The 71,478-nt window shown below is 37.3% G+C and overlaps 6 protein-coding genes and 1 long non-coding RNA gene across 16 annotated transcripts in view; 3 read left to right on the top strand and 4 right to left on the bottom strand.

Moving 5' to 3' along the window:
* brsk2b (BR serine/threonine kinase 2b) overlaps positions 1-9,442 on the bottom strand; it is a 149,672-nt gene extending 140,230 nt beyond the window's left edge. For all 8 annotated transcript variants that reach the window (XM_082161849.1, XM_082161852.1, XM_082161854.1 and 5 more), the window contains exon 1: positions 9,178-9,442. In XM_082161849.1, coding sequence (XP_082017975.1) covers positions 9,178-9,268 — 91 coding nt within the window. In that variant the 5' untranslated portion in view covers positions 9,269-9,442. The remainder of the gene's footprint in view (positions 1-9,177) is intronic.
* A 9,673-nt stretch (positions 9,443-19,115) lies between these two features.
* Positions 19,116-26,229, bottom strand: tsg101b (tumor susceptibility 101b). The gene is made up of 10 exons (XM_082161196.1): positions 26,027-26,229; positions 25,859-25,943; positions 25,529-25,594; positions 25,246-25,409; positions 25,021-25,147; positions 24,824-24,884; positions 22,561-22,655; positions 20,677-20,879; positions 20,213-20,452; positions 19,116-20,123 (listed from the first exon to the last, which is right to left on the bottom strand). Exons 1-10 carry the CDS (start codon positions 26,069-26,071, stop codon positions 20,034-20,036), a joined length of 1,176 nt encoding a protein of 391 aa, XP_082017322.1. The 5' UTR covers positions 26,072-26,229; the 3' UTR covers positions 19,116-20,033.
* Positions 26,230-27,494: 1,265 nt separating this feature from the next.
* On the bottom strand, positions 27,495-33,496 carry hrasb (HRas proto-oncogene, GTPase b). Its single transcript, XM_082150699.1, has 6 exons — positions 33,188-33,496; positions 31,369-31,502; positions 29,798-29,976; positions 29,546-29,705; positions 29,288-29,411; positions 27,495-28,246 (listed from the first exon to the last, which is right to left on the bottom strand). The coding sequence occupies exons 2-5, from the start codon at positions 31,477-31,479 to the stop codon at positions 29,292-29,294; spliced, it is 570 nt and encodes a 189-aa protein (XP_082006825.1). The 5' UTR covers positions 31,480-31,502; positions 33,188-33,496; the 3' UTR covers positions 27,495-28,246; positions 29,288-29,291.
* Positions 33,497-34,054: 558 nt separating this feature from the next.
* Positions 34,055-36,626, bottom strand: LOC309492292. The gene is made up of 3 exons (XR_014203505.1): positions 36,487-36,626; positions 34,932-35,142; positions 34,055-34,811 (listed from the first exon to the last, which is right to left on the bottom strand). It is a non-coding gene; the product is annotated as an uncharacterized lncRNA (long non-coding RNA).
* rassf7b (Ras association domain family member 7b) lies at positions 36,563-52,282 on the top strand. 3 transcript variants are annotated; one of them, XM_082161194.1, is made up of 6 exons: positions 36,565-36,758; positions 47,316-47,460; positions 47,543-48,426; positions 50,811-50,967; positions 51,121-51,228; positions 52,007-52,282. In XM_082161194.1, the coding sequence occupies exons 2-6, from the start codon at positions 47,358-47,360 to the stop codon at positions 52,036-52,038; spliced, it is 1,284 nt and encodes a 427-aa protein (XP_082017320.1). In that variant the 5' UTR covers positions 36,565-36,758; positions 47,316-47,357; the 3' UTR covers positions 52,039-52,282. The 3 variants fall into 3 exon arrangements, with proteins under 3 accessions (XP_082017321.1, XP_082017320.1, XP_082017319.1); XM_082161193.1 differs by having other exon boundaries at positions 47,313-47,460; XM_082161195.1 differs by lacking the exon at positions 51,121-51,228 and having other exon boundaries at positions 36,563-36,758; positions 47,313-47,460.
* A 4,055-nt stretch (positions 52,283-56,337) lies between these two features.
* LOC309492776 (malignant fibrous histiocytoma-amplified sequence 1) lies at positions 56,338-63,683 on the top strand. Its single transcript, XM_082161790.1, has 10 exons — positions 56,338-56,494; positions 56,966-57,833; positions 59,904-60,195; positions 60,281-60,467; positions 60,554-60,738; positions 60,846-61,342; positions 61,485-61,633; positions 62,693-62,891; positions 63,053-63,120; positions 63,207-63,683. The coding sequence occupies exons 1-10, from the start codon at positions 56,479-56,481 to the stop codon at positions 63,218-63,220; spliced, it is 2,475 nt and encodes an 824-aa protein (XP_082017916.1). The 5' UTR covers positions 56,338-56,478; the 3' UTR covers positions 63,221-63,683.
* Positions 63,684-64,834: 1,151 nt separating this feature from the next.
* ascl1b (achaete-scute family bHLH transcription factor 1b) lies at positions 64,835-66,820 on the top strand. The gene is made up of 2 exons (XM_082161791.1): positions 64,835-65,679; positions 65,988-66,820. Exons 1-2 carry the CDS (start codon positions 65,115-65,117, stop codon positions 66,017-66,019), a joined length of 597 nt encoding a protein of 198 aa, XP_082017917.1. The 5' UTR covers positions 64,835-65,114; the 3' UTR covers positions 66,020-66,820.
* Positions 66,821-71,478: the final 4,658 nt, after the last annotated feature.

The following is a 71,478-nucleotide window of genomic DNA, read 5'->3' as shown; positions in this document are numbered from 1 at the left end:
CAACAGTGTACAGTAAGATTGCTATTTCTGCAATTATTGCTCTTGGCTGTGCCGTTTCTGATTAGATGCTTCTCTACATGGCAAGTCGCAAATCAAGTCACATCAGAACTGTTCAAGTCAGTCCTGTGACTCCAACTTTGGAATAGCCAATACCCTCCAGCTAAAACCTTCAAATGTTGTGTAAAGAGCAGATACCACACATAGCATTCATGGCAAGAAAGCAAAGCTAAAAGACGGTGCTGAATGGGATGGTGTGATGGCGATAGAGAGAGGAACATGGTAGGGACAACACCAGGAGTTAAGGGTCTCTGCTGTGTTTCTCTGATAAAAGGCTTCACAGCTGCATCAGACACTAGGGAGCAATTTTCTGCAGTGGGAAGGGGGAGGGGACCACCAAAACTACACAATGCAATGTATAGCACCTAGGGATGGGTACCGAAACCCGGTATTAAACGGGCCCCGGTGCTGAATTTTGAAAGACCGCTGGATCGTTAAGCTCGGACGTTATCGGTTCTGCTGTCGGTACTGGAGAAATTATGAAAGTACACGTGCTATTTATTATTGCTATTAAGAAATTATTATCTTGCGAATTTAATCTCGCCAGCCACTTCTATATATAATAATATGGAACCATTTGTCTGTGATGCATTTTTGCTAAAGAGAGAGAGAGTGTGTGTGTGTGTGTGTGTGTGTGTGTGTGTGTGTGTGTGTGTGTGTGTGTGTGTGTGTGTGTGTGTGTGTGTGTGTGTGTGTGTGTGTGTGTGTGTGTGTGTGTGTGTGTGTGTGTGTGTGAGAGAGAGAGAGAGAAAGAGCGATCTTTCACGCAAAGCCACGGCGCGCGCAACACAACAGCCCTGCTTAATGAGTGACGATGAGGACAAAACATTCAAAAGGTTACACTTTAGATCTTTGATATTAAACTAATTTTATTTTAGATTTAGATTTTGGCTTCCAATGATTATAAAAAAGAAGATATTTGAGGTGTAACCATTAAAAACTAAAGCCACATTCTCTCCAGCGCAACTTCCTTCCCTTCACAGAGCGATGCGCTGTCATTTCTCCCTAAAACCCAAAAGTAACGTCAGAATCTGCACGATCGGTGATTGTTGTAAAATGTAGTCTATACTTTTGCTAAACTGCGGGACGCGTTTGATAATAAAAGGCTATTAAAAGTACCAAAATTGACGCAATAGACGCTGTTCCAAAATGCGGCGCACGCTCCGAAACACACCGCAACGAGACAAGCAACGTATATTTTGGGCTTCGTGTGCGCATCTAAACGATCAAATACACAAATATGTCAAAATGGCCGTCTTGGAGATTCACTTAAACAGTTTATTCACTTAAATACAGTTTATGTCTTAAATCGGCGTAAATAGTTGGGAGAAAATATGAGGCTTAATAATGATTAGATCTGCATTTGGTCTTAAAGAGGCAGCAGTCTAATAATCCTGCTGACGATTGCTCCATTAATGTGAATCAAACAACAAAAGGCAAAGAGAAAAAAAGTCACAGCTCTTGAATGATATAAGCTTTAATCTATCTATGATAAACTATGCAGTGTTATTTTACATCTGACTTTATTAGATGTCTTTTTAACCCATATTACTCCTGAACAGTAATGTCAATGGACATTACTGAAATTAAAGCACTGGGTATATAATTTGTATATTTGTTTTATTGTATACTTTTTTGTTTGACCATGTGTTTGTACTTTGTTTTTGGCGTCCTGTCTGTCTATATAAAACACAAAAGCCAGCACCCTTCTGCATAACATACATGTTTTATTTGTTTTGTTAAAGCATTGCTTTTTCTTTTGCTATAGATATTTATTTTACATTTCAAAATATAAAGCAATATTAATTATGTTCTAAATAATTTTTTCCCCTTTTTTTAATATATCAAAAAGAACCGATAAGAATACCGTTAAAGTACCGGATCGATAAGGAGTATCGGTAAGAGTAGTAATACCGTTAAAACCTTAACGATACCCATCCCTAATAGCACCACACCACAGATAATATGTGCAGCACAAATGACACTTCTGGACAAATCACCACCAAAACAGAAGGGAGACTAGCTTTTGAGATTTTGATACTATAAATAGTTATTAATCCCATTCAATCAAAATGTTATTCCATTTATGTTGGCTCTGAGGTTATAAAATTGTGCACTCCTAAACAATGACAAACTTCTCTTTTAGCACATGTACACAATTATATTGCGCACAATTAAATTAGTATTTCTATTCTGGTAAACGGACCAAAATATACTGATGACTCATCCTGCAACACACAGATTTTTCTGCCCAATCAAATGCTCTCTTGAATGTGAATACCCCTCCCTCTTATACCACCTGCCACAGATTATCAACTAGCAAATTCAAAAGGAAACACATCAACACATGAAGAACAAAATAGTGCTTTTCATGCAATTTCGTTATGTTGAAATATATTTAAATGTTTAGCTTGTTGGAAATAGTGGTTAAATTATGAGGTTTTTCTTGAAATTTCTGTGACTTTTCGCTTTGTATGTGCTTTCCGTAAATCATTCCGTACATCATTTTTATCCTATTGTTTACTATATTTATGTGCTTTGTCGGTGTCGTTGTGGGTTTTAGTTCTGTGGGCTGTAAAGACCTTTGAAATAACTGAAATCAAGTGATATGGAACTGTAATAAGGTCGAGACCTGCCTGGAACTACTTTACCCGTGCGTTTCCCTGAAAATAATTGCAGAATGTTAGAATGTTACAACCAATCAGATTCAAGCATTCAACAGCCCCATCATATAAAATATAATAATGTACAACAACACTTATAGTGCACCGAATTTGATGTTTCTCACGATGAAAAAAGTTAAGCACAAAACACTGGCAGGGAAAGCATGGAATCTCTTTAAAATGTTCCTTGGGCTCAAGAGAGAGGATTCATTGCAAGGGAAATTAATGATGAGTGACAAGAATGAGCAATAAACCACAACTAAATATAAATATATTTATATAATTGCTAGTCAACAAGGAACAAAATGTTGGCAGTTCATTCCAGCCCTAAATGAGAAATACTCTAATCTCATGTATAAGAAGAGCCCATCAGTGGAATCAGCTCTGCTCTACCAATCATTCCAGCGCACATTCCTTCAACAGTTTTCTGTAGGATTAATTTCTTGCGTATGACGTAAAGGCTTCGTATTCCTCTATAGATTCATCTGTGCACATTTTACAGTGTTAATAGCAGAGACTGAATGTAATCTACATAAATCAAGGGTGGGAAAGAGGGGCTTCGAGGACTGTTGCTGTCTGCCTCTGATGTCTGGAAAGATGGAAAGCATGGCCATTGTAAGAAAAGGCTAGTGGGAAGGGGGCGCAGCCATGACAACCAACCACTGCTATCTGGCACTTAGTAAATGAGAGCCAACTGAAGGCAGGAATATGTCTGGGAGACTGCAACCCCCTCAGACAGAAACACACTGACAAATTGTTCACAAAGTCAGCACAGCAAGACAGTCAACAGCTGACATTTCAAACAGGCTTTTCAGGCTAAAAACAAAACATTCTTTGTGGTGACGAAGAGTTTCCTAAAGTGTGATTTGATCTCCCTCCCTCCTAACTATATTATCTTAACTTCTCTCCCTTAGTCAAGGAAACTAACTGGATAATACGGCTCCATTTTTTATATTACAAGCCATTGTATGTAAAGTGATAGTTCACCCAAAAATGAATACGCACATTCTCATTGTTCCAAACCTGTACATATGTCTTTCTTCTCCGGTACACACAAAAAAGATATTTTGAAAAAAATGTCTCAGTATTGTTTTTTGGTCCATACTTTGAAAGTCAGTGGGGACCAATGGTGTTTTGGAGCCCACTGATCATCATTGTATAAACATTCTTCAATATATCTTCTATTGAGTTCTGCATAAGAAAGAAGATCATACAAGTTTGAAACGACATGTGGGTGAGTAAATGATGACAGATTATTGATTTAAATATTTCAAAACAATATGCATCATTTGCCAATTGTAAATTCCATAATATCTGACCAAGGCTTAAAATGAAGCAAAATGTCTCTCATACCAAGTAAGCCATTCATAGTTTGAGTTCTTTCGAAAATAAAAAAGTTTGAGCATTCCAACCAGAAACATATGTCTAAACCAAAAGCATTAGTTTAGGGTGGCACTATATCTGTTTGTCAGAACGATATTAGTTCAACACTTCTGTTTGGTGCCGTTATTGGCACTGACTTCACCTCAACTCACAAACACATAACTTGGGTCTTTATCGACCCGGGACGTCATTCACTACCCCACCCATGATTGGCAAAACATTCAACCATTTAAGCGTTAAAGTGTCATTGAATAGGCCTAGTGCTAATACTGTGTCTTCCTAAAATACATTCTGGCAAAGAGAAACAATGGCATCCCTTACATGAAAGCACTACCTTGGATTGAAATCAACCCTTCGTGCACTGCAGCAAAATGACCATACTTTATGTGGTTCTGCCCGCGGCTCTTCATATCCGCCTTGCACCAGTTACAGACACTCACTGGCCCTGAGGTAGTGTGTATATATAGCTTGATTATCTCCATGTCCATGCTGGAAAAGCGGTGGAGGCCTGGGGCTCTGCATGGAGCCTGCCCGTACACGCCGACTAACCCTGACCCAGCAAGAGGGCACTGTTTCTGCCCGTGACAGTGTTCGTGATTCAAGTACTTCGCCGCTTCATTAACGGGCTTCCTTTGGGACACCCTGACAAAGTGAAGGAAGGAGAAGAGGAGGGAATAAGTAGAGAAGAGGGGATACGAACAGAACGAATTGGCAGAAAAATCATACACAGTAACTGCACGAGTCTCACAAAGCAGTGTAATAATATACTGCAATACAAAAATTCAACAATATAGTGGATAGCACATTTACATTTACATTTACATTTATTCATTTAGCTGACGCTTCTATCCAAAGCGACTTACAATTGCTATATATGTCAGAGGTCGCACGCCTCTGGAGCAACTAGGGGTTAAGTGTCTTGCTCAGGGACACATTGGTGTCTCACAGTGGATTCGAACCCGGGTCTCTCACACCAAAGGCATGTGTCTTATCCATTGCGCCACTACCACCCCTACACTACCCCACCCATAGCAACAATGTATTGTGTATAGTTCAACCAAAATGAAAGTTTAGACAGATTAGATTTAGCATCAAATATGGTAAAACCATAAGGTCACACATTTGAGCTTCCATGTTCATTATTATTAGAAACGAAATGCATTATTTTGTAAAATACAATATGTAAAACATTTTAAATGTATGTGCAGGGACAGAGTGCAAGCATGTGTGTCTCTAACATTTTAGCGAAGCAGAATCATGAATATTTCTATTCTGGTGTCACCATTGCCCTGTGCCTAAGAAATATATTCCATATGTCTAAGAAATAATAATTAAAAAACTACCATTTTAACTCTTAGTTTAAAGTATTGTGAGAGTATTGTACTGTGAGATCAGTATAGTTGTGTCGAACCAAATCGTGACATAAATGTATGGTTACACCCCTAGAAGGTATTGTAACGTTATTGTTTTTTGGTAACCACTACCACGTACCAATCCGTCTCAGCCGGTGATCTCCTGTAATCTTCCTCTGCCTACTTTCAACTGACTCGAGCAGCGAGGACGCTATATGCGATGGCTGAAGCATCACAAAGAAACAGAGAAGGCAAAAATTACAGGCACGTACATCCGTTTTTTGATTTGCGGAGGTGAAGGAGGGGGTAAATTAAACTAGAGCGTCCTTTTTACTGTTTCCCATGGGGGTCCCGCTTTAGCTCTGAGAACTCTCTCTCCCTCATCCCCAAACCCACCCCCTTCCCATCTATCCCCACCCCTCCCCCAAGCTCCTCTTTCTATGTGTGAGCCTCTCTCATGACATATGGGCTCTCCTCTGCAGCGGCAGCACTGAGAAGCGGCGTTCATTGTGCAGCATTCTCTCAGCAGCCATGCCAACGGCAGCAGAACTAGCAGGAATACCCTCTGCTCTTCTCTAACCACGGGCTACACAAGGATTTATTTTAAGAAATGGAGCCAATAGTTTAATTGCAGACAAAACGTCCTATTCTTAAATGAACAGTGTGAGACATCTCTCTATTAAACAAGAAGCAATGCATGTATTTACAGTAATTACTCCATATAGACATATTGCTAGCACTGGTTGCATTTTGCAACTTACTATTGTTTGGTTAAATGAGAAATGTGACTACAATTATGCTGAAGCCTTGTTAAAGAGATAGATCACCCAAAAAAAAGAAAATCGGCCTGCCCTAACTTTCTGTTTTAATGGGAAATGTTGTCACAGGAAAATAAACTGCACTCATCAAGCCATTTAATGGGGTATTAAATGGATTCTTCACTCAAAAGTTAAAATTCTGTCATAATTTACTCACTCTCATCGTGTCGTTCCACATCTCTATGGCTTTTGGGGGGGGGACGGGACGGGACACTGACACATTTCTGAAAATGTTATTTTCAGCAGGAGAAAGAAAGGCATTGAATTGTATGGAGGGGGAAAAACACTGACACATTTCAAAAAATATTATTTTCAGCAGGAGAAAGAAAGGCATAGAATTGTATGGGGGGAAACACTGACACATTTCTGAAAATGTTATGTTCAGCAGGAAAAAGAAAAGCATAGAGATATGGAATGACATGAGGCTGAGTAAATGACGACAGGGTTTTCATTTTTGAGTGAACTATCCCTTTAATACCCCATTAAATGGCTTAAGAGTGCAGTTTATTTTTGTGTCACAACATTTTTCCTATTGAAATGGTTTGTCTGTTTATTTCTGAATAGCAAATAGCTTTTAGTTCATATAACAGCGATGGAACATGATCTGTTAATTGCTGTTGCTAGGCAGACGTAGGTGATCATTTAGATTCTTATTGGGACAAAAATGTAGACACGTCCACGAGTGCAAGATGAGTCATCAATATTTTTCCCATTTTCCCAGAAGAGAAAAGTTGCATCCAACTATCAGTCAGAGTATATACTAAATTTGATGGAGAACATAGTCTTTGACAGTTGATAAAGTGCGTTCTTTAAGTATGCATGTCTTTATATGGATACATTCCTAGATATCATACTACACCCACCATGTTGGCGGCTTGGACCTGTCCTTGGCTTGGACCTGTGTTTTATTTGACTTCTGACGTACGAACAGCAACGACAAAAATATTTTACTTTGGTGTTAAGTACAATTTAACCACAAGTAACAACTTTCCTGGTATAATCACTTATACTGTACTTGAAAAGATCCATCTGCCTCACAGTTATCATCATTTTGAAATATGACAACTACTCAACTACCTCAGACTTAGCAAAGTGTCAGCACTAACTGCACACTTCAGAATCTCAGCGGATACACATCACCCACGTATAATTTGCCTATTGTTTCATAAATAATGTATATTCAGACATCATAATCAATCAGGTGTAATGCTTTGCTTTTAGTATATTTGGACACTGGAAGAAACTGCAAATTTTAGATGTGTACATTTGTTGAAAGTGAAATTTAACATGAAATGTTTAGAACATTATATAAATTGCTTCAAAGCTAATAGACACAGACTAAAGGCCACAACAATGCAATTATGATTCCAAGAGGTCTTTAATAATAATAAAAACCAAGTGCTACATTTTTTAAGCTGTCAAATCATCTATATGTGACCCTGGACCACAAAAGGTCCCATATTATCACATGGGTCAATTTTCTGAAATTGAGATTTATACATCATATGAAAAGCTGTATAAATAAGCTTTCAATTGATGTATGGTTTGTTAGGATAGGACAATATTTGGCCGATATACAACAATTTGAAAATCTGGAATCTGAGGGTGCAAGAAAAAATCTAAACGTTGAGAAAATCGCCTTTAAAGTTGTACATTTATGTTCGTGATTATGATGCATTCACTCACACAAAATAAATGTTTTATATATACAGTAGGAAATTTACAAAATATCTTCATGTAACATGATCTTTACTTAATAGCCTAATGATTTTTGGCATAAAAGAAAAATCGATAATTTTGACCCATACTGTTGCCACAAATATACCCATGCTACTTGTGACTGGTTTTGTGGTCCAGGGTCACATATGCCAATGTTAGATTGCAGCCTTACTGGTTACTTTTAACAGGAAACATGATTGAGAACATGAAGACCTGACTATCATCAACTCTGGCCTCCATGTTCTTCAAAATACAGTAAATCTGATACTCTAACAGTTGCAGTTCATGAGTTGCATAACAGCTGCAGGCCCCTTACTTGGATACGTCTGGCCAGGAATATCGACTCAATAACTGTTCTCCACCAAAGCCACACTGGCCACAGAACATTGAGCACAAAAAAAATATGCCCCCAGATCAATAATTCGTCCTCCTCACTCCCATGTCATGCAGCCATTCTCAGCAATAAACCGACATGAACATAAGAATAACCTTTTTTTCATTCAATGCGTGGTCATATAAACCTAGGCTATTATGATATTGATTAGCACAACAGCTCAAATCAGCAAGCAGGCTTTCAGTGGCCTGTGGCAGAACTAAAGCAAGACTAGTTTCCCTTATAGCCGGTGTCAAACTTCAGCACTATATTTCAGCACCACCGGACTGCAGAGGAAATTAGGTTGAACACATGGTGCACTACGGATGCACCAAAACTGTCCCATCAGCAGCAGCAGCATAAGAGGGCCACCTGTACCCTGATTGTCAAACATTAAATTCTAGCTCTTGTACGAGGCGAATGGATTCGGCAGTAGTGCAACCACATCCCGTTGTCTGACAAATCGGGATTAACGGCATTAGGCAGAAGCAAAGCGAGCCGCAAAGCCAAACTGTCATTTGCGAAGACCAAGTTCCTTTTCTAGAAAGATAATGCAAACGTTTTCCAACTTGTTCCACCCAACAATAACAACAAAAAACAGCAACAAGAAATCTTTTTGCAACTAATAAGATCTCACCGGATGGTCAGAAAAGTAGGCAAAGGTCCTTAATCTGCGGAAAACCTCTCTACACAATGACATGTCAGCACAAGCAAACACACACACACGCGCGCGCATCATATTTAGTCATCGCGCGAACGTATTGAGCAGCGCGTGTCATCATCCCAGATCTCAAGCACACAAAAGGACAAACCTGTCTGTCCTTTGCCAAGCGTCTTTTCCAGGCGATACGGTCCCACGTAATTCGCATGTTGGGAGCTGTTGTCTTTTCCCGTCGATGACATTTTGCTTTACACGGACGAAGTTGCGATGCCGACAAATTGCTGCTGTTCGGCAATGAAGTATTTCTTCAGTACCGCAGTTATTTCCCCGCCCAGCTCTTGCTCCAGACGCTGCTTGAGGATCGGTGTTGCTGCTGCTCTCCTCCGCGTCTCCCTCTTTCTCTTTCTCTCTCTCTCTCTCTGCTGCCGAGCGCTCGGATAATCTCACACTAGCGCGCGCGCCCGTGTGCTGCTCAGCCTGCGCCTGCTGCGTGTGTGCGCGCATTACACACATTTCTCATCATAGATGATGAAGAGCGCGGACGGATGCCGTGTTTGAATAATCAATGCCCCAATACTGCATCATATGAGGCATTATCAGTTGAAAGCCCTTTGTTTTTAATGGATGCACTGTACTAATAATGATGTTAAAAAATGAGAGACATAAAATGGTTAGTAGATTTGTTTTATAAATAATAGACTATACTTAAAATTTTGAATGTTCGGAATATTCCACGAAAACGGTGCACGTTGCTGGGAAGAATTAGAGGCATGACGAATCCTGTGTTGTGAGACATTAGATGTATTCGATACTATTAGCTGGAAGAAAATTGACCTCGCATACTGGTCACATGTCCCATCCTCCACCTCTGGTTCAGAGGTCAGAGCTCAGAGGTCTTGACCTTCTAGACTGTATTTAGCAATTAAAAATAATACAACAATCAACATTTTTTAGATCATCTTTTGAATTAGTTTAAACAATAGTAACTCGTACCAGATTTATCTCTACATTTTACATGCATGCGACCCTGTTTATAAAAACTAAATAAATACATTTTCGACAGCATGGGGGAAGTAAATAACCTAATTACATTTTATCAGTGTTCATTCAATTGATTTAGTCTATTTTAATGTCTATTTAATGTTTACTGCTAGAAAATCACATAAATCAGGATTTTAAAATATCATATACATCTCACCTCCTGATGATCAGAGGTTCTGAATGGCAAGCAGTTCCTTTCACTCAACATTTGTTTTAATTTATAAAGGGTTTGTCTTTTTTATTTTTGTTTGTTTTTTTTACAGCTAATTCATATGCCTTTTTTGCATTCTCTGTTAATTGCCATTTTGCCATACTCTTGAAATCACTACCACAATACTTCCAATAAAAAACAACAAGAAAAAAAAACAGGTATTTTACTACTAAAAATGTGTGTTTTTGCTTTGACCTAGTCGCATGGCTCAGCTTCTCTTTGAGAATCTGGTGCCGCTGAGATTTTGGCCTTGTTTCAATATATTCCCAGGTAACTTTCTTCAGAGCTTCTTAAAGACTTTGAAGTCACTCAGAACATCTGGCCAGGTTGTGTCTTGTCATCTCATCCTCTCACCCTCCCTTTCGCTGTCCTTTCCCTTTTAACTTTCTTGTTGAGAGTGTGACATGTAAACAAATCTCAGTCTCTCTCTCTCTCTCTCTCTCTCTCTCTCTCTCTCTCTCTCTCTCTCTCTCTCTCTCTCTCTCTCTCTCTCTCTCTGTAAAAACAAGAGCTATATGCAGAACATTGGGTTCTTTTCTTTAGCTATTCCAAAACATCATGTCACTTAAATATGAATTCATGATTCTTTTAGTGATTTTTACTGCAGTAAATCTCTGCTGTCTGAGGCTAGTAGAAGAGGACACTCTGATCTGATTAAATCAGAGGTCAAATGCTGTGACCATCTGCCTTTATTTTTATCACAGATGAAGATGTAGTGAAAAGGCAGATGAGGCTGACCTTTAAACATCTCTGTAACACATAGACAGACACTTATGAATGACAGATCGTTGGTATAGCAGGTTGACCTGTAGAGCCCGTAACAACAGAGGTTTTACAAGCAGAAATTCTCATTAATTAATTGCATCCCCTTCCCCCATTTCATTTAAGTCATTGTCTAAGCTGTAAAAGCCATAACCTGACAGCTAAATCAATCCACATTATCTTTTGTCATTTAGCAATGGCCCACAAAATAGGACAATCTGTTCACGGTAAAACATTACATAAGCTACTCCACTTCTGTGCAATCAGATAATTATCAAGTCCATTTGTTGAAAATATTCTTTATAAAAAAGTTTTAGTTTGTTTTAAAGGGAGAAATAGAAATGACAGGGTTGGCAGGTCTCTGTTCTCAGTCTGAAATGATGATTGCACATGCTGCTCAGTGCTCAAAGAAAATCAAACATGTTTAAGGACTGGAAGAGATGAGTACACTAAAGGTCCAGCTCTGTGAATAATGAGTGCCTGCCTGAAGTTTGATTAGTTTGGCTCTTTTTCCAATAGAATTTAAAGCAGTTTGGGGAAAAATGGCTATATCAAGAGCTTTTATGTTTTGAACTATGAAATATAACTTTTAGAGATTTAATCTCCTATAAAATATATAATATGAAGACTTCAGATGCAAAAGCCTAATGTTTTTCTTTAATATTAACATTTCTATCAGCCTCTTATGTATAGGTTTCTACCTAAGTAGCCTACTGACATTTCTGAATGGGCTGAGACTGGTATTTTGTGAATTTGAAGTGAAAGTATTTGATGTACGTATACTATATGTGAGGAGAGCATTCACTCAATATTATCACCTCATTTTTGACATAGGTGGCTTTTAGAGGCTTTTGCATCGGAGGTCTTCATATTTTGTGTCGAATAGCTAATGACATCATTCTATACTGCAAACATATGAGGCATTTAGTTCTAACCTAAATTTATATCATATTTTTTTTAATTACCATGAAACTAAATAAAACTTAATGTTAATAGAAGTGAATCTACTTGCTGAATTACAATGTGCCTTTTAAGAACAGATGGCTGTCATTCAGCATAATTTGTGGTGGTTTGTTAATTAATGTAAATAAAAATCCATTTAGAGGCACATGGATGTCTCCTTTCCCATCATATTTGAATAGAATTATTGACCTTTGCATTCTGCATTTCGTATTCACACACTCAACCAAATGAGAGATATTAGGAAGAATATTTGGCTATTTTATGTTCTTCAGTTGTTGACATTATTTATAAGTGTTGGCTAATGTAGGCTCTGCATGTTTTATACTGCCCATGAGCAAGGGCCATTACTGAAAAATTTGCTCTGTATGAAAAAAAGAAGTGAAATAAATTAAGAAAGTGAAACAGAAAAAAAAAGTTTTAGAAGTTTGAGTTTATGAAAATGTACAATGTAAAAATTTGATTATTCATATTTTATATAAAATATATATATTCAAAACATGTTGGACTCTAAAACTGCAAGAAAATCAAAGCCAAATATCTGATCAAGTTGTGTTTCAAATTTTAGGTTGATATCTAAAAAAATGAGCTTTTTTTTGTTTTTATTTGTTTGGGCGCAGTACCAAACTTTTTCACTAGGTGACAAACAGACTCCATTACTGCCCATATAAGGGCGCCGCCATTTTCATTATGTAGTTTGAGTGATTCTGAACCATATATTTCCACAATTTTCATACAATTTATGATGTAGACATAGTTTTCAGAAGTAGTATTTGGAAGTTTGGCAGATTTTGATATGAATCATATTCCAACTGGCGCAAAGCCACATCAAAATTTACTGCGCATGAAAAATCACCAAATAACAAAGACGTCAGAGTAATTTACTCGCTGGATTAAAGCAAACTCCAATTGCTTTAAAAATATTGGATTAAAGCAAACGCCAATAAGCGCGATTTTGTGCGTTATATCTCGCTGCCACATCACAAATGGTGAAAACATTTTCAGACCTTTTTTTCTGAAAAATAAAAATTGAATGTTAACTTTTGAACTCTAGGCATGAAAACTGCCATTTTCTATTTCAAAATAAAGGTCTGAAAATGTTCTTGTTGCAAATTGATAAATCACGGCTCCTCTATAATTTATTTTGAAAAGCATTGAAAATATGAAAACTAGAGATTGTAAGCTTTCAAATGATATATAGTTTTTCAAGATTAGTTTAGGTTTAGATATTACTGTTTTAATTGCTGTGGGCCCACCGGTGGGCAAGTGACACTTAAGAAAAATCTGATTGATTGAGTAACTTAAGTGGATTTGCAAACGTTTGGATTTTCAATCTGCAGCTGGTTTTGATCATTCTTCATTGCAAGACCAAGCAAGGCTGTGAAGTTTGCGACACTGCTGCAATGCCCTCTTCAGGACATCCCTGAAACACCCAGGACACTCAGAACTGCAATCTGCACTCATGAATAATGTTTTTAAATTTTTTTTATATTTTGCTGAGCATTAAGGATGCTGAGCATTAAGGAACACTAGCCAATACTGTTATTACATTTTTGTTACATTTAGCCACACAACAATAAAGAAATATAATGTTGCAAAAAATAAATAAAATAAAAATAGACATTTTTGAAATATTACATGCATTGTTGTTTATATTTCCCAGAGAATATTACGTGACTCACCAGTGTTGCAGATTCTGATCAGAATTAAAGCAAAACATAAAAAGTTAGATGTGCAGTGTTTGTAGACACTGGAAGATATGTGGAATTCAGTTCTTTACTATGCGAAAGCTATAAACAAAAACCTCTTTCCAAAATACATTTCCATGCAATGTACAAAGACCAATTTGTGAGAATAATTGAATGCATTATTATATAAAAACAACACGTTTCCAAAATTAAATAATTTATACTAAAGCTGAAGCAAATTATTAAAAGATGATCTGAAAAATATTTATGTATCTTCTACAAGTTTTTCGAAAATCAGAATGAAAAACTAAACCGTAACAATAATACATTAATTTAATGTTTTAAAAAATGTGTTATTTCAATCAATACCTATAGGCAGGGTATAGGCTATTTGTTCCAGATTTTTTTTTTGTTATGCTGGTTGAAAATCTCTACATATCCTGATAGCAATCAGTTAAGTGGTCTAAATATGCAGAGTTAGACAGACGTCAGTCACCGAGCACCGCAACCACCTTTTACAGTTCCTCCTGAACCAAAACAATGAGCTTATGCTGCGTTCACACCATAACTACTGTAATTTGGAAGAGATGTACACCCGTGACTCATGTATTTCAATGGCAATATTATCACCGCCAAATCTGCAGCAGCCAGGTGATAGGCCTACAGTTAATGTGTTTATGTTCATTATTATTGTAATATTAGGCTATGTGCTTTGAGACATGAGGTAGTTTAACGCCATCTCTCGTGATGCTTTGCACGTTCATGTTTTGAAGAAGGCGTTCTGAAGGGATCTCATGCTTTCAAAGCTAACTTGCTATTGCTAGGCGCTCAGAAAATTGCTTACCCTTCCTTTAAGTTAGTATGGTGACGCATTGCTGCCACATACATATTATTTTTTCCCCTCAATTATGTCGTAATAACAAGATCTTATGTCGTTAAAACTACATATTTTCTCGTAATAACGAGATCTTATGTTGTTAAAACGACATATTTTTCTCGTAATAACGAGATTAATGGCCTAATAAGGACATGTGTACTCATCCACTAGATACAACTCATTTAAATATTCATGACCTTGCATTCTGCTTACCTTTTCTATCTGCACTCTAGACTGCTTCAATTTGCGGGTGGAAATGCGGTAAACTTTCATTAGAAGTTGTCAGATACTTCCTGAAATCAAATGGTTGCCAAGTAGCAGTAAATGTATCTATCATAAGATACATCGCTCTGACTCAAAAGCAAAGAGCATGAGAGAGAACTCAACTTTTCTGCAGCTCATTATGTTACAAGTGCATAAAGTAGGCTTTAGGAGAGAATAAATATACTGCTCTTCCTTAATTATAATTAGAGAGAATTTCTGGGGTAAATAATTACTACATAAGGCACAAATTGTTAGTAATTAGGAAGAGACTATGGTGCAAACAGAGATAATTAAGTGTGCAGTGCTTAAATAATTGCACAGTGGCTAACACAGAATGCTGTGTTGCAATTGTAGTCCCTTCAAATCAATGCAATTACATTAACCCAAGCTACATAGTTAACCCCTGACTTAATGCCGAACACATCTCCTCTGCCCTGTAATACTTGCTTGTTCCTAAAGTGTGGGCTTTGGCTCTGTGCTTATTGTCTTTTGTTTTTACAATTCTTTATTACACGGCTCTCTATAGTATTCAATATGATATGCCTTATTCCTGACCATTCAGTCCACAGTATGGTAAGAACTGTATCTGAAATCACCCCCTATCCCCTTCAATGTTCCCTGCGCTATCCACATATAATCCACTTGAACGCGGTGGATTATACACTGCCTGGCTCAAATTGTGAAAGAATGGTTGGGAGGGAACATGAAGAATCAATTTCACACATGGATTTGCACCTTTGAGTCTTAAATTCGTTGAAAGTCGTTGGGATGTGCTGGAGTAGACTTTACAAAGTGCTCGACTCTTGCATTGTCTATACAAGATCTTGACCAAAAATTGATGCACCTCTTGATGGAAATAAATATTGTGATGTTATTTCCATCAAGAGGTGCATCAAAGTCACGAACTTTCCTAAGAACTTCCCCTCTGGGGAGTCCCTGCCGCCAATCTGAAGTGTGTTCAACTTTGTCAAGTGGGCCAGGGAAGTTTATTTATTTAGCAATAGTCTACTCTATTGCTGCATTCCTATTTGCATATTATCCGTCCTAAATAGTATCTGAAATTAGAATTAGTGTGTACCAAATCATAGTATGTTGAAATGAGTATTCCAAAGTTACCCGGACTTTTTCCGGTTAGAAATGGCTAATATTGCCCACAACCCACTGCGCATTGGATAAGGATTCGATGAGAACTACAAAATAAATTAAAAAGTGTTCAATAAAACTAAAAACATGGTGTGAGTCCGACGGTTAAGAGGTTTAGCTAAAGGGGTTTGAGTGATTAATAATCAGTATCTAACCTGACGAAAATATATTTATTTAATGTTAACCACATTATATTTCATCTGCAACAGCATTGTGAACTTTTGTAAAGATACGTTTGGTCATTAACTTTTAATGCATCATTAATCAAATTTCAAACACATGAGGAGAGTTCTCCGCGTCAACTGCAAGACGATTGACAGGGCAGTTTAAACGGTGATGGATCAAGGGCATAGGGCATTCCATTTAAACACATTGCAAGGGTTCCACGCAATGACGTACATCCGAGTGAATGAGACGGAGGAAAGTTACTGAAAAAATTGGACTGAAACTGCATCCTCCTCAGCATTAAACGCTAGAATGAAACGGCCTAGGGTTAGGAATTGCGCATGGCTGCGTAATAAATGTTTCCACATTTTGCATCTGTGATTAATTTACAACAAGACAACAGAAAAGGTGTCTTCATCCCCCCCCCCCCCCCCAAAAAATGTTTTGGTCTACCATTACATAATGAAATTGGATGAGCTCAGTGCCAATTCAATTTCCGATAATTATTTTTTGTAAATTGGAATGTGTGCAAAGGATTGTGGTTGATTGGAGGACGTGAAGGATACACTTGATGCATCCTTCAAAATAAGCCAAATGAAGGACCCAAATCGAAGACTGCATCTTTTGATGAAGCTTGATGACGTGGCCGCCAAGATATGCATCCTTACAAGGACGCAGCCTTCTGATTGAGAAACACCCATTGTCAGGGGGTCGGAATTCACCAGCACTATACTTTAATGTCTCTTGTATCACACCTCGGATTCACTCGATCTTATTTCATATAGAAACTCCCGCTAAATGCAGCAGTGGTCGTCGTGTTAGAGAGCCAATTGTTTAGTACATTTATATGTAAGTGGAAGCTTCAAGATAATATACAGGTACATTTTTGAAATAATTTGTGATGGACTGGCCAGGGTGATTCCCTGCCTGCAGCCCAAAACACTGGGAAAGGATCCAGCATCCCAGCGACACTAAGCAGTTGGGAGAATGGATGGATCGATTAAACACAAATCAATATTTCATGCATCAGTATTTACATGTCGGGGCCTGTCAAAGCTTACGAAGGCACATGAATGAAAAATAATTAGCTTATGTGCACGGATAAACCATTTAGAATAAATACTGCAATATTCCATAAAAAATGAGAAGTCAATGTTGATATTATGGTTACTTTCAACCGCAAATTACATTGTTTTTCCATCAATCCAACAGTCTTTCAGTGTTTGGAGGGTGTGTTTCAAATCCTGAGGCCTTCACAATGACTAATGTTTTTCAGTCAAGCCCTTGTGCCCTGGGTTCAAATTCAGTCAAACCCTTGTGCCCTGGGTTTTGCCTAGAGAACTTTCTCAAACTAAGGCCAACAGGCTGTCAGAAAGATGAAAACATATAACATTCCCATACGATGGGCCTCCCACTGAACAGACAATCAATGTTTCAGCTATGTCTTGTCACTGCAGGCTACGGCCGTCACTCCAGCTGAGAGCGACGGCAATGACCTGACAGCCAATAAACACCTTCGCCAGTTTCTTCCACCTCACACATATGGGCCAGTAAAAATCGACAATGCCAAGGTGACACATTAAGGCCCATAAATATATTTGTGGGCTCTGTGGGCTTTTTTTTGTGCGTTTACAGGCCTGATCTGAGATACTACATCAAATATTCAGTAAATCAAACTCGACTTTTGTCACCTTTGAGATAAAAGACACTGAGAAGGGTTGTAATCTGTTCGGTTCAAAAAGGACGCAAGAAGGTTATCAGTCAGTGCAGCTGCACCGCTGCAGGCACAAAAAAATCAGAATTTCAACCAAGATTGTGGAAAGAAAAGGCAGAGAGGGTTGGGTTAAAAGGAGCATAGGCTGTTATGAAGGTTAGTGATTGAGGTTAGCAACTATGACAGGCCTATTAGCTTTAACATCTCCACCTGCTGACACATCACTGCCTAGCAGCAATGAGTGAATTAGATTTAACATCACATCCAGCAGCCACACATCTCCTGTCACCCTCAACCCAAACCCGAATCACGAACAGCACAGGTTCCAGCGACGACGGGCTGTTTCTTTCTCCCGTGTGCAATAAAAGCTGATTAGAGTTGAAACAGTTGACCGGTCCTACCCTCCTTCACAGCGGCTGGATTAGAGGCTGAAGTCCATCATCTGTGAAATGAAATTTCGATGGTCGAACAGAGACAGTCTGAGGTGCAGTGTGTGTATGCGAGTGTTAGAGAGTAGAAGGCGGCACAAGACACAATATGCAAGGTCACACATCACAGCTAAAAGGAACATATGAAGATGAACATTTATCAGTCAAGTGCTAACACTCTGTATTGAAAGATATGAAGTCTAGTTGTTAACGATAGACATTGGTTTAAAACAATTGTATACAAAGCAGTTTTTAAATGGGAAGTTCTTGAAAATTCCATCGGTGGGGTGGAAATCCTATATTTTAGAACCATTTAAAAATTAACAATTTTTAGATTACAATCTCAATTTAAAAAAATGTGTATGTTTATAGTATATATGTATATTAATAATACAATAATTTTGTAATTGACTTTTTGATACATTTTTTATTTACTAGCATTAGCAACAATCCTGGAAAGACTATGGAAATGAAAACAGCCATGCACAGGCTCCCTACCACTGTCCCTCCCTCACAAAAATATCATCATCCTAACACAGCTTTATCACTGGTAAAAATGTATGCAATTTATCAAACATTTAACGCACAAGAAAAGAGTTTAAAAGTAGCCCAGGTTCTGTGGGAAAAACCACAGCCTTGGCAGCCCTGGTTCAAAGCAAAACGAGTAACATTGTGAACTACAGATCAAGGTATAATATGAGGTTTGTGCAGTTAACAGAACAATAAATGAAATTGAAAACTGTCTGAAATTATACAGAATAACTATGGATTTTACAATTTAAAAATGTCAGACATCTACTGTGACAGTGTAAGAGGTTTAGATAACCAGACCCAGATTTAGCTAATAGTTTTTTATTAAATTTTTATTACAGATATTCATTAAACATTTTAAATACCCTCATACCTCAAAGACACACTGCACAATAATTTGGTCTTTAATTCCCTTGTTTCCCGTGATTGTAAGCAAAACACTTCATTCATGATTATAATGCCGTTACATTCTTTGCAGCAACAAAAAAAGTTCCCTTCATTCTTTTACACATCATATATCAAATAGATATACAAGTTTAATCTGAAGATGTCTGCATAATATGCTTGCAGTTCAACCAAGTACATTCATGTAAACTGGCAGCATAACAACTGTAGTAGAACTGCAAAAATGCTTCAATGCATTAAGCATTAACAATGATACAATTAGATTCTGAGATGTTAAAGTAGATTGGTTTACTAACTTATCTAAAAATAAAACAAAGTGCTGATTTTAAGAGAATTATTCAGTTACAGGTACTATTTGGAGATTAAACAATATACAAATAAGACTAACATTCAGGCTGAGCATATTGAATGTAATTCCCATACTTCTTTACTTTTACCTGAAAAGACACTTGAGAAGTATATGAGGCACAAGTTACAAAAAGTGCAACGATTGCTGTTTTTATAAGGCTATGCTAAACTCCTTAGCTGAGCAAAAATGTATCTTGCAACTGTTTGATTTTCTTTCTTTGTTTCCCTCTCAACAAAGTTAAGAACCTTAAAGGTCACTATTTATATATTTTTTTTTTTTTACATAATAAAGATGTATTCATTGCACTTTTTGTCTACAGATGCTATGAATGTAAACTTCAATCTCTCCGTTTCACAGAGATTTGGGGTTTTGGTCCTGGGTAAATTACAATCACCTTTCACATCACAAAGACTGTGATTTAGTTTACCACGTGGTATAACTGAGAGGGAGAATGATTTATTTGGGCAGGTCAGTACAGGTCACTGAGACCTGCTACTTTCCGGGCCTTCTGCATCAAGGCTCGCAACTGGAACTGTTTTCTGGAGAGAAGGCGCACATGCTGCACACAACAGGATATTCACATTAATATATTTAAAATATTGTGTTTTAGCTTCAACAAGACAATGACAAAAAGGGCTGTTGACTTGCCTTGAGGAAGACATCCAAGTCAATGACATCTCTGCGTAACGCTTCTCCCAAGTAGAAGATAGTGTCTTCTATGGCGTTTTCTTCAGCATAGAGGTTCAGAATCTGCTTATAAAGAGGAGCGGTCGGCACAATCACATCATCGAGGTCATTGTCCTCAGATTGGTTCTGCATTCTCTCCAGGGCAACAGTCAGCTCCTCATCTTTCTGCTTGAGGGTGTCAATGTTTTTGTCCACATCAGCCTGTGATTCAATGGAAAGAACATGTTTGATTTTTACATTTTATAAAATATTTAATAGTACAACGCTTTCAGGCAGATACCTAGTTAAAAAGTGACTTATTAGATTGTATAAATTAGTAGTGTTATAAGCTTCAATCACTATTATCTGAGGTATCATCAACAACAAATCAGAATGTTTGGCTCATTTCAACTGTAGCTGGACAATTATGAATGTTTCTCTTGTACCATCTCCAGGTCTAGTTTGGTCACCATCTCCTCCAGCTTCTGATGGCCTCTCTTCAGGTCCTCCTCTGTCCTTTTCAGGGCATCCAGCTCTGCCTGTGCTCGATCCATCTCTTCTTTCATCCGCCAGCGTAATTTGTCACTGACCGCAGACACCAAAGATGCACGGATTGTGTCCTCTCCGATGGTACCATCACGAGTGGGCCCTGAAACACAGCAAAAATATTTGCAGAGGTTTGAAAGTACAGTTTTTTTGGAATAAGTTTGTTCACTACCGTTGAAAAGTTTTTGGTTGGTAAGATTTATTAATGTTCTTAAAAGTAGTGTCTTAAGTTGCTCAACAAGGCTGCATTTATTTGATCAAAAATACAGTAAAAACAGTAATATTGAGGAGTATTACAGTTTAAAGGGATGGTTCAGAGTAATTTCAACCTAGGGTCCTTAGTTTGCACCATGACCTTGAGCCAAACGTTTTTACTCCGTTTTATATTTGAATATATGTTAAACATGGCTGCCAACTTTTGAGTACTTTTAAATATTAGGTACACAAGATAGGCGTTAATTTTTCTCAAGAAAAAAACAACTCACCTAATGCTGTAAACATACAGAGAGCCCTATCAGCTGGCAGTATTATTTAAGGTTACAAATAACTCAAATGAAATATAATGCGTTTTTTTTTTATAATAACAACTTTATTTAATGATATACTGTAAGTAAAAATATAATAAATATGTAATATAGTACACATATTTAGCAAAATACTCTCTATATCTCTTTTTTTCTAGCCAACTAACGTGCTATAGCCTATTATGGTCATTAAATGGCTTTCCTGAGGTAAATGTTATGTGACATAATTGTTCTCCAGCTGTTTTATTAACCCCTTTGTTTGATTGATTGGTCGATATTATGTATGAGGAATATACATTTCGGTAAGTTGTACTGTATCTTTCAACAGTGTTCATTCGTGTTTATTTACTATTAGCTAGTAGAGATGATCGGGTCACGTGCCGCTAGGGATCTGTCACGTAACATTTACAAGCGCCAAAACGGTATTTATTGTTTGAATTTCGTAATAAAATTGACAGAATCTGAGAGCTGAGATTTTTTTAATATCATAAGTAACCTTCTCTGTCTAGTCTGTCGGTCTCCGTGTCCTCTTTGCGTCCCGATTTTTCTGTGCGTGAGAAAATGGATGTGTGGCGTGAGAGCGTGTGAAAAGTGTCAACTGCGTGTGTCTCACGGTGACTGCGTGAGGGTTGGCAGCTCTGGTTAAAATTCATTCCTGTATTTGCAAAGCTGATTTTCCTTCATGTCACATAATCCTTCAGAAATTATTCTAATTTGCTGATTTGGTGCTAAAAAATATTTCTTATTATTATCAATGTTGAAAACTATGATCCATGGTAAACTATGATGCATTTTTTCCCCCTTGAAAATGCAAAAAAGGTCTGCACTCTAAAAATATTTTATTGTAAACAGGAGATAAAGTTAACAAAAGTTAACAACCGTTTCGGCACTTTGCCTTCGTCAGTGTGCACACTGAGGAAAGCAAAGAGCCGAAAGTTTGTTAACTTTATCTCCTGTTTACAATAAAAGATTTTTAGAGTGCAGACCTTTTTTGCATTTTTGGATTGATACATAGGTCTCTCAGCACCAAATTAGCTGGGAGAGCGCTGTGAGTGTGTTGACCGGATTTGTTTTAAGAAATCTTATATGATAACATTATAAATTACTTTACTATCTATCCTTGCTGAAAAAAAGTTATTTTATTTTTTAAATCTTACTAACCCCAGTGGTAGTGTACTTGTTTTTGAGACAGATACAAGATTAGAAATGCATTAGTTTCTTTTGATTCTTGGTTTCTGAGATTTCACTACTATTGCTCACCCACTGTAGTAACAGGCGACACCGGGGTATAGAGAGAGGACCCGGTAGAGGGGTATCCAGAAGCTGTTGCAGGATAAGGGTAGCCCTGAAATCCCCTGACAGACAGAAAAGAAAATATGGTCACGCTTTATATCAGGTGGCCTTAAGTTAAACATTTGATACAATATACTTACAATGTTCATACATGATGGTGCATTGTAATTACATCTAACGCATTTAATTAACATTTGTAGTTACACTGTTAACTCTTTTTAATCCAGTGAATCCAAATAATTCTTCAAAGAAGGAAATTATGTTTATATTCATGATTCGCTATAGGAACACTTGCATGAGCATCGAGCCGCAATTTCAAAGAGATCTAGCACGATTATATTCTGGTTAAGCCTTCATTACAAAAAAAAAAAAGAGTTGGAATCCTATAGAGTATATTTGTTCAGAAAATGTATTGTGAATTACAGCCGTATTCGTCTGAAGTTCGTTATTTTCCTGCTATTCTCTCCTGGAAATACTGTTTGCCAATTCTGCTCACTAATTTAATCAAATTATTAATTCCTACTCATTTATGTTGTTTCATTTGTGCCAAAAAAACAGCCTTGAGTGTATAGCAAGATTTTCACGAGTCTCTAGAGAAACTTATGGTGCTTTCACCAAGTGTGTATTTTGATTTACAGCAGGGGTTCTCAACTCTGGCCCTCCATATCCACTTTCCGGCAGCGTTATGCTCTAATCTTTTAATGCTGGTATAAAAATAAATGTCTTTTTGCTGCAAAATGCATGCTTGACTGTCCCATTTTATATTAAGTGTCTTTAACTACCATGTATTACCATTTAAATGAATGATTTAATACAATGTACTTATTGTATACATAACATGTTCTTACACTGTACTTATTTTTTAAAATACGTGCATGTAATTACACTGTTGACCCTCACTTTACACTGTAATCCCTCCCTTAAAGGGTTAGTTCACCCAAAAATGAAAATTCTGTCAGTAATTACTCACCCTCATGTTGTTCCAACCGCGTAAGACCTTCGTTCAAATCTGAGAGCTGATAACTTCTCCGTAGGCTGCTAGGGGGCCCAAACTTGCTGGCCCAGAAAAGTTATTAAAGAGATCGTTAATATAGTCCAAGTGACTACAGTGGCTCAATCTTAAGTATATCAAGCGACGAGAATACTTTTTGTGCGCAAAAACAAACAAAAATAACGACTTTATTCCACTATTCATTTCCTTCTCTCTGGGCCTCGTAAGTGTTTTTGCGCAGCGCGTCTGTGTTACACGTCACCACGTAGGCTCACTATTGGCCGACGCTGGTCATGTGTGTGACGCGCAGCGCAAAAACACTACGCAAACCAACTAGTGGCCCAGAGAGAAGGAAATGAATAGTGGAATAAAGTCGTTATTTTTGTTTGTTTTTGCGCACAAAAAGTATTCTCGTCGCTTGACTGTAGTCACTTGGACTATATTAACGATATAGATTTCATCAAAAATATCTTAATTTGTGTTCCGAAGATGAACGAAGGTCTTACGCGGTTGGAACAACATGAGGGTGAGTAATTACTGACAGAATTTTCATTTTTGGGTGAACTAACCCTTTAAACCTACCCGTATCACCAAAACTATTTATTTTTTGATAAGTACATAGTAGTTAAGGACACCTTATATAAAGTGTGACCAAAATATTCTGTTACAATGGATGTCAATGATGGAATATTGTGAAATAAGAGGGGGATCGGATTTAAGTCTTTAGACATAGGTCAGATGACCAGATATCTGATATTTAGAGTCTCATATGAAAGAGGCCCAAATCAGATGAGAACATTTTTATGTTTTTGCTGTCTCACGTAACAAGAGCACTGATCTGTGGCAGATGTCTGAGAAATAAACTACCGTTTGGGGTCTGTACGGTTTTTAAATGTGTTTTTTTTTCTCTTATACTCATCAACATTTATATGAACAAAAATATAGTAAAAACAGTAATATTTTAATATTATTACAATTTAAAATAACTGTTTTCTATACATCTTTTTTTAGTTCTTTGACGAATAGAACATTCAAAAGATTGGGATTTATTTAAAGTTGATTATCTTTTGTTACATTATAAATGTCTTTATTGTTACTTTTGATCAATTTAATGCATCCTTGCACAAAAGTATAATTTTTTTCCACAAAAAACCCCCCACAACTTTCAACTTTTGTGTACATAGTCAAATGGTAGACCATATGGTCAAGATTTGTGACTTGCACACTGAAAGCACTTACCCTGAATTGGCTGGATGTCCTTGATTATAAGGCATGCCTGGTGTGCTTGGCATGTAGGAAGCTGGAAAGAAAAATTAAATGATATAATTACTGCTGATGCCCGAAGTCAAATGCTAACCTAAATCTTAAAATGCATTATCTATCAGATCCAATATACTGCGCTGAACCAAAACAACCAGACACAAGTATATGCTTACTGTTAGGTGGGCCTGCTGCCGGGAAAGCTGGGTAAGTTGCCTGAGTGCTGGGCCGTGAGAAGACTGGTGGTTCCTCTCCAAACACCACAATCATCACCTGGATCAGTCCCAACAAATTAGACTGGGGCTAAAGAAGAGAAGACCAAAGCAAATGAAAGATGCATGAGTTTACGCCCTCCTGAATTAAACAATACAAAGATAAAAAATAAATAAAAAAACACTTACAGGTTTCCATTCATGCAAGAATGGGAGGTAAATCTTTCCATTGGCATCAACGTGTTTCCCGGGTTTTATCATCATGGCACTTGTGGGTTTGACAAAACAGATGGGAGGGTTGTAGGGATACGTGTCAAGAAGCCACAGGCAGATGGGAATGTTGTACACATTTCCTATAGAAGAGGAAAATATTAAATAGGGAAAAGGGTTCAACATAAGGACTTTATTCATCTGGATACAGCTGGATCGTTTTTAAGGCAGTCTGAAGAGTGGAGAAAGAGTGTGTCCATACCTCGGTAGTTTACTGGCACCGTTCCTGTGAGACTCAGCAGCTCTTTGGTAGAGCCATCATTGAACACTAAAATAAAAAATAAAATGCTGAGTGAGTGCAGGCCAGGGAAATATAGTTATAGTACAAATTGAGCTGATATCAATTGGTATACATATAATTAAAAATGAAAACAAAAGTATAAATAACTTAATACTGCCAAATTGAAACCTAGCGAACTTTTTATGTTCATGTTATCTTTATTGAAAATAAATGTTAAGTGCTTTAAAATATAAAAACGGCATTTAAACATTTGTAAGTGTGTTTGAAGTTTAGAGCAACAGTAAGTCTTACCGTAGTTGTCCAACACAGGTTTAAGATCTTTATAGTGAGACGTCACGTTTAAGTCGCGTGCGGTCAGATCCCTGTATTTATAAATCTGTGTACACAGAAAAACATTACCCAGATCACGTAAAACATTTTGTAAACATCTCTGGTACGCAAGTGTTTAACATAACTTACCTTCGCCAGAATTTTCCGTAGAGAATTTTCGTTCATTGTCGTCATGTTTACAGTGATTATGAACTAATATATTACTTAAAAAAAGATTGTACAGCGTTTACCAGCTAAATCATATAGTTGTGTTATGGATGTAAACTCATAAAGACCAAATCATCGCATCCATAACAAACAAGGAAATCTCGGCTGAACTTGCATTACTTCACTTCCGGTCAGATGACTGATGACGCATAACTCAGAAGTTGCACTTCATTGGTTGAAGTGTAGGTTCTACTTTACTACAGTTTTGCTACAATAATACTTTTTAAACTTTAAAAATCCATATTCAGGATTTAGTGACTAGGTAAAATTCGACCTTTAAAGATATTTAAATATTCAAATGTAAAACAGATGTTCAGGAAATCAAAACAAGCTTCTTTATTTGACACTTTCTTTACACAATAATCATAATGGTAGGCACAAAACTATAATGACAGATTGTTAAAATGAAATTCAGTGTTGCCTTCACACCATAGACACAAAATAAGAAAAAAAATCGAATTATTTAAATACCAGAGCCAACACAGACTTTTGCAATTTCTTCTGTAGGAACGCTACTATAACGCTGTGTTCTGCTATTGTTGTTGTTGTAAAAAAAAAAAAAAACATTAAAATGATTTAGTAGCAGCATTTTGCTTATGACATGTTTAAACCAGAATAACATAGAGGTCCTATGTAATTCGAGGTCATGTATTTGTGTATTTTACATAATGTAAATAAGAGTGTCATGGAAAATGGACATTAACAATATTAATGTACAACAATATTCATTAAGTCGTGGGAGCCATCACACCACGTGATAAACCCACATTAGGCCTACTCTGTGGCAGAGTAGCTAAATCCATCAAAACGATCTTGATGCCCACAGCATTCTGATAGAAACCCTCGAAGGTCATATCCATAGCTACCGACATGTGATTTAAAGGGAGAATCATATCCGCCCATGTACGTCCTTGAGAACAATCAATAGACTTCAAGGAACAAAACACTCTGCAATCTTTATCGAGCAAAATCATCAAATTTCAGCCAGAAAGAGAAGACACTCACCACTAGTCAAAGACACTGTTAGGTGTTCATCTGATTCACATAAATTAAATTGAAAGACCTTTGTTTAGATTTGAAATCTAACATAGAGATGGTCCCATCATAATTTATAGTAATGATGAATTTACATGATGATTTACAATAAGTGTATAATACAAGCAATCTGATGTCTGATAGAAGTATATTACTCCTTATTGACACAAAACATGTAAAATGTACTTCCTAAAGGTAAAAGGGGACAAATGCATTTGAAGATTAGACAAACGTTTCAAGCATAACCTGGACATGGGAACTGCACAGTGCTGGCAAGTGGCAATATCAACAAAAGCTTTTCAGTCCAAGCTTTTAAGTTTATAGTAGGTTTGCATTCATTTTCCAACAAGAACAGTTTTTTTTTTTTGAAGAGACCTTCATTTATTTGTCTTCTTTAGCCAATGCAATTATTTGTGATGCATTTGTCTAATAATGTAAATGAAAAGCATCACATCTGGATTTTAAATCAAGCCACAATTCAAAGACCCTGAGGGCCATTCACATACAAAAAGGCTAACAAAGAATAAATGCGATTCCATAGCATGTCCTATCGGAGATGTACCTTCTAATCGCAATCTATTGCACTATAACTTGTGATACACACACTGCATATGACTATTCTCTTTGCAAGAGAATGTAATGAATTATGTACATTTTATTAGGTTAGACTTCTTCTAAGCAAATGACAATACAAATCTTCCTCACATCCAGACATATGCTAATCTAACTGATGTAGTAATTCTCCTCCCCATCTCGTAAAGTGTTTTTCTAACATACACATCTGACAAATCAATATGAGAGGTTATTTTCTGAGCTATTACTTCCAGTTAAGAGTAAATAGTTTGTTTAATGTAAATATATTTAAGTGTGACAGCGCTCATCCAGTCGTATAGCAACTCCAGTGTTGAGACCATTAAAATGAGGTACAACTTCTTTCCTCTCCAGTAAAGGAGAGCGATGGGAACATCCCTAAGAAGACTGCAGGGCTGCCAGAATAAAGATTTCCCTTTACACAGTCTGCTCTAAACGTCCAGCATCTGTGTAGGTGTTGCAGTGTTTGTGGTCTGTAGGGCTGCACTGCTTTCAAAGCCACGCCATGCACTTTCACTGCAAAGAGAAGGAGACAACTGAGTAAACATGTACAGCACTACACAATTGTTCAATTATTCATGAATACTTGTATATTTATGTTATTGAGAGATGTATGTCATATAGCCATGGTTGGATCATTTATTAAAGTGCCCCATGTATTATATTGTAATGGTTCCTAATTTTGTTTTGGAGGTCTGCTACAATTGGTTTACACGCAGGTAAAAAAACAACAACAACAACAACAAAAACACTTTAAAAGGTTAGTTCACCCAAAAATGAAAATTCTGTCATTAATTACTCACCCTCATGTCGTTCCAAACCATCAGTCAGATTTTATAAAAAATATATTCATTTGTGTTTTAAAGATGAACGAAAGTCTTACGGGTTTGAAACGACATGAGGGTGAGTAATTATTAATGACAGAATTTTGGGGTGAGCTAACCCTTTAATTTTCTCATATATGCATTGTAGCATCACCTCTTTTCTCACAGTGTCTGAAACGGTTTTATAAATGGTCTCTAAACCCCTCCTTTCTGAGAGCCGTTAGGGTTGGAGATGAACTGTGTAGGACAGTCGATCGGCAGGGGCAGGATTGGGCACCCCTGGTCTACTGTTTACAGCGTGTGTTGGAAACGAAATGCCCATTACTATTTCAGAATTTCACCTCCTCCACTTGTATACACAGTATCAATTCGAGCCCATGGACTCATTCATTGGAAGTGCATGCAAAGTGGATTTGCTTTCGCAGAGCAGAAAATAGTATCTCGACATGTCGACAACAAGAACCAAACTCTTCCAGGCCTCAGCAACAATTACAGTGTTTGAGGGCGGGTCAAAGTAGATGTGGTTCACGGGTAGCCAATGAACATGCAAATTTGTTATAAACCTACATAGGTTTATGGAGGAAGTAAGACTTCAGAATCGGTTCTTTCTTTTAGGAGACATAACTTAATTTATCGTATATCGCTATATTACACACAACATGAATATTATTATTATTATTAACATCTAAAAAAGCATAATAGGGCCACCAGCTAACAGAATAAAGGAATTTACCAGATCATGACACCACACAGCGGCAGTTCATACAGTCTTGGCCGTTGTCATCTGGCGGGTTCAGTTTCCTCAACTTATGCTGCCTGATTTCACGGACGAGTGTGTAAAAGGCATCTTCCACTCCCTAATCAGAAACACACGCACATATACATTCAGTTATATACATTCAACCATACAATGAAATTAGGACAGCTTGATACTGTATTATCAAAATGATTGGTTATACAACAGAATATATTTGGCTGAAATGTTTCTAACCTGTCTTGTCTTGGCTGAGGTTTCAATGTAGGGTATACCGTAGCTACGGGCGAGTTCCTGGGCTTGCCTTGTGTCCACAGTGCGTGCTGGTAGGTCACATTTATTACCCACAAGCACCATAGGCACATCATCTGAGTCTTTAACCCTTTTAATCTGTTCCCTTTAAAAAGCAGTGCAAACAATCCACATTTATAATGATATTTATTATAAGAAACAAAAATATGTATTTTTATGTGTTTCCTATCATTTAACCTGTACTGATGAATGTCCTCAAAAGACTTGGTATTGTTGATGGCAAAGACGCAGAGAAAGCCCTCTCCGGTCCTCATGTACTGGTCTCTCATTGCACTGTACTCTTCCTGACCTGCAGTATCCAGGATATCTAACAGACACGTCTCTCCATCAATCACCACCTGTTTCCTGTATGAGTCCTGTGAGGAAGAAAGATCCAATGTAAGAGGCAATAATATTTGATTCAAATAAAGTATCATGGTTTTATAGAATAACACTGTTAAAATACATGATATACATAATTTAATCAATCATCTTATGTCCGTTATTTATTATAACAAATGCCTGAAGAGGGCGCCAACGCCTGGTGATTGTTGTTGTTACACTTTACAGTATGATCAAGATTCCTCATTTAAAATTGGCCAAAGTGCATTTAATTGAAATGTTTACTTAATCTTACATATTTGGCCACTTCTTTACAATAGAAATGCTACAACCACTGTCATTTCCTGAACAAGAATATGTGGACATCAAAACATGCAAACTTCAAGCGATGAACAGTTTGCATATTTAGAAACATATTGATGTATTCTCCTGTGTTGGCGTAGGTTTATAAATTATTTACCTTTCAAATCTGATGAAATGGCGCACATTGCGTTCCCAGATGAACGTTATAAGCAACCCAAACTCACAGCATATGCAGAGATGGTATGTGAGATGCTCTCCATGCATGTAAATGATAACAGTTCATGTGGAGCAGCATTTACTGTGAATGGATCCGCTCTGTGATGCACATAACCTACATGCATCTAAATAATTAAAGCACACACACATATATATATATATATATATATATATATATTTATATTAAACCATATTAAATTGCAATCGAGGATTTTTTAAATCGAGTACTCAAATTGAATCGAGGAATCATGACAGCTCTAATTGTGAATTCTCTTACTGCTCAGTTGACACTACAATATACAGTGAAATATATTCTGTTACTAATAAAGAGAAAGTGGAAACTGTGGATTATTTGACCAAAGTGGGGCGAATGTTTTACCCTCAGATTACATTTTTATGTTTTCTATTTCTATGTTTTTTTGCAATCATGAGAACTCTCTAAGAAGTTTTGGCATGTTATTGATTATGGCAATGTTAATGTATTTGGTCTTGGCGGACTAGATCTATTATGCTGCTGCAGAGCAAGTATGGACTTGCTACTGCCAATAGATACACAGACACTATGTCATGCGCACGTAAGATATGCTGCTGCATGAACAGACATACATAAATCTAATAGCAGATCAAGACAGGAGGAGCTGGGGGAGGTGGAGGGTTTCAGAGGAACACTGATAGCACGCTACAGGGCCAGCTTACAGCATACAATGAACCAAACTATTTAAATGTTAGGCAAGCAATCTCATTGGCGGCAGGATCAGCAGAGAACAAACAGCTTGTGCCATGTGGTGATGGTGTAACTGCTTGCAGATTGCATGTAAAGGACCTATCAGCCTGTGCCATCTGAATTTCATAACTGAACATATAATAAACTATTACATATGAGACAAAGGTAATGACTTTAGGCTTACCTCAATGGTTGGGTCGTATTCATCAACAAAGTGGTTCTGAATGAGCTGGATAGTCAGAGCACTCTTGCCCACACCACCTGCACCTACCACCACCAACTTATATTCTGTCATTCTCACTGCTGCGGAGTCAGAATCTGAAAGAAACCAAGAAGGAACAAGGAAATTTGATTTTTTTAAATAAAATGAATCATTATAGGACTTATACACTTGAAACAGTCTGTTGAACAGGTTAAAATAAGATTACAAGGAAACAGAACTGACAGGGAGTTTGACAACTGACAATAAAAAAGTAAAGGGGGGATTCCAGTCAACATCCATGAAGAGTAGTGCTTCCTGGAGTAAAGCACTTGTCTTGCTGACAATATTTAAGACAGATAAAATTACCCTTGTCTAGTGATGTAACACTGGACAAAAAAAAAATTCTATTTTGGGCTGCAGCGGAAACTTGTCAACAGGACTTTCCCTTATAGTGATCTATTTGTGTTATTAGTTAAAATGTTTGATTCAGTGCCCGCAAAATCTATTTCACTCATAACCTGTGTAATTTTATCCCTTTCAAACTAGATTTGAAATTCGGACAATCTACTTAATAAATGATGGATCCTCAGGAGAAGATAAATGTCAAAGAACCTATAACAGCTGATCAAGATGTGCTTGGATTTTTTTTTTCTGAATATTTATCTGAAAGTATTCCCTAAACCATTTTTGTGAATTTTTTTTTCATGGAGCAGTTAATAAAGTAACCAAATATGAGTCAAATAAATCGTATTATACAACTATTCTATTCTTTGCTAATGAGAAAAAAATAAAGTATGGTTCATCTGAATTTCTGTGCACTGTTAAAAAGCATCAGTCAAGCCATCAGGTTCAGCTTTGTCACTGGACACTGCATCAAGTATTCCATTTGAAAATCTATTTTTAGCTCCTCCACCTGTCATGTAGCCTTACCTGTGAAATTTACAACTTTTATATTGCTTTTAGGCTCTGGATCACATGTCAGGCAAAACAACTTTTAATTACCGAATCAAAACAGGTTTTTTTGCCAATAAAATTAGTGATCACACTGTACCAGGTAGGATACCTCACCCTTTAAAAACACACACAGTCCCACACTATAATATATATATATATATATATATATATATATGTGTGTGTGTGTGTGTGTGTGTGTGTGTGTGTGTGTGTGTGTGTGTGTGTGTGTGTGTGTGTGTGTGTAGGCAGGCTATGTATATGTGTAATAAATCCCTTTCATTTTTCCCATTACCGCTGAAATGCAATGACATCACCTTTATTGACTTTTCAGACGATGCGCAATGTAAACAACGTAGTCATTTTAGTGAGTGGATCTCTGCTAGCCCTACAATACAATGGCAACCAATCTATGTGATGACATAAGTTTCAAAAACGTAAAGACTCGAGTAGGCTACAAAAACTAGTCTTTATAAAAACGTTTCTTGCTCTGTTGGTTTAAATCAACTTATTTCTCCTGCATCGACCATTATGTCCATAGTAGCTACGCAATACCGCTGTATGTAGCCTATATGAATATAGTTGCACAGCTCGCTACAATGTAACGAACTAGAAATGAATGGAATTCAGAGGCGCGCGCACTGATTTGACGCATTTGTTTCGTTTTCCATGTTCACTACAGGAGTAGTTCTTCAGTTTCGAGATGCTGGTGAAATGATTTACGCCTTGATGGCAATTTTTTTTTTATAAAAAAATTACTCCGTCCAGCGTCTACAAGGAACATTTTGTTGCTGCTGTTATTCCTGCACGACACACAGCATAGAAAGACAGCAGCTGGACTAGTACTTACAGAATCCACGGCGCTGTTCGCTCGTCTCGACGACACTCAGCACAAGTCAATAATATGTCGACATCCTTCCCGCTGCTCCCCTCAATGCTCCGTTGCTCTCATCTATTTTCGTCATTAGACAGCTCGTGTTGTTGTTCTTGTTCTTCTTCTCGCGCGCTACAGATTCGCTGAAGCAGATGCGAGCAACACAAACATCGAACAACGAGCTGCCGGTGTGGGTCGACTGATAGGCGAGCGAGCAGTGTGTGTGTGTGTTAGAGAGAGAGTGTTGTGTGTGTAGGGGGAAGAAGAAGAAGAAGAGGGAGCTTAGAGCCACAGCACACGCCCAAACCCTGTGTGTTTCAATACACACAACACACACTCTCTCAACCCTTTACATTACAGGTGGGCTGTCTTATGTTGCAAACACAAAAATAACATCGTTTCTTTCTTTCTTTCTTTCTTTCTTTCTTTCTTTCTTTCTTTCTTTCTTTCTTTCTTTCTTTCTTTCTTTCTTTCTTTTATTTTTTTCTATTTTTCATTGCAGATCATTCTCCACAGAGAGTTTAATTCTCATAAAATCACTGACAATTAGAGGGAAATTTCAGATGACAAACTCTTGATGACAAAAATGATTGTTGGCTAATTCTTTTTTCTTTCTTTGATTCTTTCTTTTTATCATTTTTACAGAACAATGTCCATATAGAATTAAAAGATCAGTTTCTTTCTTAAAAATAGCTTTAAAAATCACTGACAATCAGAAGGAAATTTCAAATTATAAACACTTGTGTCTCAACCTTAAAAAAAATAATTTTTTTATTTTCTTATTTTTATTATTATATAGAAATAGTTAATGATTCTCTATAAAATTATTCTCTAAAAAATAAATAAAAAAACAACAACAATGAAAACAACAATTGTTGTATATTTGATAAGCAGGCGATATATATGTGTCGTTACTGTATTTCTCAGGTATGGCTGGTGATTTATTTTCATTCATACTTAATTACCATAAACCTTTCTCAGGGTTTAATTTCTGAGTGTTTTATTATTTCAAAATCACTTTTAAATGAAATAATTTTCAAACTAGAGGTCCAGCACTGATGTAATTTTCACAATTGTCCACTAGGTGGCAATCTTTCATCTCCGCAGACTTAAGGCACACACTTCCAATCCCAATTTAACCTCAAATATATTTCAGACATCTACTTTAGTTATGGCACCGCAGTCATCATAAAAACAGACATAAAAGAGTATAAAGAACTAGAATAGTGCTGTCATTCACACGTCATTTTTCCTCGTGTTTCTTGTCTCCTCCTGCTGAAAGGCAGCCAGCGAGTCACATGGCCTTTTGTATGATGACCAGCGCGCATTTCATTGGCTGATTTGCTTGAAAAAGCATCCGTCGTCAAGGCAACCAAGAGCCGCAGTCCCACTTCACTTGTCTGGTGAGGCCTTGACAAAGTCACACAGATCCTTTTTTACCTTCTGCTTTTTGATTCACTCTCTCCTCTCCTGTGCAACTCAAGAGTTTATAAGAGGTAAGTCAATAGATGAGATGTAGCATGTAATGTGCTGTTTAACCATAGAAGTATATTTCTTGTAATGATGAAAGCTGCAGACAGATCACATACGATGAGGGGTCCTGAAAGATAATGCATGAAATTTTATAATTATTTTACATATTGCATCAAGTGTGTTATTTTATTTGCTTGTCATTGATCAGCAAACAAAGTATGCCATTCAAGAATATAAAATAGTTTACTTGAATAATGGTGACTGAGTTGCCACAATTCTTTAGGCTTTTGGATTGTTAAATGACATTGTGCTTTGAGTAAATAGTCTCCATTTGTTTCAGTCCGGCGTTCATCACTTTCAGACTTTATTCATGCTATCCATGTCTAACAAGTGCAAGATGTTCCATTGTAGATAATGGTGTCTGTAGCCTCATGAGTGATGTGAGCCTCTTCCCCTCTCTGTCATGTAAATTAAGAGCAAACACAGACTCATCAAGGTGGCCATGTTGATAGTGGAAGCATGAAATAAAGGCTAATGTATTTCTGCAGGCAAACTTGAATATTACCTCTAGAGATGCAACAAGTTGCCGTCATTTCTTTAAAAAAATGAAAAGCACTGGCAAGTTTGCTTGTGTAGTCAGTAATAATTTGTATTTAAAGGATTTCTGTAAGAAATGTTGTTATATGTACAAATATTGTCCCAAGATGCAGGATATCATTGTATTGATTTTTAACAGAGTATGTTAACTAGATGCTGTTCAGTGCTTTTACCTGCTTTGTCTATGGAGTTTTGGATTATGCTGAGGGTAGCCGCTTTTTATGTGTTAATGTGGCAGTTTAAAGGGATAGTTCACCCAAAAATAAAAATGCTGTCATTAATTACAGATTTCATTAAAAATATCTTCATTTGTGTTCTGAAGATGAACAAAAGTCTTGCGGGTTTGGAACGACATGAGTGCGAGTATTTTCATTTTTGGGTGATGTTTAATGATTAATGGTCATGTAGCGCAACAAGTGTTTAAAACATCATCTTTTCACTCATGCTTAGGATTATAGATTTGGGATTTTAACTTTTTCTGCATCAGTTATACTGTTTTATTTTTTTATAATACTTTTATTTAGTAAGGATGCACTAAATTGGCCAAAATGGTTTCCACAAAAATATATAGCAGCACAGCTGAGTTTTACATTTAGGTGTCCTGATCCATTTCAGATTATTAAAAAGATACTACGGGGTTGGGCTTTTTTGACTTGGGCTGGTAAGCAATTGCCTAGCAACCGCTCAACACACCTTATCAACCTTACAGCAACATGTTACAAAACACTTAGAAGACCGTAGAAACCAAATAGCAAGACACTGGAAGTAGCACTTTAAAATGAAAAGGTGGGGAAATATTCAGCTTAAGATACAATCCAAAACACCCTAGTAGCATTCACATTTTACCAACTACATATACAATGCACAAAAAACACTCTAAACAACTTATATACCTCATAGCAATGGCCTGGTAACTTCCCATACCATCCTATTGTTACAACATTTACAGTTTCTTACAGGTAGGTATCATCTGGTAAATTATAAGGAGGAAGTTATTCAGTTTATAGAGGAAGCCAAATCATTTGATCTTTACAGGAACACAATGACACAATTATGTCACATAAATACAATGACAGGCAACAGAAAAAAAATATATAATAAAGTAATACCAAGTGTACACTGCCCGTTTTACAAACAGTGCTAAGGCTGGGAGAATGAGAAGAAGGGCAGAGAAATACAAAGAGAGATAATGAGAGCTCTGTTACCTGTGGAGGGGGAGGAGCGTGGGAAGGCTGTGGTATGTGTTAGCATTGGAGAGAGCGGAAAGAGCGAGTCACTTTCAAGAGGCGAAACGAGTAGTGCGCCATTAATCCTGCTCCTATAGATACAGGAAAAACAACACCTGTTGGACTCTTACATCTGCGTTACAGGTTAACTCTTTGATTTTACATTAGACACGTATGACGGTACTTTTTGAAATTTATTCATCATGGTAACCAGGAACGGGGACACACAGAAGCAAGCTTTCAACTTTAAGGTAAATTTAGCTTTCCCTTTGACCAGCAGGTTTGTCTAGTTAGTCTACAGACTTGACAAAAAAATGTGCCAAAATGTACACAGGTGGTACGTACCATCCTGCCTGGAAAGGAAAGTGGTTCAAAAAAGGAATAAGTTGCCGAAATTGTTTTTGGATTATGTCATTGATTTTAATCAGTAACAAGGAAATGAAAATAATTTACAGACAACTGGGACAGAGAATGGGTAAACTTGTTCTGTTTGGAAGCAGTCTGTTACCTGAAAAACTCAATGAGGTCACCGGGATTTGTAAAAAAATAGTTTTTATCAATGAAAAGGGGAAAAATGCCTGAGGGTAATTAGTTAGAATGGTTTAGCTCTGTATTGTCCATGGCTAATGCATAATGTATTTCGCTTGTGTGGATTGTCCAATATGAGTTGTGCTTTTCTCAGTGAAAACTGCTGTGTCAAGGCCCTTTGGCTCATTCTGTCATTATGTCACTCTGTAGAGTTTGTATTTGTGATTCGATAAGGATCTGTTTGTTTAACCATCTGGGTATTGTGCTGTATCTGATGATATTTCTTCGATGAAGTTCTTCTGTTGATTAACTGTTCCTTGAAAATGTAACATCAAAAAATTACAAAACAAGCCCATAATGTATTTTTTTAATGGACTTTTTGAATATTTGAAGTTCAATTTCATAAATGAATAAGTAAGATCAATTTGCAAAGTTGCCAATCAGCCATCCAGATTAAAAACAATCAGTTCTCCTTTTTGATACTTTTTTTCGACAGGATCTACTGCCTTTGCAATGTGCTTATTTCATGTGCTCAACAAAGAGGGCCACAACTAGTTTGCCTTGATGTTTTGATGAATTTATTAACTCGGAAATCAATTACTTCATTCAACATCTATGAGTAGATTCTTCTCCACATTCTGTCCTCAAAACATTTAAGGAAATATCTGATTACATACATTTCCATTTAAATTCTGCTGCATTCCAATCACCTGACAAAATTATGTCACTATATTTGGATATGCAAAGCAAACAGCAAAGTCACATCTACTGCTGTTTGCAAACTTTGTCAGGGAAAATGGTTGATTTCATTGAACTGACCAACTGCAGGCGAGACCAGTGCATTCCGATTGATGCAGTTTAAATTATGGATCTTGAAACAAGTTTGAAAAGCATTAGTGATGAAATCAGTGTGTGAAAAAAAGAAAGAGCAGTCTATCTGATTTATGTTCCTGCAGCTCAAGGCTACGAATCATGTCGTAAATTTAGAATAGAGGTTGTCTCGCTCTGAGGATGGTTTGAAAGAGAGGACTACTCCCAACCTAAAGTGACTTTGTGGTTACTCTTTGTGGAAATGCCAGTAAATCAGAGATTTTCAACACAATAAAATAAAAACATAGTCTATTGACTAATCACAAACAATGCATTCAAAAAACAATGTGTGTGTTTTAATGATAACGCTAAAAGGAACACACTTTTGGTTTGGAGGTGCTTGACCATTATTGATGAGACAATCAGTACAATCAATTTGGCTGTATAAGTCATTTCAACTTAAATTACATTAAACTAACTTAAAAATGGCAAATTGCTTAACTTATTTTAATGTTGTCATGACTTATTGATCATATGTCATTTTTTTACAATGTGGGACTAATAAAGACAAAAAAGGTTGGGAAACATTGAAGTAGATGAGCTGAAATAGATAATGCACATCTCCCACAGATTTGTACTTTAACCTCTTACTACGGTTTCCTTTTTTTAACCAGAGAGTTCTGTTAAGAATACTTCTTTTCTACATAAAATTTGTCTGGAATTCTTTAGCAGGAAAAGTGAGGTTGATGCACCTGTAATTCTGCATACCAAAGGTATCATACATTGTTTGGAGACACTATTTACTTGCAGTCGTCAATGAACTCACATGAGAGGGAGGGAGTACACTCCTTGTGCACACAATGGAGAAGGTTTAGATATGCTGCCTACGTAAGCAGGCCAGTTTCACCCCTTTAACACAAGAAACCTAATGCCTGTGAGACACATCCCTGAGCCTGCTTCTGGCTGGTTCACATAACAAATGAAATTCAGACAGTGTAAAAAATTTTCTTGGTTCTCATTGTTCACTGAGTGAGAATGCCATCAACATACAGTCTCATTTAGTGTAGGTGAACTATCAGATGTATGAAGGTTATGATGCCATAAAGAATCAAGAATCGCATGCGCAGGGTAAGATTTGTGAAAGTGTACATAAGATTGGAAGATTGGACCATTCCGTGTGCTAGAGAAGATTTGTAAAGGTGTAAATTACATTTCAAGTGTACACTGTAAAAACGAACTTTTTGGTATAGTAATATATATTAAATTAACCTTCATAATTTTTACTTTATAAAATTAAAATTCAATGAGAACTAGAATTTTCTAAGTAAAATTTTAAATATCTACACATTTAATTCATGTAATAAATTAACTGGTTGGAAAGAGTAAATCTTATTATATATTTGCTTGTAATATTTAAACATTTTATAGTCACTTCACATAAACATAGTAATTTTAAGTAAATTTTAATCGAAAAGTATAGCGCGTTTGAATCCGCACATGCGTGTTTGGACAAGACAGTCTGTAACTGCCACTTTGGGTCAGGATTGGCGAGCTGCTGCGTGGCTGCTTTTTGTCGTGTTTGAGGTAAGTTTGTCTTTCTGTTTTACATTTAATAAAACATGGGTCTGTGTGGATTTTGATTGATGATTCTTGTTTAACTTACTTGACTCAATAAACATTAATGCTCATCTTATAACATGACCTCATTATTACTGTAAGTTGTAAGTTAACGCGTCTGGGTTATCCATTGTACATTAACGTTATAACCCTTACGTTTCACTTCCTACATTAGTTAACTTATATTTAATCGGAAAAGTTTTCAATAGTTTTATAGATTCGGAAAGCACTGTTTTTCGTGTAAAATTTTTAAACTGCTTGGATACCGTTGTAACTGCTTAGTTAGCTTGCTAACATTAGGCCTTAAAATTAACGTTAACTGCTTTCCTGCTGAAGTAACGTTATACTGTTGACTATGGAAAAGTTTTAAATTTCTTACTGAATATTACCCAGGAACGTCTACACATAAAGATACAATATTTCAATCGCACTAAATCGTGCATAAATGAGGTCTCAAAATAAGCAGGGCTGCGTTTGGGCATCGCCATGTTAGTATGCACTGGAATTTAGAGAATAGGATCTGTTGGATTTACAACACGTAAATTCATCCACTTCTCCCAAAATACGTGAAAGTAAGAGGCCGGTGAAGTGGGAGAAAAAAAAAGAAAAGAAAACTTTATAGTTACTTACACAATGTGTGTGGTAACTTAGGTGTATGTAACTTAAATGCCTGAAATGCACTAGGCTATATAATCACACCGGTTTAATCGTACGCATCAAACAGTTAACATAATCGAAACCATATGGTCTTTTTTTAGTATACATGTGTTCATTCTGTTGTGATAATGAAGTCACTTTCTATTTTTGTTTCTCAAAATAATTATATTTTTTCTTCTAAACTGTATGCAGGAGGACAGCTACAGTGACATCACTCAGCACATCATTAAAATACTGGTCGTCCATGGTGCTGATGGAGAACTTCAAACATCGAGATCCAATCGATGTATCCATCCTTCTTAAACTCTCCCCAAAAGTTCAAAGATTAAAGGGATAGTTCACCCAAAAAGGAAAATTCGGTCATCATTTACTCTCCCTCAAGTTTTTCCAAACCTATATGATTTCCTTTCTTCTGCTAAACACAAAAGAAGATATTTTAAGGAAGGCTGGTAATTAAACAGTTGCTGGTCCCCATTGACATCCATAGTATTTTTTTTTTCCTACTATGGAAGTCAATGAGGTCCATCAGTTGTTTGGTTACCGACTTTCTTCAAAATATCTTCTTTTGTGTTCAGCAGAAGAAAGAAAGTCATACAGGTTTGGAACAACTTGAGGGAGAGTAAATGATGACAGAATTTTCATTTTTGGGTGAACTATCCCTTTAAAGATGAAGTTGTAGTAAATGCTATGGTATGATAGAATTGTTTAAACATTCAGCTGTTGATGTTTTAATACATTAAAGTTGTAATGGTATTCTTTAAAGGGTTAGTTCACCCAAAAATGAAAATTCTGTCAGTTATTACTCACCCTCATGTTGTTCCAACCCCGTAAGACCTTCGTTCATCTTCAGGACACAAATTAAGATATTTTTTATTAAATCTGAGAGCTGGCTCACTCCTCCATAGGCTTCTAAGACACTATAACTTGCTGGCCCAGAAAATGTATTAAGACATCGTTAATATAGTCCAAGTGACTCCAGTGGCTCAATCTTAAGTTTATCAAGCGACGAGAATACTTTTTGTCGAAAAAAACAAACAAAAATAACGACTTTATTCCACTATTCATTTCCTTCTCTCTGGGCCTCGAGTTTTTTCACGTAGTAAAACTGCGTAGCGCTTCTGTGTTATACGTCACCACGCATCACACACATGACCAGCGTCGGCCAATAGTGAGCCTACGTGTGACGTACAACACAGAAGCGCTGCGCTGTTTTACTACGTTAACTTACTGGGGGTTTTTTGCGCACAAAAAGTATTCTCGTCGCTTTATAAACTTAAGATTGAGCCACTGGAGTCACTTGGACTATATTAACAATGTCTTTAATACATTTTCTGGGCCAGCAAGTTCCAATCCCTTAGAAGCCTATGGAGGAGTGAGCCAGCTCTCAGATTTAATCAAAAATATCTTAATTTGTGTTCCGAAGATGAACGAAGGTCTTACAGGGTTGAACAACATGAGGGTGAGTAATTACTGACAGAATTTTCATTTTTGGGTGAACTATCCCTTTAAAGTTCACTATTTCAGAGTGCTCTTTTGAATGTTGAATGTTTTGCATGAATTTGTTTTTAAATACATTTTTATGTTTAAAACAAGGGTTACAGTATAATTCTGAAGTTTTACTGAATGCACCTGTGTCAAGAGATGACTGTGAATGTCCATTTTTGTATGAAGAACAATTTTTGATGACTGAAATAAACTGTTTAATTGTATTTTAATTGTGTGATTTGTGAAAAATATAGAGAAAATGTTCATTTATTTATGTTCAGGATTATTTATAAAAAAAAAATAGCAATGTTTACATAATTATAGGGAGTATTATAATTTCATAAAACTAAGTAAATGAAAACAAAAAAAATTAAATAAAATCTACTTATTTACTTCATTAAATGGTAAGATTTACTTCATAATTTCATAAAAGCAAGCTTCCTAATTATAAAACAATAAATAAACTTTACTTAATTACTTTAAATAAATATAGCTTCTAAATGAAATGTAAATAGGTAATTTTTACTTAATTTCTTCATGAGCGTTACGTTCAATACTAAGTAGATTTTACTTGATAATGACACTTAAGTTGTACTTGATATTATAGCAGTAAAATTTACTTAAAATATACTTGTGCAAATTGTTACGAGGATTTTATTAAGTAAATCTTACAAGTAGTTTTTTTCAGTGTAAGAAAGAAATATTTGCAGCATTTTACTGTTATTCGTAGTGTAATGCATGTATTGTGAAACTGCAGCTTCATGCTTACGCAAAATAAATATGATCTGTATTATTCTGACTATATATATTAATATAGTCAGCCTAATGGTGCACAGCTTATTAAGCAATCATGATTAATTTATTTATGTACCATGTATATGTGCATTAAAAGTACAATTTCGGCAACGAGAATGATGCTGAGCCAAATGAAGATAAAGATGTGTTCTGGCGACTGGCGTGTTTATTGAACCAATCAGATAAGAGTAAATCGAGAGTCAGCGAGAAGCTCATTTGATTGGTTACATGAGGAAGGTGGACCAGCCCTCCTCTTCGCGCTTGCAAAACTCAGTGAGTGCCAAAACTGTAAGCGCAGGTAAAAGTAAGAAGCAACTGTACAAATCGAGGTTATTACAGAAACTTTTTCCCTCATGTACACAACAAGTCATTTAGACATTTGTAACAGTTTATTTTTTTTACACAAAGGTTGATTTTACACGATCAATCTGTTTTGCAGTTCCTGACTCTGTTGTTTTCACTTGCAAATTTCTGTTCACAGGCCTCCAATGCTTTTGGCCGTATTTGTGCGGGGAAAAAACGTGGCAAAAGTGTAAGCGCGGAAAAATGGAAGTCAGAAAAATACAAATCATATTTATTTTGCGTAAGCATGAAGCTGCAGTTTCACAATACATGAATAACACTTACGAATACCAGTAAAATGCTGCAAATATTTTTTTCTTACACTTGAAAGGCGATTTACACCTTTACAATCTTCTCTTGCACACGCAAATTTTATTTACGCTTGCAATCTTATGTACACTTTCACAAATCTTACCCTGCGCATGCGAATCTTTATGGCATCATATTACCTTCATACAGATGACATTTCAAAAACAGAGAGTTCCCTATTGGTCATTCAGCTGTCAGACATGCAGAGGTCATATGACCACAATCTCATCTGTCGTAATCAGACGGAAGAAAGAGCCTGAAACCTGTATTTCTAGTTTGCCATATGTTTCTGGTAGCGTGTGCCCTCCTTGGTGCTCTTCAAAACCCATGTTGACAGGGAAACATGAGAAAAGGAATGGTTTTCCCAAGCATATTTGAGCTTCACACCTTCAAAGACACCATATAAAAACAATTGACAATTCGGACTTACCTGTAGAGGAAACATTGTGAAAAAGGTAGTTAGAGTCTTAAAGATTCAAGTTCACCCAAAAAGTTCACCCAAAATGTTAATATCTTTCCTCTGACAAACCCAAAAGATGATATTTTGAAGAATATGGGCAACCAAACAGGCCCAAGGCCCCATCGGCTTCCATAGTATAAAAATACTAAGTCAATTGGGCCGGCCCAACAACTGTTTGGTTACCGACATTCTTCAAAATATCTTCTTTTGTGTTCAGCAGAAGAAAGAAATTCATACAAGTTTGGAAATGATGACAAAATTTTCATTTTTAGGTGAACTGGGTGACCTTCATGAGTTCGTTGAGTCAGTTAGAGCTACTGAATCTTTGATGTTCTGGCTCATGATACTGGTTTAGGGTTTATGGTCTTAAATTTCAGTAATGGAATGTCTAGGCAAAAAGTAGGCAGATTGCATGGGTCTCCACACTTCATGGTGGATTAGTTTAAAAGACACTATGAGAACAAAGACCAGGATCTACTGCAGGTCTGCTGACGGAGGTGGACGGTATGTGATTACACACACATCATCAGATCTGCTACAGACAGTGAGGAAGCTGTACGCAATGTTTGCTGACTTTTTTCTTTTTTTTTTGTTTAATAGGTTTTAAACATACATTGAATATTATGTTATTATTATTTACTTTTTCTTGTATTTCTTATTCTAGTGAATTAGAGGCGTTGATGCGCTGTTTGATGCATTGTGTGAGACCATTTGCTACTTAACAAAACATGTTCCACTTTACCAGTACAGAGCAGTTTTTTTTTGTAATCTTATTTTTAGAATAGCTGTTTTGGATTTATGAGTAAAAAAAGATATGTGGGTAACATCGTAAAAATGTACACTTTTTGCTTTACAACATATATTACAGATCATGCCTCAATTGTGAATTTTGAAAATGTTGTGTTTTTTAATGTTTTATTAACAAAGTTCGGAAGGAGCACGTTTAGATAATCTAATCAGCATGAGAGGAGGCATATATAGAGCCAACTTGACCCAGTTCCACAACTGTTTTCCAGCATCCCTTCTCCGCCCCAACTCCTCACTCTCGATGATTCCTATCCCTCCCAGGAATGGGGGGAGTATACTTTAGGTTTGGGCCAAATCCCGAGCCCTCTTCTCCTTGGACAGCACGCCAAAATATGCATATTCTATACCCTATCTGATTATATGCAAGTGCGAACTATAGCGAAAAACTTGTGATTCTAAATAAGAACTACATTTACCAAGGATGGCAGTTTATATGCGTGATGAATCAGAAAACCTTTGTTCTTAGCAGTAATAAAAACAGAACTATACATTATGATTATTGCACCACCCAGCTTTTTAGTTGTATTGTAATGACATGGCTGTCACTGGTACAAATTAACACCTTTCAGAAAATTGAATGTTTTCACAACGACACATGCTATGAGGATTTCACACACACAGCTTTGGGCCAATCATAAAGTCCTGATGGAGAAGTTGTGATTGCTCTGTGCCGTTTACAGTTATAAAGGCTGGTTCAGAATGTGTTTTATAAATTTAAACATGCTCTATGGACTGTTGCGGTGTCTCTCGCTCTTGCTGCTTTTTCAGCGTCTTGCACATGAGCCTCAAGAGGGTCTCGAGACCCTGCCTTTTTGTTCATTCATCTGCACTGCGGCTCTGCAGTTGCACACAACCTGATCTCATGAGAAAACTATATTTTACAAAGTGAACTTAACCATCAGTAGGGAAGTTGTGATAGTCTTTTCTTCCCTATTGTGACACATATCCAATGAATTGCTTCTTGAACAAGAAAAAAAATGTTGGACAGGACTTTATTTGAACAGTCAATTTTGATTTCATGGTTACTGTAAGTAAATCATACGCAAACATACAAATTAGATTGTACAAATTGCCACCAAATTGCCATGAGAGTTTGTTGGTTGCATTGTTGAGCAGCATTACTTTGGACACTTTTGGAACTAAAGCACTTCTCCTCATGCCGGGAGATAAAGAAAAGAGTTTAAAGTCATTTTTTGAGCTGATGTGTGAATGTTATCCCAAAAGAAGTGTGTGAACAGCAGATATGGTCCGGCAGACATTTACCGGAAAAATAAATCTGACAATTTTATGGTAATTTACCAAATTCAATGTGTTAAAGCAGCTATGACTCCTATAAAAACAAAATGTTCAGACATGTTAGCTTAACTTTTAATTAAGGTTAAATCTGGGAAGGTCATTTTGCTCAAATAAGTCAATGATTAGGCTACAACAGAGGCGTGACAATCAACTCAAAGGCATGACATCACCTTTACAATATAGCATTATAAAATACAAGCTACGAAACCTGAGCCATGTTCTGTGGAGAGACTGAAAGACAGACTACATTTGTTTTAACTTCATCCTGCATCCTGTATTGCCATTTTGTCAAATGAATGATCTAGTGTGACAGGCAGAGGTGTTGTGACTGTGTGAGTACAGTACACACATTCTTTGAGCATGTGAGCACAGTTTCAAGGTTTACAAGAATGTGAAGGTTGGTTAATGATTGCCTCAGGAGTTGAGCGTTATGTGCAGGTTGAGGACATGAGACACATGCTAACTCACCTCACAGAGCAGAGGACAGACAGTGTTTAAGAGATCCAATGTCTTAACCTGTTCATTTGGCAGAAGCAAAGGAAACATCTGCGTTTCAAAATAGGATTGAATTAATTATTATTATTTTTTTCAGATCATACTCTAGGGTATCATTGAAGCACTTTGATCTGTTGCGTCTAAAGGCCTTGAACTCTTAATAAAAAAATAAAAAAATGTGTATGTGTCTTCTCATTAATGTGTTGGTTGAAGGGGATTGTTGTCTTGCATTGCTGACATGCCAAAGCAGAAGTTGTTTTAAGATATGCTCTCTGAAAAATACACCTGGTTAATTTACAGTCTAGATGAACATTTTACCATGCATGCTTCTAGAGAAATATGGTGTCAGGTTGAAAGTGTTTATCCTATTGTACCTTTTTTTGAACTATTACAGCTACATGACATATGCATTTTCATCTTAACACAACTCTTTGATGTGGTATTAAACCTTATCTAACACGAACAATGTTTATAATACATTTTGGCATTCATTGGTTTATTCCATGGCATACTTTGCCATTATCTGACTTGTAAAAGCAGCATTTCTCATAATTGAATTCAAAAACCTTTTATTGCACAGACTATGTCTCTTGTTATAGTTTTGGTGAGTTTAGATAGTTTGATCTATTACATTTAACTACAATTGCAATTTTCCTTTCTGAAGGAAAGAAAAAGGAACAGAATCTGGAAAGCTCCCAGTTTAAAGTGTGACCTGGGCTGCTTAGCCACTTCATTTTAAAAGCATAGGATAATTTGTGAAGAGGACACAATTACTTTATAGGATGATGTTTAATTTACTAGGCTTTTATTCACACATAACAACATAAACACTCATTCAGTACTTTCCCTTTAACACAATATGTGTCAAATCTCATCCATATCACTTAAAAGGTAAAGCTGACTCCTGATATCAAGTTCACAGTAACACAGTTCACATCCAAAACCATTTCTCTAATGTACATTCTCCCTTGATTAATATGCATTTTAACAACACAGAAATCAGTGCCTGGTGGTTCATATCTGCATTTACATTACCGTCTGAACATAAAAATACATTTTTCATATATAATTTTTAAACTTTACAAACAATAAATAAATTATGCCTTTGATTGTTTCTAAAGAGCTGTTTTAGAGCAACTTTTGTTGTTTTTTAAGTGCAGTTGTTCTCTGAATTGTAAGTAATTGTTCTTCACAATCTGTTCAGCAGAGCATTGTGATGTAGAGACGCTCCTTTGACTCCCTCACAGTCATGGAGCTGAAAGTATGGGTGGATGGCATTCCACGTGTCGTTTGTGGCCTATCAGAAGATACATCTTGTCAGGATGTAGTCATTGCTCTTGCCCAGGCTATAGGTAAGTTATTAAATGTCTCTCTCTTTCTCCATTTATTTTCTCTCGTTGAGTAGCTAATGCATTTACATTTGAACTTTTTCAGGGCAAACAGGTCGGTATGTTCTCATCCAGAAACTACGGGATAAAGAACGGCAGCTTGTGGCCAATGAACGCCCATTGGAGTCCTTGGCTAAACTGGGTCAGTTGGGCAATGAAGTGCAATTCATCCTACGGCGCACCGGTCCCACGAGCAGTGAAGCCTCAGACCAAAGTCGAGCCCCGCAATTACCCAGACACCCCGATCCAGTGCCCCTCAAACACAAGGAGCCAAAAAAAGCTCTTACTTTCAATCTCGGGCCCTCCACGTCACCCCGAACTCGTTCAAAACAGGTTGAAAAAACACCCAGAGACTCCCAAGCGCGAGGGGTGTCCCCATCGCCACCCTCGTCTCTTGCCCAAGCTGGTCCATCCAAAGACACACTCTATCAGCAGATTCTACGACAACAGGGGCAGCTACAGTCTCTGCAGGTACAGCTGGAGACTCTAGAGAGGGAGGCGGCCGTTTGGGAGCAGTCTCCTCCTCCAACCCTTTCCCCTGACCTCCTTGAGGAAATGGACCACCTACAGCGTCTTTTTAGGCGGAACGAGGATGAGCTGGCTCATGTGCCGTACTGGGAAAATGAATTTCAGTCTGAAGTTCAAATAGAAAAGGACATGCTACGGAAAAAAAATGAACTCCATTTATCCCTAGACAAACACAATCAAAGGCTGCATGACACAGACAGCCAATCTGAGCTGCTAGAGCGAGATATTCAGCTGCTTATTGAAAGCAAGAGAAACGGTATGCTTCAAGCCAGACCCAGTGTTGAAGAATCTGTACTCATAGTGAAAGAACAACTGGACAACCATCAGCGTCAGGGGGCTGAACTGCAGGCATCAGTTGAAGAGACAGAAAAGGTGTTAAGGCTGGCAGATGAACAACTGCAGGTGTGCATTTCTGTTTTAATCACCCATAATGCTACACACTTGTCATATTATCTGTTCCACTAGACTAGAGGTTACGTTTCTAATACTCATTTATTTATTTATTTTCATGTATAAAACACTTAAAAATGCATAATCCAATCAATGTATCCTTGTATATTGAGACACAATATTGCATGGGCTCACTGGCATTATTTGGAGACTTTAGAACTTTATATGCTGCATCCAAATATGCTTACTTCCATAATATATAGAATGTGAAAAACAGTGCGGGAAAAGAGTAGTATGTCCAAGACAAAAGATGTGTTCCAATTCATGTACTTATGCACTATTCTATACCATTTTGTAGTATACATAGTGCGATTAATGGGTTCAGACCAGGGCCGGAGTGGGACCGCTTTTCAGCCCGGGAGTTTCAGGCCCACCACTTTTTCCACGGTGGAATTCCAAATTAGCACTTTTTCCAAATTGGATAAATGAAGCAACAGTTCAGCTCTTACTATTGTGTTTAGTTTGTATTAATACCATGGTTCAACAAATAATGTAAAGGTTAAATAATAATTCACTTAGACTTTATAAGAAGCAATTGCGACTTTATTTCGCAATATGCGAAATGTGTGTAGCCTAATGTAACTTAACACATTTGTCACAAATGTGGGGGGAAAAAAATCCTCGACCGGCCCAAAAGTGAAGCGGCCCACCGGGAATTCTCCCGATTCTCCCGATTACCCACTCCGGGCCTGGTTCAGACTGAAAATTCCCAAAAATAAAAGTGCACTTCAAATACTCAGATGATGCACCGATTTATGTCACAGCTTTAATCACATAGCGAAGAGGGAGGGGCTATCAGACTGTTTCTGGATGACAAAATAACCTTGTAAAATTCATACACTATACGATTGAGTACATAGTGCGTAGTGTATATTGCACCAACTGTAGAATTTGAAAAACAGTAGTTAAAATCTACCCGGATTACTTACTACTTCCGCAGAGATTCTGGAGTGTGCATTCGATGGACACTTTACTATCCCATGAAGCCACGGGTGAGGAGCTGTGAATGTGAGTGTAGCTATTCAATTGATGCCGTAGGTCACATGTCAAAGCCAACATAGCAGATATATAGTATGCCCAGATTTCATTCATACTGCACACATTTATACTACATAGAACATACGTTTACAGTATACAGTTACAGAAGTGACTGTTTTTCATTAAATGTAGTACCTACTCAGACAGTATGCAAATTCTGGAATACTTGATCCTGATTGGTCAGTCTTGGCATTTGGTGGTCTGATATTCTGTAACACTGTAAAGACCTTAATCAGGGTAGTGCCATATTTAAGTTTTGACAAGAATGAGAACGAAGCTGTGAGGGATAGAAGTAAAGTGCGTTCAGTGGATTTTACTGTTGTTTAACCCGAAAAAAAAAAACTTTCAGTAGACAAAAACTCTTTAAAACATTATTGATAGTTATGAGTTGTGAAAATGACTTGATCTAGGAACTTTATGCAGTGCTTGCCATTGCAAAGACTGTAAGTCTAACCCTCACAGCCTCATTTTCATCCGTGTTAAATTCAATATGGCGTCTAATCTGACTACGGTCTATATTTGCCCGCTCACAGGCACAACACTCATGTCTCTCGTATCACACCTGACTCGGCCTCTCTTGTTTCATCTCATTTATTGATTGTAGTGAAAATGACATTAGTGGACCAAAGTGTTAATATTACTGTAATGTTCTGTTGCTAGCCTTATTATTTTGTACATTTTTATTAGTGGAAGCTTGTTAAGATCATGTACAGGTAGGATTATAAAGTAATTTCAACTCAACATTTCATGTTCACGTATATATGGGGGTCCTAAACACCCTGTCGGGGTTTAGTTAATGGTAATGACTTGCTGACTGTACAGTATCCCTTACATAAAACCTCTTTGTACTAGTTGTTGCCTCACAGCGGTACATTAAATGCAGTCACACAAAAGCATGTTGTGTGTTCTCATCATGACTAACTGAACCTCAGGGCTGCATACACACTACTTAATTTGTTGTCTCACTCCCTTCTGCAAGGGCAGTGCTATATTAATTCGTCCTACAGGTTGTTGTTATTACCAACAATACTAGTCACACCTTTGGATGGTTGAAATAAAAAAGAGCGAGTTTGTGGCTTTATCTAACAATTATTTCTGATCGTGGTAAGGAATGAAAAATTACATTTCAAACACATCGCTTGGCCATTAGACCTCATTGTAGAAGTTAAGTATGTGTGGGCCTTTCATTTCAAGAAAAGAGAACTATGTGTGATAAAGGATCATTGATGTTTAAAAGTCACTGCTTCAACTTTTTCCCTCCAACCCAACACTAAATCCTCTCTTATGTTCCCCTGTAGGCTAAAACCAAGGAAATGGATGATCTGAACAAGGAGCTACGCCAGTGTAACCTGCAGCAATTTATCCTGCAAACAGGAGTCACTCCAGCACAATCCAATCAGCAAACCGAAGAGATCGATTTTGCTCTCCTCAAGCCTGATGGACAGAGTGATGAAGGTGTGTAAAATTACAAGCACTTTTCATAAGCCACTAGTTGGGTCTTTTCTACTATACATGGCAATATGTTAATACGTCTTCCAAATTAATCTGGTGGTTTCAGAAGAACACTAACTATACATAACCAAATAACTGACACTGTGTTTATGACAGATTCAAATTCCTCCATCTTGGAGTTTAACCCTCGCACCACTGCCAAGCAAATCCTAGGGAACCCACGCAGCCTCCAGAATCCGCTTGTCTCCAGCCTTCATCCTGAGGGTGTGTATGTGTGACACACAGCTTGCACACCGCTGCCCTCTGCTGGCCTAAGTCTTCTGCTTGTCCACCTCTACCTCTTCCTGCTTCTCAGAACGCACGCTCGTTTCACTGCACAACTCCTCTTCTCTCTGGTGGTTCTGCGTACTGTCAAACGCACTGTAATGGGCATTTTTCTGATTAGACAATTCAAGTGTACAGCCAAAAAGACAGATTGCGGACATTTATATTTTTAATTATGTTATTTTTTGAGCAAGAACACAAAAACAGCATGTTCACTTTGTCTTCTGTGGTTTCCTATAATCAGATAGCAAGCCTCTGTCTTGCTGCGTCAAGCTACTACTACAAAAAAAAAAAAAAAAAAAAAAAGGTCACTTTCTCATTTTGCTGAAACTTGCATTGCCTTGGGGTTCTTTCATGTAGGCTCACATGAATCATGAGCTACCAGTGTGCTTTGCTCTGTGTTTCCTGCCTGGCACAAGTGTGTTATGTAGAAAGAAATCAAGTAGTTATTTATTTCACGTCTTTCTATGGAACTGCCTCCACTGGATGCTGCAACAGACTCAATGTCTGACTGTAAATGGAGCATTTTGAGGTTTCATGCTGCTGCTTTTGTCTTTGTTTACATTTTCCACACCCTTCTTTCTTTATGTAATCTTCCCTGTATCTGCGATATGAAACATTACCGTCACCAGTTGTATTTAAAAACATATTTTCCAGTCATCCTCCATGAAGCCCAGAACCTCATTCCATTTTGTGTGTGTGTGTGTGTGTGTTGCAGTCCTGTCATCAAGAGAGACATCATGGCGATAAAGTCTGGAGTACAACCCCAAGGAATTATTCACTGTTCACTTTATATTATTTTCTTTATTTGTCTGAATATGTTAATTACATTTTCTTTTGTATGATACTCTGTGAAATGCAACTTAATAAGTCTATGTAAATACAGTGCTGTCTTTGTAATTATTAAACAGATTAAGATTTTTGAATGTATTTTAACAATCTTCATATATTTCATTAACTAAAAACATACCAAAATAAAAAGAAATCATTACAAGTTTTTAGGTTTATTGATTTCCCACTCTATAATTATAGATCTGCTACACACTCTGCTGCAAAACAAGTATGGACTTGCTACCGCCAATTTCATTACAGAATGCTGCTGTGAGCATGTAAAATATGCTGCTGCGTGAATAGACGTACATAAATCCTGTAGCAGATCAAGACAGGTGGAGTTAGGGGTGGTGGAGGGTTTCAGAGGAACAGCAAACACTGAACCTGACCATTTAAATGTTGAGCAAGCAATCTCATTGGCTGCAGAATCAGCAGAGGCCAATCAGCTTGTGCCATGTGATGTGGTTGCTAGCAGGCTGTATGTAAAAGACCTATAAGCTTGCGCCATCTAGAGTTTCATGACTGAACTACATATACTCCCAACAAACTATATTATTTATACAACTGACCACAAAATATTTAAAATTTAGCACAACAAAACCTTTTTTAAGCTGAGACAGGTTTTAACTTTTAGTTGTATAATTATGTTTTTTTTTTTATCATTATTGAAAATCATTAACTAACATTAACACTGAAGTTTGTCTGGAAGCCTTCTGCGCTGAAGATGAATCAACACAATCATCATCAACATAAGAGTGGGTGATATGTTCACAAAATAATCACAAAATAAAATAATTATTTGGTTACTGATATATATCTACTGATATACAGTTGCAGTTCTACTTCAGTTTATTTAGATTATGCTATAAGAATTCTGATTTAAACTTGAGACCAATTTGATCACTCACATTAAAAAAAGAATTTCTCTCTTTTGATACATAAGTTTGTTGATCTCTTTTATAGCAAGATGGTATAAAGTATTACAATAAACAATAATAAATAACATTAAACACTTCTCATGTCTGATCAGGATTGTTTGCCAACAGGCGATATTAAGGGGAGGAGCATTTGATTTGACAAAAACAAAAAGTAATTAATGTTTTGGACCATTTCTTCTGAAGAGAAAAGACTACATTTGAAATGTATATGTCTGCTATATTACGTTTTTCATCATTTTGGAGGACACAAGCGTGTACATGGCATAGAATATGGAACATTTGCCATTTTTTTTTCCTATTGTTTGTCATATTTGTTTGCTTTGTCAGTGTCTTTGTAGGCTGTAAGGACCTTTGAAATAACTGAAATAATTTGGTGAAGTAATATGGAACTGTAATGCGGTCAACAGACCTAGAACTGTGTGTTTACTGGAAAATAATTGCATACCTTAGAACATTCGTCAAACATTCAGAAGCATTCAACAGCCCCCTGGTATTACTTGTTTTGAACTAATTCATGAAAGCAAAACTAATTCAACTAATTCAAGAATCAGTTGGTAAAACTTAAATGGAACCAGTAGGCCTATATGGAAACCCACTTGATCAACATGAGAACTCACATTTTCATCACTTAATATGCTGCAGTTGAATCAATTGAGCAAGGTACATTGTTTCTCTTTATTTTTGTATCTATTGTTAAAGACAAACTAATATATATCTTTACATTTATAGCATGTGCACAAAAACCTTTTGAAATCTCACTAACTCATTGCTGGCAACATTCACTTAGCATTTCTTGCTAGAGGAAAAACAAACAGGGGAGACTTTTTGAATTTGTGTAAACCCACATGGGGTTCAGAGTATTGGTTTTTTTCTACATTAATTTCACACATCTAGTAATTATGTGGTCTTGTGAATGGAAGTGAAATGTGACAACATGCCTCATTCGTGGGGCACTTTATAATATGAGGATCACGTTGTAACATGACCATATGACAGCTTAAAATGTTATCCGATGTAATAAAAAAAATATATATAAAAGGCTAACTAAAATAGTTTGTCCATAAAAATCTATTTTCATCTAAAATAATGGCATTTTTTAATGTTTAAAAATAAACTGATTTTTGATTTTGACAATGAACACACCACAAAACAGCTATACAGCATATATTTCCAGACAATGTGGGCAAATAGATGAAGAAACACATTGAAACGTTAAGAAAAACAGGGCTGAACACAACACACCCCTCCCCTGCCACCACACAGGTCTCACAGAACAGGAGACAAACGGACGAGCCAGAATGCTTTACATTTCTTGAAATAATAGTGTCTGAACATTGAAATGACAGATAGGAGATAAAAATAATAGCGTTTTAAATAAACACTAAAAACTGAGATGAAAAAATAAATTTAGCAGGAAATTTACTTTTCCTATGGTTAAAGGAACAGCCGACTTTTTGGGACTTTAGCCTATTCACTGTATCCCCCAGAGTCCGACTTGCTCTGATGTCATGCTGACGTATGTAAAAAAAACTGTTGGAATCTGCAGTGGAGCGCAGTGGCGCTGATCAAAAGCCATGATGGGGAACGACTGACGACACAGCTTAAAGGGATACTTCCCCTCTGGAAAGATGGTAATTTATGTAGAAGAAATGTGAAATTATTTTTGAATTTGGAGCTTTCTAGACTGAGAAAAGCCAGAACATTTATTTTTGGCTTATGTGGATGAAAGACAACAACTCCCAGAATGCACTTGCTTCGCTGCCCTACGAGGCCACTCCCAAGCCACGCCTACCTGTTAGAGAGCGCAGTTGAAAACAACAAGGCTAGGCTACTAGTGAGACTCTGACGAGTTTGCCCGGGATTTCGAGATCGCCCAAAATGTCCGGGATTCGGCTTTTGCGTTCTACAGTCGCCATTCATTATGTTTACTTTGGCGAGCAGGATGAGGCTGAGGGGTGCGGGAGAACGGCGCGAGGCCGGTGGCGTGATTACTGAGACGCACCGGTCTCCTATCTCTCATGGAGGAGCGGGAATTTTCTTAGCAATGTTAAAACGCACATCAATCGGTCACTTGTTTAGCGTTCATGTAAACACTACATTCAGATTCACCAATCGGAATGAATTCAGTTAGATTGAAACAAAAGGTGTGCATGTAAATAATGAATGGCGACTGCAGAAAGCAAAAGCCGAATCCCGGACATTTTGGACGATCTCGACGGCCGGACATGTCCGGGAAAAATAGGATGGTAACCCCTACTACTCAGCTTTCTCCACAGAACAAGAGCCTGCTAGCTTAGCTTCCAAAAAAAGATGGCTGACATCTGTGAGTGAGATCCCACCCTCTATGGGCGGGTTGAAAACATGCGGGACAGCCCCTCCTACTGGCTGTAGTCTTTAGCCTCTGGCCAAAAAATCCTCCGATGTCGCAAAATGACGATTTTTGCGTCATCAGAGGATTTTTTCCAGACCAAAAATACATAAATCTCTCGTCTCAGGGGGATATGAGGGTAGAAAGCACGGTAATTCGAAAATACTACAGGTTTTCTACTAATACAAAGCTTAATGCTAAATCCTGAAGTATCCCTTTAATGCTCATTGGTTTAAACGACTGAATGTATTGTTCTCTTTTAAAATGTTTGATTTTAAAACACTGATATCATGTTTTTTTGTGTAAATTATGTGTGAGTATTCCCAAACTCTCTTGACTGTTGTCATAGGCCTACTTATAAATATATATATATATAACATGTAGGCTAATTAAAGTAAAATGATTGATAAACGAGTCTTTGGTATGTAATTAAATAAGTGCTTTGGGGGTCTTGTTCATTATATTTAATTTCATATAAAAGCAACAGAACTTAAATTACATCCAGTTTATAAGCAACACCGTGCACGAGCGTGAATCCCGCGATATCCGCCTTTGATCTCGCAGGTGTCTGATCCAAAGACAGTATGGTCTGATCCAGCCTGCACTTTTTTCACTCCTCCTCTCACTGCAGCCGCCTACTCGCATACATTTCAGGCGAGGCAAGGCGCATCTCAAACAAGCTGCTGCATGTGGGAGGGAAAGTTATTTTGATTGTTTACAATGGATCATGTATAATAATAAAAAAAGATGTGCACAGATAAATCCTTTAAGAATGGTCAATTTTGTTGAATCTGTTAGGCCTACTTCATAGCTACTGTCTTTTCGTAAGCTGCTGCACTTTTTAGCCAGATGATGGCACTGCAGTGCTGCATTGTGTAAATCACGTGAGAGAATCTGAAACCGATACTGCTGCATTTTCTTGAAAATGAAAGTAAATCCAGGCGTACTGCTCTGTTAAAAGACCGTCACCACTCTGATTCACGGGACTTGAGGAAGTAGATTACTTACCAGACACACAGACGAGCGAAAGAGTTTCTTTAGCATCTCAACAACATGCCCACTTTAAATGGTATGTTCACACTTTTTATATTTATCTTCAAGAAATGCTAATGATTCGTGTGAATGTATAATTACCTAAGAAAAGTGAACACCATATAGGTTATTAGTTTGTCTGTACAGTAAGGGTGACGCCGGATTTGCTTTATCATAGCAGGCTAGTATCATGTCATGTAACATTTCGTGCTGTATCAATGTATCATTATAGTGGATAATAATTGTTAATCTTGACAAACTCACGTTGAGTTTGAATAATTTTTTTCTGTTTAGAATGAAAACACTCATTTATTATTCATGTTGAAATATGTATGCCTTGCTTCTCCAAGTCATCTGACAATGTTAGGAGTATGTTGGTTATTTAAAAGAAATAAAAATAATAAGCATAAAATGACACACTGTGTGTTGTGTGTGTGTGTGTGTGTGTGTGTGTGTGTGTGTGTGTGTGTGTGTGTGCGTGTTTACATTAAAAATGATATTCCCATAGGAAATCAAAATGGCAAAAAGGACTATGACTTTTCTGGAAAGAAGTACAAAACACTTCCCACTGAGCTACTCAAGAGTGGTGGAGATGCTGTCAGGGTAGATCTACAGCGTAACAGACTCAAACAAATCACTGGCATCTCGCAACTGACAAACCTGAAAGAGCTTAACCTGAGCAGGAATGAGATCACTGACTTCCCCCTTGAGATTAGAGGGTTACACCAATTGGAGAAACTTTATTTGAATCAGAACAGTCTCAAAACCATTCCAGAAAATGTATTTCCATCTTTGGGGAAACTTCAATTCTTAAAGTTAAGCACCAATCGGCTTGAAAAGCTACCCATCGATTTGAACAGGTGCCAAGATCTCACCTATCTGAACCTGTCCAACAACTGCCTGAAGAATTTGGATCCTATTGTGGATCTTTCACACCTTAAAGAACTTTATGTCGAGAGGAACCAGTTGAATGACCTACCAGACAAGCTCTTTCAAAACACTAGTTTAACTCTGTTCAAAGCTAATGGCAACCCTCTTAGAAAGCCACCTGTGGAGGTCTGTACTGGGGGATTGAAAGATATCCAGAGTTACTTTTCAATGCTTGAGGCAAACGCCCCACATGTCTACACTGTGAAGACCATGTTTCTGGGGAACTCCATGGCAGGGAAATCCACTCTGTGCCGCAGTCTGGAGCAGGGTTGCCCTGTACCAGTGGAAGAGGCTGATCGTACTGTAGGGATCGATATCAGTGAAGTTGATAGAGATGGCATCCGTTTCTTCTTTTGGGACTTTGCTGGACAAGAGGAATACTACATCACCCATCATGTTTTTATAACAGCTCAAGCCTTTGTCATACTTGCCATCAACCTTTCCAGGTAAAGCAATCTTTTTTTTTTTTCTTTTTTTTTTTTTTTTGGTACTGGGACCTTTTTTCTACTGTTAGATCAATCGGTTCAATATACTCTAACCACTAAACACACTATACAAGTAATTGAAAATTCATTCTTCTATTAGCAAGAATCACTTATTACTTTTGCTCGTCCTTTTAAATTGTTTGTGTGACGGGCACAAATGATTTGTTGGCTTTAGGAGGGGCTATTTCTTTTCTAAACAATCAGATGTCTGATCTCTGCATTGTGGACAATAAAATAGGCAAAACCAGAATATTATAGAGGATTCACAATTAACATTAATTTAACTCCTCTCACATTTTTACAATAGATTTTTTTTTATTGTGAATTTTCACATATTTGACATACAAGATTAACTTTATTTTTATTTATATATTAATTAATTTATTAGATCTTTTTTTAAAGGGGTCCTATTATGCTTTTTCACGTTTTCAACTTTGTTAGTGTGTAATGTTGAGCATAAAAAAGATCTGCAAGGCTACAAAGCTCAAAGTCCAAAGGGAGATATTTTATTTAACAGAATCCCCTTTTCAAGAACTACAACGAACGGCTTGTTTGGACTACAATGCGATTTTTCCGGATTTTATGAAGTCACAATGTTACTCATCAAAATAATTCCCACCCACGGAAAATGCAAAAAAGCGGACAAGTCCTGGTTGAGCTTCATTAGAGAAGAAAGTGTTGTCGCTGTGTTGAAGAGACGCTGTTTTTTCTACCCCGTTTTCAAAACGCATTTGTTTGACCTTCCTAAGGCTGACAATTAAGGGACTCCCCAGTTCTGCAGCACAGCGCCGCGATATAAAGTTAAGAAAACTAAACAACCGAGAGAAATTTATGTCTACTACATCAGATTTAACGTTTTATCTGTACATCAGCATCGGGGAATAACATTATAATCTCGTTCACGGTAGAGAAAGCTGCTTACATGTGCAAAACTAAATGTGAAGACTTCAATGTAAAGACAGCTTTTGTGTCTTTATCAGCTTTTCCATATGAAGACTTCAGATGCAAAAGCCTCTAAGTGCCATCTGAAATTTTCTTCTAAAATTAGCATTTTTATCAAGCTTGTATGTTTATGTTCAGTTATTTCACTTTAATGGCAATGAAAATTAAATGAAAAATTACTGAACCTAAATATACGAGCTTGATAAAAATGCTCATTTTGGAAGAAAATTTCAGATGGCACTTAGAGGCTTTTGCATCTGAAGTCTTCATATATATACTGGCCCTGATAATCATCACAAATACTTACCGCTTGCTCCATTTCTGTAAATCCGTTTTTATGGATGAATGACTCTCTCACCTGTTGCTCTAGTCTTCATCAACAGCCGCTTGCACCTTCTGCTGATGAGGTCGACTAACAGCAATGGAGATGATCAATCGCCACCGATATTCCTGCCATTCCCGGATGTCAAATGTTGAATTTTCTGTCGAATTTGAACCACTGAATTTGTGGAAGCGAATTTGTAGAGCGAAATAAAAAGGACCGAAAATTGCCTGTCGAATATTATAGGTTGTATTTTTAAACAGAATGAATATTTTGGAAGTGAAATCTGAAAGGTGAATATGGATCATTGAATTTTAAAAAATGAAAACGTGTGTGAAATGTTTTGAATTGAAATATTTACAGCTTCAATTTACAACCATGTTGAATTCCAGCCCGTAAAAATGCAAGCCCTAAAAATACATACAATGCATTAAAATGCAAGCAGGGTTAATGCAATGCATTTTTTTTGGTGCAATTCTTTTGTGCAAGTGCAATTCAACAAGCTTTTTTGTTTCAAAAACATTTATCATTATTTTACTACCATAAGAGAAGTGCTGTGTAATAATGTATACATAATAATTAACAATGTAAAATATGTGAGAAATAATGTATGTTTTGAATAGTCAAGCATGAAAGCATAATAGTACACCCCGAAAACAAAATCAAGACTTTGTAAACGGGCATAATAGGACCCCTTTAAGATTAACTTTAAGTTAAAATAACTTTATATAAATTGATTTATCTATATATTTATTCATTTATTTTAGTTACAAAATGGACGAGCAGAGTTTCAAAGAGAACGTGGACTTCTGGATCAAAAATCTACAGCTTAAGATACCAGACTCAGTGGTCCTGCTTGTAGGCACTCATGTTGACCAGTGCACAGAGACTGAGGTGAATGAAAAGAAAAAACACATCGAACAGCTGGTGGAGAAAATGCTTAAAAATCACACAGATAACTTAGAGCGGCGGAGAAAGAACCTCCAGGATGGGGACAACCCATCTTTGAACTACGACCAGATGCATCAAATCGAAAGACTCACTGAGTACAAACTAAAAGTAATTTGGTTTTGTATTGCTGTCTTAAAATATGCATCCAATGAAATGTGCTGCTATGATCTGCTTAATTTCCTTTTGTTTTTAGGTCCTTGAATTTATACTTATAGATTGCACTAAACAGGAGGACATTGACAGACTACTTACTCGCATCAAAAATGATGTTTTGAACAAAGATACATTCCCCAACATTGAAAAGACTTTACCTAGGAGCTACTATGATGTGGAGAAGGATATCCAGGAACTTGTGAGGAACGGTGATATTCCAGAGCATGGTGAGTAGTTTTTTGTTTTGTTTGTTCTTAAATTAGTTTCTTTAATTAATCATTTTCTAAAGTCTGAAATTTGCACCTATTAACAGGAATTGTGAGTCAAAATGTCCTCTTGCCTGAACTGAAGAATAGACATGATACACTGGACGATGACAAACTGAAGTTAATTCTTCAGTATCTTCACCGAATTGGTGTCATTATGTGGTACAAGGAAATCCCAGAATTGGCAGGTTCTGTGTTTGTGAAACCATCATTCCTCATCTCACTGTTCAAGGTTCATGCGTCAAACATTTAAACTACAAGCATTAAATGTCTTTGAATGGCAATGCTAATCCGTGTATCACTTAATATCACTTAAAATTTCTTTTGATTCTGTCACAGACTATTGTGAGACATGACCTGGTCCAGGAACTGAACAAGATTTCCAATGAACAGCTGAAGTCAGAAAATGCAATTGGAAAACAGAAGAAAAGATGGATCAGTGACTATAAAGACAGAGCATCCTTAAACAATGTGGCTATTAGGATCCTTGTGCGGACTGAGCTCCAGAAGAATTACGGCAAGAATGATGAAGAGCTAATTGAGGAAGTTGTTGGGTCCAGTAAGAAGGAGGGGAGTCTCCTTTCACTACTAAAACACTTTGATGTATGTTTGTCAACCAAACATAACAGTCCTCTCAATCCAAAAGCCAACGAATTCTATCCAAAGAAAGACTGGGTGGCCTCAAATCCAATTGTGTTCGAGCCAGATGCTTGTCTTTTCCCAAATTACCTGTCAGATAATGAACAGGTAAAGCAAAAGTGGGAATCAGACAATACAGAAGACCTCAACATCCATGTATACCTCCTACCTGAGATTCCACATGGTTTCTTCCACAGGTGAATGCTTATGCTTGTCTTTGTTAGACAAAAATAACGAAATACATGTCATTGAAGAACATTTTGGATTTGGGAATGTGCAAAGCATCATCATGTATTACCTTGGATGACTAGTATGACTTGTAAAACTGTCGCTTTACAGGCTTGTCATCAGGACATGCTCCTTATACTCTCCATACTGGATAGGAAAAGACCAGTGTATGCTGTGCAGTGGTAACAAACGTTTTCTGCTCAGAGAACGCTGTGATGATGAGGATCAGTTCATTGAGATCCGCTGCAAAGAGAGTGAACGTAAGACCCCTCTTTTTGATTACATTTGTACATTTACTTTTTGCCTTTTTTTGTGTGAAAGTTTTGCAAGTTTCCTTTTAAAGGAATAATTCACCCATAATTGACTCACCCTCAAGCCATTCTAGGTGTACAGTATATGACTATCTTCTTTCAATCAAACACAATAGGGGTTATATTAAATAACATCCAGTCTCTTCCCAGCTTTGTAATGGCATTGAAGAGTGTCCGAGTTTTTTAAGCTCCAAAAAGAGAATCCGTCCATCATAAAAGTAATCCATACAACTCCAGTGGGTTAATACAAATTCCGGCGCAGGACAAGTTTTGAATTGCTGATTGCGGATGCAGGAGGGAAGATAGAGATATTTGCATGGCAAAATATAATAATCTAATAATAACAGCACGCAGAATTCTGTCACTTGAGATATGAAGCAACGTGTGTGGAAAAAATAGCCTATAGACACCAAAACGAGACAGAATCTAACTGGAACTGGGACTGAAAATTCCACTTAGACCTCTTTCTATGGGCTTTTATAATGTTAAAAAACGCAGGAGCAGTATATAACACATCTTTGTTGGAGAGGTATTGAGAAAGTGAGTGCACAAGCGGGACATTTTTTTTTAGAAAGACTGTAGAAAGAGAGATGGCTGAGATATTACCAAAGTTGAAAAGGTCAGAGGAATATAATTGGAACGATCAGGCAAGAGCTAAGGACCCGCGTTAATATTGGAAAAGCTTTCCAGCGCTGCAGGGACGTTAGAAAGCGAGAAGGCCTGAAAATGGATGCAGAAGTTACTTTGAAGTTTGGATTTATTTTTATACATGTATGTATGTGTGTGTAATTCTATATTTTAAATTAAAAGTTGACAATGACTCTGATCATAGAAAATGTCACTGGATTACAATAGCTCACAAAAAACCCACCACTGTACACGTAGCCTGCATTGTACTTAATGCTGGTAATGTACATTTTCTTAATGTTGTCACCACTAGGTCTTCTTCATATATACATTAAATCTAAATGATTATATTATACTTACAAATGTTTCTTTGGGGTTTAGTTGAAACCTCAGAAGACATCCAGAAAGCATGGAGAGTGATAAGGGAGATTATGAAACGACTGAACACACTGACAGAGCAGTGGCAAGGGTTGTACCAGACTGTCCACAGTCCTTGCAAGGCCCAGGACTGTGATGACTACTTTGAATGGAATGACTGGCAAGAATGGTTAGACGATTCCGGAACAAACCCATTTAATGTGTAAGTTGTCATTTGATTTGTCCTCTTTTGTGTTCTCAACAGAGCATTTTTGCTTTCGTTGTATCGTCATATTCTTTTATTGAATTATATGTTTGGCCCATCTTGTTTTTAATCGTATTAAGATAAAATCAGGTGACTGAATACTGTGTTCTGTCTTATAGAGGACTAGAGGAGAATCAAACTTGCCGTAATGGTCACCAACGAAGGACAGAGTGGCTGCTCCCTAGAAGTAAATGCATTTATTTACAGAGAAATACAACACACACTTATTCTTCTGCCTTTTATAAATCTTTGTAATTACATTTGTGTATGCAGCTCCTGATGCCTAGACCTGAAGGGAGGACACCTGAAATAATAATGCAACAAAGAACCAATACAAAAAAAAAAAAAAATGACTTGACTTGATGTAAAAGGTTTATGTGATTGAAAACATTTATTAATAATCAACTTGATTGTGAGCACAAAAAATACTGTCTTAATATTTTCGACATTGTAATTTCTCCAAACCAATGAACTAGTTGCCTACATCCTATTTAATATAGGTAATGTATATATATATATTTAACATTATTGTTATAAACACATTTTTGTTGTCTAATCTACAGTAAGAAATTAGTTCAGTGGATATACTGTCTTGTAGAAACATATTGTCGCCGCTAGGGGGCGATCCATTCATTTACGTTACACATTTTGTTTGATAACTATTTGTGGAGGGTTAAAGTCTTGCTGTTATGGAGTCCTGGCTTTATCATGTTAGTAATTGTCCAATAAAGTTATCCACATATCAAAGTACCATGGAATTTACCAAGTCTTGTATTGTCAGATCATAGCCTACTTGCTTCTAATTAGCTAAAAAAAAAAGGCCTTCATGTTTACTTCAACACAAGTAGCAATTTTTACACACACACACACACACACACACACACACACACACACACACACACACACACACACACACACACACACACACACACACACACACACACACACACACACACACACACACACAGTATATATTATATATATAGCCTAGTTATATTTTTCACAAACTCTTTTTATCTGACATTAGTTTTTTTCATTTTCCATCTGTTCATTCATGTTTCGATGTTTACTTCATTATAAAGTAAGTAGCCTAGCATGCTGTCTATGTCAGTTGATTTGTTTGAACAAGATTTACAGTAGCCTATACTTATTATTATGACTGACGGATCAGGTTGGAGCAATCTGGGGTTTGGCACGCGCGCGATAGCGCGCACGCACAAACACAATGTAAAGGCTTTCCGTTGACTTTTGTTACCTTTAAATTGAGACAATGTTATTTTATATCCCCGAAACCTAAGACTTGTTAAGACATGAGTTAATAAGTTCCTTTATTTTTTTTTATTTTTTTATTTTTTTTTTTATTAGGACCGGCTGATCCACAAAATTTAAGCGATTTCAGTTCTATTCTTGTGGAGACATAATTATGATCCCGACAATGAAAAATCGGATCAAAATATTAACTATGGTCAAAAAAAGTCTTAAAAAACGTATTTTTCCTCCATAGGCTGCTATGCAATCTAGAGGATAATAGTTATTATATTCAAATGAAATTTCTCATTCAGGCTACTTTGCATAATGCCCCTAACAAAACTGTGGCAGTTCCATGTTGATGATGGTTCTTTGATAGGCTATTTGTACCATGATAGCCTACTTTTTGGCACTTTTTGTTAATAACATGCAAGTCTTATGCTGTTAGGTAATAAACCACACCGCAGACTGACAACAGGTACATTATACTTGAACTTCTAAAAACTGACGTCACTCCATCGTTTTATTTAATATCAATAGTTGACACTGCACGTTTTACATTCCACAACACGGAACATGTAGGCCTACGCGTGCGCCGGGTGAGCATGATTCCACAGAGATGGGCAATGCCTCATAAGCGTGGCGCAGTGAGCGCACAGAATAGTTCCTTTGAGTTTGTCAAAGCCACGCGCCCGGCGCGCGAAGCCCGAGCAGGGGATTCATACAGGGGGCGGGGTCTTCCTTTAGGAGCGTGCGGCCCGAAAGGGGGTGGAGGTGTGGCGCACGTGTAGAAAAGGGAGAGCAAGTTGCTTTCCTCTCAAATCATTCGCCTAACAGGTGTATCGCTTCTTGCGAGCCACGCGAAAGGCACGAGAGCGGCGCATTACTTGCAAACTCCTCACCTCATCTATTTATCTATTTATTTGACGCGACATGGAGGCAACTGTCATCGCCACGACGCAAATAACGCAAGATTCGTTTTATCAGCCGTTTTCGGAGACCCTCCTGCCTCATGCGAAGCAGGACATGGAGTGTAAAGTGCTGAAGAGACAGCGCTCGAGCAGCCCAGAGCTACTCAGGTGCAAGAGGAGACTGACCTTCAACGGACTCGGCTATACTATCCCTCAACAGCAGCCCATGGCGGTGGCCAGACGGAACGAGCGCGAAAGAAACCGCGTCAAGCAGGTGAACATGGGCTTCCAGACGCTTCGCCAGCATGTGCCGAACGGAGCGGCGAACAAGAAGATGAGCAAAGTGGAGACGCTGCGCTCGGCAGTGGAGTACATCCGAGCGCTTCAGCAGCTGCTGGACGAGCACGACGCCGTGTCTGCTGTGTTGCAGTGCGGTGTCTCGTCTCCATCGGTCTCCAACGCGTACTCTGCGGGCACGGAGTCTCCTCGTTCTGCTTACTCCTCTGATGAAGGCAGCTACGAGCCTCTCAGCTCTGAGGAGCAAGAGCTGCTGGACTTCACCACATGGTTCGACAGATATGAATCAGGTACGAACTTTTTTTGGGGGCGCTTTAAGACTCAACTTTTTTTTACATACCCATGGGCCCCTCAGCCAAACCAGGGGCCTCCAGTTTAAAAAAAAAAATATATATATATGTTTTCTATATATATATCTCTTACACTTTATTATAACAGCATAGATACATAACATTAGAAAAGAGTTCAAGTTCTATATCTTTTTCTTGATCACCTTCTGGTTGAAAACCCTCAGTTTTTATCCAACACATCTTATGACTGAATTGTATTCATTTTTGGTATATGCCTGTGACTCATAACTGTTATTATTCTATTACAGGTGCTTCACTGACTACTAAAGATTGGTGCTGAATGGACAGCACAGGACCGGTACCGGTCGGAGATACGTTGTCTGCTGGTGCCTGTGCAGAATCCGAGTTCATTGAATGAGCACTGGACACACAGAGGGCCATTTCCAGCAATGTGCTCATGCACACAAATGCAACACTCGCACGTTTCCAAACGTTAGAACTGCACTGGATTTGAGACGAGCGAGGATGTCTAAACTGCTGACTTTTCTGTAATCAACATTTTGCCCCGTTGATGCAATAATGTGTAAATGCGACTGAATGAGCCAGTTCGTTCCTTCCACATTGTACAAATATCGAGGTGACCAGTTGTAGATAAACGAATGAGGAAAAATAGTATCAGGTCCCACACTGTAAAAAAATTCTAACCCTCCCAAATCAAAAATTTCAAGTGACCGATAACATCTAAATTTTTCAATTGGCCCAAGTGAAATTCTTGTTGCAATAGTCTGTTAACATTGGCTCAATGAGAAATAATACGTCAGACTAATTGAAAAATTTAGATGTTATCGGTCACTTGAAATTTTTGACTTGGGGATGTAATTTTTTTTTACAGTGCATAAACGCCATCTGTAAGGGGAATACACTAACGTTACACTAGGCAGCCCACATGCAACCTGTATATTATAATATTTTGTTCTAGATATGTGACAGCGTTTTTGTACTGGATGAATAACTTTTGTATCAAAGTGTGGACTTGTGTGTTTTTCTACAAACTTGTGTATATGCAATTTTTTATGAGAGAAAACCTATTTTATGTAAAATAAAGACTTTATTTATTCAGATAATTGCCTTGTGTTTGTTTGAAATCAACCAACGCCAAATATGTTTAAAAAGCCTATACGTTTTTTTAAATAAAATGTTTACTTGCAAAAATACACTTTACACAAATGTAGATACTTAAGTATACAGTATATAATAGTGCTGATTTACATGGAAATAACAACTACAGATACACTTTATCTTGATTTCAAATGTTCAAAAGAAGTGGCTTTTGAGTATGTCAACATGGTTTAATTAATGGGAGTCATTTACTGTATAAGCACAAAGGAGTGTGACAGGCAGCTGTAGACGGGACACAACCTTGGGATACAGTGTGTGAACAGTTAATTTTTAAGCAACAACAAAAAAGTTGAAGTGTAAAGCAATTTATAACCCCTGAATACCTTTGTGCTGTAACCAATGTGTCCGTACCAACCTATGGAGGCTGTGAATAGACGTCAACTGAAGACTAATGGTGATGAACTAACTGTCCTGGAGGGCATCCAAAATTTCCTACCAATATCTGTTTTCCTGTTAAATTTGTCTTTCAGATATATACAGGAGTCTTATCAGCAAAGATAAGGAGACTTGTTTAGGTTTGTGCAGTTCAAACTCTCCCCATTTAAAATGGATCATGCAAAAAGCAGATCTATTCTTGCTTCAAATGACATCCTTCAAAGTGCTTCAAATGTGAGTCAACCAAGCACCAAGCTTCTGAGTGCATGAAAATTAGCATTTTCTATTGTGCGTGTGAAGTTTGGATGCACTGTAAGGCCTTTCGCCATCATCCAATCAGACAGACCCGTGCTGATTTTGAATGGCCTCTGATTTAAGTGACACAAAAGCACTTTTGTGTGAGGGCTACACCATATTCATCACATTGTGCCTTCAACATAAATCTGATTGGATGTCTTGGGCACTTTGATGTCGCTCCAGTGTACGAGTGGCATTGTGATTGTCTAACTTCTGTCTGTATTACCTATTTTCAGCACTTAGAGCAGGAGGTCCTTTTAATTTGTGAAGAGCGAATTTATAAAAAAAATTCTCTTCTCTGATAAAACACCAGCAGAATGATTGACACTACTTTACAGAGCCTCACACAAAAGCCTGATTTGGGTCCGGCGACAAATTAAAGGGGCCGGGTGTGGGCCTCATTCAGACTAATTTTAATCTTTCACTCCCTCTGTTTTTTATGTTTTTTATTTTATCTAGACACTTTTCTATAATTTTGTCTAGTTCTCATTTTAGAGATCATAGGATAGTTCTCAAAGAAGGAATCCCAGTGTTATATAGAAAACAACAGCCTCAATTGTCTAACTTTTTTACAAATCAGCAACCAAATACTGAAATACAATATTTTAGTCTTGGAATTTATGCCTTACATTGACAATATTCCCTTTATTCTTCACAAAAATGTCCTTTCTCCTTCGGTTTTTCTCTCTCCATTTGGTTGTTTATCTCTCTCTCTCTCTCTCTCTCTCTCTCTCTCTCTCTCTCTCTCTCTCTCTCTCTCTCTCTCTCTCTCTCTCTCTCTCGCTCACGGCTCATGATTGTGTGCAGTCAGGTTGATTTGCCCTGTCTGGCTCTGCATGCTAAACGCTGTCTTAAATTGCCCAGCACCCTCCGCACACACTCCTTCTTGCACACACAATAGTCATCCGTCTCGGCCGAGGGCCAGACCCCCCTCCCACCCCCTCAAACTTCATCACACACACCCAAAACAAACCCTGCTCTGAGCACTGTACTCCTCAGTCCAGCGGCCGATCCAAAAAGAGAGAGTGTGCTTTATTCCACACTCATGCTTTGACACTCTTTTTGAGAAAATTTCATTAGTGCTGTTTAAAAATAGGAGATAAGAGAAAGATTAGTCCCGTAATGTATGACGATTAAACAAACAGTGATTTGGTGAACCCGTGTGTGGTCAGTGAGTATTCTCTGAGCGCTGGTGCTGGCCAGGGGCCTTGTAAGCAAATACGCTCCTGAAGTTCCTATATCTCTCAGCCACACTTCCATTGTTGTGAGGCGACTCATATCTCCATGGCTTCTGCTTGTTTGAGGAGCTGGTCTGATAGAGGCCCTCTTTGTGGGTGGCTTTCTGAATTTATTCAGGCCTCCCCAATGTAATCTAAATAATCAACTAGCTTTCTTAACTATGGAGGCTGGTGGCTGATTAGATGTTTGTGTTCCCATGTTTATTTCCTGCTGATCAGCTGTGTTGTCTCATTATCTCATTGATGATTGTTATCAGAACGGGCAGTTATGACCTCACCGCTTGGCTTCGTTTCAAACTGCCCACTGCCCACCCCACTTTCTGTTCATTTTAGGATGTCATTTTCATTAAAAACTTTTCAAAATGCCAGTAAATACCATTGTTTTTGCATACCCAAAGGGATGCAAAAAAATCTTGAGTCTTATTCACCAGTGATTTCTACTTTTAACCATGGCTTTCACTAAATCGTTTTTTTTTTTTCTGTATGTATGTGACCGTGGACCACAAAACCACATGGACCACATGGGTCAATTTTCTGAAATTGAGATTTATACATCTTCTGAAAGCTGAATAAATAAGCTTTCCATATGGTTTGTTAGGATAGGACAATATTTGCCCGAGATACAACTATTTGAAAATCTGGAATCCTAGGGATCAAAAAAATCGAAACATCGAGAAAATCGCATTTAAAGTTGTCCATTTATGTTTGCGATTGTACTGCATTTACTCACAAAAATAAATGTTTTATATGTGTACGGTAGGAAATTTACAAAATATCTTCTTGGAACATGATCTTTACTTAATATCCTAATTATTTTTGGCGTAAAAGAAAAATCGATAATTTTGACCCATACAATGTTGCCACAAATATACCTGTGCGACTTGTGACTGGTTTTGTGATCCAGGGTCACATATTACAATTTTATTTCATACACTTCCAGGAATTATTGATGAAGAGCCATTGTGATATTCACATTTCAGTGATTCAAGTTTTTTCAAAACGTTTTTATTTATATGTTTTTTGTTTTAAATGATTGATGGGGAGTTGTTCTGAGATTCATTAATCAGGGTTCTAACGTATTTATTTTTTTAAAACTTTTTTTCAAAATTCAAAATTTTGGGTGTCAGTAAGATTTATAAATATTTTTGAAAGAAGTCTCTTATGCTCACCAAAGCTGCATTTATTTGATCTAAATTGTAATAACTGAATTATTATAGCAATTTAAATAACTGTTTTCTATTTTAATATATTTTAAAAATGTTTATTTTCAGCATCATTACTCCAGTCTTCAGTGTCACATGATCCTTCAGAAATCATTGTAATATGCTGATTTGATGCTCAAGAAACAGTTACTGCTTAAAGGGATACTTCAGGATTTAGCATTAAGCTTTGTATTAGTAGAAAACCTGTAGTATTTTCGAATTACCGTGCTTTCCACCCTCATATCCCCCTGAGATGAGAGATTTATGCATATTTTGTCTGGAAAAAATCCTCCGATGATGCAAAAATCGTCATTTTGCGTCATCGGAGGATTTTCTGGCAAGAGGCTAAAGACTACAGCCAGTAGGAGGAGCTGTCCCGCATGTTTTACCCGCCCATAGGAGGTGGGATCTCACTCACAGAATGTACACATAGTGTCAGCCATCTTTTTTTGGAAGCTAAGCTAACAGGCTGTTGTTCTGTGGAGGAAGCTGAGTAGTAGGAGAAAGCTGAGTAGTAGGGGTTACCATCCTCTTTTTCCCGGACATGTCCGGCCGTCGAGATCGTCCAAAATGTCCGGGATTCGGCTTTTGCTTTCTGCAGTCGCCATTCATTGTTTACATGCACACCTTTTGTTTCAATCTAACTGAATTCATTCCGATTGGTGAATCTGAATGTAGTGTTTACATGAACGCTAAACAAGTGATCGGTCGATGTGCGTTTTAACATTGCTAAGAAAATTCCCGCTCCTCCGTGAGAGATAGGAGACCGGTGCGTCTCAGTAATGACGCCACCGGCCTCGCGCCGTTCTCCCGCGGCCCTCAGCCTCGTCCTGCTCGCCACAGTAAACATGATGAATGGCGACTGTAGAACGCAAAAGCCGAATCCCGGACATTTTGGGCGATCTCAATATCCCGGGCAAACTCGTCACGGAGACTCACAAGTAGCCTAGCCTTGTTGTTTTCAACTGCGCTCTCTAACCGGGAGGCGTGGCCTCGTAGAGCAGCGAAGCAAGTGCATTCTGGGAGTTGTTGTCTTTCATCCACATAAGCCAAAAATACATTTTTTGGCTTTTCTCAGTCTAGAAAACTCCAAATTCAAAACGTTCTTCACATTTCTTCTACATAAATGACCTATTTCAAATACACATTCATCTTTCCAGAGGTGAAGTATCACTTTAATGTTAAACTTTTTTTTTTTTGGGTTCTTTGATGAATAGAACTTTTTTTTGTTGCAAAACATACAGAGATAACATGTTTATGACATATAACTTTGTATAGCCTACAATATGTTCAATGTCATCAGAATACAAATGAGAAAAGAAGAGTTAACAATGAGCAAAAAAAAAAAAAAGATAGATAGATAGACAGATAGTTAGATAGAGAAAAAGAACATGAAAAAGAAAAAGAACGTAAGAAATTTTAGGTAATGCAGGGTCCAAAGATGAGACGGCAAGTTTCAAAGATGAGACATTCACACACAGATATATAACGCATATTTTAAAAACTTA

Source organism: Leuciscus leuciscus (genome assembly GCF_965113295.1).
Source record: "Leuciscus leuciscus genome assembly, chromosome: 2".
Taxonomy (NCBI): Eukaryota; Metazoa; Chordata; class Actinopteri; order Cypriniformes; family Leuciscidae; genus Leuciscus; species Leuciscus leuciscus.
The sequence above is the reverse complement of the archived record's forward strand: the minus strand, read 5'-3'. Positions and strand labels throughout refer to the sequence as shown.

What these genes read in the sequence shown, in the direction of transcription:
- tsg101b (XM_082161196.1), bottom strand. Translation starts at nt 26,071, where the DNA reads ATGACGACAATGAACGAAAATTCTCTACGGAAAATTCTGGCGAAG. An exon ending in GGTGCCAGTAAACTACCGAG is followed by an intron (nt 25,410 to 25,528) that starts GTATGGACACAC and finishes CCTCTTCTATAG; the next exon opens with GAAATGTGTACAACATTCCC. An exon ending in CCAAACTAGACCTGGAGATG is followed by an intron (nt 20,453 to 20,676) that starts GTACAAGAGAAA and finishes ATTGAATCACAG; the next exon opens with GCTGATGTGGACAAAAACAT.
- hrasb (XM_082150699.1), bottom strand. Translation starts at nt 31,479, where the DNA reads ATGACAGAATATAAGTTGGTGGTGGTAGGTGCAGGTGGTGTGGGCAAG. An exon ending in GAGGACATTCATCAGTACAG is followed by an intron (nt 29,706 to 29,797) that starts GTTAAATGATAG and finishes TGCTTTTTAAAG; the next exon opens with GGAACAGATTAAAAGGGTTA. An exon ending in CCTCAGCCAAGACAAGACAG is followed by an intron (nt 29,412 to 29,545) that starts GTTAGAAACATT and finishes GTTTCTGATTAG; the next exon opens with GGAGTGGAAGATGCCTTTTA.
- rassf7b (XM_082161194.1), top strand. Translation starts at nt 47,358, where the DNA reads ATGGAGCTGAAAGTATGGGTGGATGGCATTCCACGTGTCGTTTGTGGC. An exon ending in TGCTCTTGCCCAGGCTATAG is followed by an intron (nt 47,461 to 47,542) that starts GTAAGTTATTAA and finishes GAACTTTTTCAG; the next exon opens with GGCAAACAGGTCGGTATGTT. An exon ending in TGGCAGATGAACAACTGCAG is followed by an intron (nt 48,427 to 50,810) that starts GTGTGCATTTCT and finishes GTTCCCCTGTAG; the next exon opens with GCTAAAACCAAGGAAATGGA.
- LOC309492776 (XM_082161790.1), top strand. An exon ending in CCACATGGTTTCTTCCACAG is followed by an intron (nt 61,343 to 61,484) that starts GTGAATGCTTAT and finishes GTCGCTTTACAG; the next exon opens with GCTTGTCATCAGGACATGCT. An exon ending in CCGCTGCAAAGAGAGTGAAC is followed by an intron (nt 61,634 to 62,692) that starts GTAAGACCCCTC and finishes TTTGGGGTTTAG; the next exon opens with TTGAAACCTCAGAAGACATC.
- ascl1b (XM_082161791.1), top strand. Translation starts at nt 65,115, where the DNA reads ATGGAGGCAACTGTCATCGCCACGACGCAAATAACGCAAGATTCGTTT. An exon ending in GTTCGACAGATATGAATCAG is followed by an intron (nt 65,680 to 65,987) that starts GTACGAACTTTT and finishes ATTCTATTACAG; the next exon opens with GTGCTTCACTGACTACTAAA.